Source organism: Juglans microcarpa x Juglans regia, chromosome 3D (assembly GCF_004785595.1).
Source record: "Juglans microcarpa x Juglans regia isolate MS1-56 chromosome 3D, Jm3101_v1.0, whole genome shotgun sequence".
Lineage (NCBI taxonomy): Eukaryota > Viridiplantae > Streptophyta > Magnoliopsida > Fagales > Juglandaceae > Juglans > Juglans microcarpa x Juglans regia.
Window position 1 is genome coordinate 31816378 of NC_054598.1, and position 72089 is coordinate 31888466.

A 72089-nucleotide genomic window follows, 5' to 3' on the forward strand; every position below is an offset into this window, starting at 1 on the left:
CACCAAAATGGGACGTCACCTTCTGGATTAGGGTTAACGGAGGAGTTCAGGTACCAGTCATGGAAGGTGGAGAGTGGGTCTTTGAGGGAGGAATGGTAGACATCGGAGCATAATCAACCAAGGAGAGAAGAAGAGGAAGAAGAAGAAAAAAAGGAAGGAAAGAAAGTTTCATGCTTTTGAAATGTAGATTCTGCATTTGGTACCCTTGAAACCCTTGAAAAAAAAATAATAAAAATATTGAGTCAAGAACATTACAGTGTTAAAACGGTAAGAGAAACGTGGTTGTGCAAAAGGATTAAGGTAAATTCACAACCTTTTTCATTAGTAAATTCTAAAGATAATGGTATTTATGATAAAAGAGTAAGATAGCATTCTTAAAAAAAAAAAATTAGGTCGAAGTGCCCGCTTTCTTCTTAATCGATTTCGGGTTCAGTTAATCGGTTAATGGAAGATTTTAGAATTCCCTTTTCGGTAACCGATTATTTTCGGATCAGGTAGGAATAGTGTATTTTGGATCGGATGAACGATTCTACTTACCCTTGCAGACTGTGGTTCTTCTAGAAGATGACGACGAAGATTTGAGGGATCAAGGTTCCCGGCAATTCCTAGCAATTACACAGCCCTGGAATTAGACAAATCCTGGCCCTTCATTCGTGGATAAAGGGCCAGTGACCACCACTACTGCCTCGTTCATCTCTCTGCCTTGTTCATCTCTCTGCCTTATTCTTGAGCAAGTACCTCTATCATCACTCTATTTCCTTTCTTCGGGTTTCATCAATCCTTGCAAATGGACATTGATCTCTATTCTATTCTCTTTCCTTATAAAGAGTAAGGATAACAACGTTAATCTCTGATACCATGTGAAATCACCATTTGTCCCAAAAACTTGAGCTAATGGGAAGGGATAGATTTTATTCTTTTATATTTTAACACTCCCCCTCACTTGTGGGTCAGACTTCTCCTCAATATATATGCTCAACAAATGGAATATTTAATTAAATGAGGGAGAGTGTAGAGTCAGTGTTCGAAATTAGGATCTATGTTCTGATACCATGATAAAAGAAATAAAATATAATATAAAAGAAGACGGAGAAGAGAGAAAGAGGGAAATTGACTTTGAGGGCTACATTTTTGCTTTTTGAATTGTTATTCAATACAAGGCATATATCTCGATTTATAGGAAAATTACATTGAGATAAGATAAGGTAAATATTTTAAATATTATGAAAATGAAATCAAGATCAAATCAAATCAAATCAAAGTGATTTGATGATTATGAAAATTAAATCAAGATAATATTGATTTAATATTATCTTCAACATTCCGCCTCAAACTCAAGGTGGAAAACTCTGGAAGCTTGAGTTTGAAATTTGAAAGTAGTAGCTTTCATATTCATTAATTGATAGTCAATGGTATTGGTGATGAAGTGGCTGGCAATTAGAACATTAAATTTAGAGTTGTGACCAACTGTGATACCCCATATGATATGGATAAGGGTAGGTGGTGTATGGGATCCCACATTGCTTGGGAAGGAGAAGTTCTTGCTCTTTATAAGGTTCTAGTGGAGCTCCAATTGTATCATTGACTAGTCCTTTTAGAGTATAGGCCATGTGGTTTGGGCCTTCCATTGGGGCGTTACAAATGGTATCAGAGCCTATCCCAACCAGAAATGTGAGACTTGAGCCGTGCCACCTACAATGGACAGGCCCGACGAGGACGTCGGGAATTTAAGGGGGGTAGATTGTGATACCCCATATGATATGGATAAGGGTAGGTGGTGTATGGGATCCCACATTGCTTGGGAAGGAGAAGTTCTTGCTCTTTATAAGGTTCTAGTGGAGCTCCAATTGTATCATTGACTAGTCCTTTTGGAGTATAGGCCATGTGGTTTGGGCCTTCCATTGGGGCGTTACACCAACAATGAGCTATATATGGTCTTGATCAACTATTAGACCAAAATTAAAGGTCAAAATTGGATCTGGAGCTTTAAACAATGCTTATAACATATCAAAACCCAATAAAAACGTCTCACGATTAATAGACACTCTAAATGTATTGATTTGAGATAATGCATAATTGAATGAGGACGAAAATATTGAAAGAGGTAAAGCTAGCGTATTCAATAAGATCGAGCCTAGCATTAATTCTTAATTATGATACCATGATAGAAAATGAAATATAATATAAAAGAAAATAAAAAAGAGATAAAGAGGAATTATATTTTTACTTTATGAATTGTTATTGAATATAATATATATATATATATATATCTATTTATAAAAAAATTATATTAAAATAAGATAATGTAAATATTATAAATCTAATAAAAATCAAATCAAAATAAAATAATGTGATAATTATGAAAACAGGATAATATCAAATGAAGATAATAATACCTTATTGACTTGATATTATATTCAACGTTTTCCACCTCGTGCCAATCGCGACGTCGAATAAGAACTCACACGGATCGTTGATGTGACAAAAATCCATAAATTAGGGATCAGATTTATATGATTGCAGGGATCTGCTTTCCTCAACCTCTTTATCGTTTCCTTTAACTTCTTTCCTGTATACACCGTTGCCACACAAAATTGGTCGAATACTGAACTGAACTGAACTGAGCATAATCTTATCGTTGAGCTCGACAATGGAGACCTGGTTCATCATCATCGTCTCCCTCTGTGTCGCAGCCCTCCTTAACCTTCTCGTCTTCAAGAAATCCTCAGGAAACAAGCAGCTCCCTCCCGGACCCCTCAACATCCCCATCATCGGCAACTTCTTTTTGCTTCGCAAGTCCTTCTCCGAGCTCGAGCCCATACTCCGCAACCTCCACACCAGGTATGGCCCCATCGTTACTCTGCATATCGGCTCCCGTCCGGCTATCTTCGTCGCCAACCGCTCCATCGCCCACCAAGCCCTCGTCCAGAATGGCGCCGTCTTCGCTGATCGCCCCCCTGCCCTCCCCACTGGCAAGATCATCTCCAGCAACCAGTGCAACATCAGCTCCTCCTTCTACGGACCAACGTGGCGACTTTTCCGCCGAAACCTCACCTCCGAGATTCTCCACCCTTCGCGTGTCAAGTCCTACTCTCGCGCGCGCAAGTGGGTATTGGACATCCTTCTCAACCGCCTTGAATCTCACTCCACGACCGAATCCGGCGTAGTTAACCCCGTCCGCCTGATTGACCACTTCCAATACGCTATGTTTTGTCTGCTGGTTCTGATGTGTTTCGGGGACAAGCTCCTCGAGACCCAGATCAAAGAAATCGAAGCCATCCAGCGTCGCCTGCTTTTGAGCTTTGGTCGCTTTAACATGCTCAATTTCTGGCCGAGGCTTGGAAAGATACTATTCCGCAAGCGTTGGGAAGAGTTGTTCAGCCTTCGGAGAGACCAGAATGCTATACTAGGGCCTTTGATAGAAGCGAGGAAGAGAGTGAAGCAAGAAAGGCTAAGCAAGGCAAAAGAGGACGCCCCCCTAGAAGATAATGGTGATGATGAGTTTGTGGTGTCGTACGTGGATACGTTGTTGGATTTGGAGTTGCCGGAGGGGAAGAGGAAGCTTACTGTGGAGGAAATGGTCAGCTTGTGCTCGGAGTTTCTCAACGCGGGCACGGATACAACGTCCACGGCGTTACAGTGGATCATGGCAAATTTGGTGAAATACCCCCATGTCCAAGAGAAGCTTTGGGCAGAGATCAAAGGGGTCGTTGGAGGGCATGCAGAAAAGGAGGTGAAGGAAGAGGATTTGCACAAGATGCTGTATTTGAAGGCAGTGGTTTTGGAGGGTTTAAGGCGTCACCCACCAGGGCACTTCGTGTTGCCACATGCTGTGACGGAGGATTTCGTGTTGGAAGGCTACTCGGTGCCCAAGAATGCCACTTTGAATTTCATGGTGGCAGAGATGGGCTGGGACCCGAAGGTGTGGGAAGATCCCATGGCGTTCAGGCCAGAGAGATTCTTGAGAGGTAGTGATGGAGGAGGAGGGGAAGTGTTTGATATAACGGGAAGCAGGGAGATTACGATGATGCCGTTTGGGGCTGGGAGGAGGATCTGTCCTGGCTCTGGTTTGGCAATGCTTCATTTGGAGTACTTTGTTGCCAATTTAGTATGGAATTTTGAGTGGAAGGCTGTGGATGGTGATGATGTTGATTTGTCAGAGAAGCAGGAGTTCACTATGGTGATGAAGGATCCATTGAAGGCCAATCTATCTCCCAGATTGTGAATGGATAGCCTTACTTTTCTTTTCCTTTTTTTGATAAGTAATAGCTTTACTTTTCTTATATTATAAACGTGAACACTCGATGAATCTGTAGTTAAGATATCAATGTAATTGTAGGCTCTTGCTCTGCTATTTACTGGATGGATGCCCCTGTATCTGTGTGGTCCACAGTTTCACTGTTTGTATGTAAAGGCAAAATTTTGTTGGGTTATTTCTCTATTAATTTTGCTACTTCAGCGCTCGATAGAAAATTTGAATTGTCGGAGCATGCTAATCTTCGTCTTAAAATTTGTCATTTTCAATTTCATCGGTTGATGTGTCAACTTTGATCGAAAATGACAAATCTATGACGAAGAATATCGATTTGTGATGCTAACAGCTCGACTCCTTCACTCGTCCAAAAAGATATGTGATTAGGATGAAAGATGAAACTGGTGTATTCATTCATATTCCCTTCGAGCAGTAATCTGCGTGTCGAAGTTTCTAGCGTATTCATTCATTCACCCAATGCAATGGGTGAGTTCAAATTGCCTGGATCGTATGGCACTTGAAGATGGCAGGGTGATCGAATCGGGCGATGCAGTGCTTGACGAGGCTAGGGAATTTTTCAATAATCATCTCACAACGTCGTCTGTGAATGTCGAGGACGCTAGTATGAATTTGTTGGTCCCTGTAATTTCTGAAGCTAATAATTTGTCCTTGTGTATAGCTCTGGTGCTGTCGGAAGTTAAGGAGGCACTATGGTCAATCCCGCAAGACAGTAGCCTGGGCGCGATGGTTTTTGGGCATGTTTTTTCCATCATGCTTGGGACATTATCAAAGATGATTTATTACATATGGCTGTTGAATTCTTTGAAGGAAAGCCGTTGTCTACTTTCTTTGGTGCTACTAAAATTGTGTTACTTCCGAAAGTTAAAGAGCCCAATAGTTTCTCACAATTCCGGCCAATAAGTTTATGTTCAATCGTATATAAGATTCTTTCTAAGATGTTGGTGCATCAGTGATAGCCGATTATGGAGAATTTGATTTCTGAAGAGCAGTCAGCATTTTTAAAAGGGTGCAGTATTTTTTATAACATTTATATTGCCCAAGAGCTTGTTCACAGCATTAAAAAGAAAGCAAGAGGCAGAACATTATGCTTAAAATTGATATGACTAAGGCATATAATAGAGTGAATCGGAAATTTTTGTTTGAAGTTATGCGAAGGTTGGGTTTTTCGGAGCAGTGGCGGGATTGGTTTTTAATTGTATTTCAGCTCAATGAAGGGTTTTTTCAAGCCATCTTGAGGTATTCGCCAAGGAGATACTTTATCGTCTTATCTTTTTATTTTATCAAATTCCCTTCTTTCTCACATGCTCAAAGATGACTTCCAAAGGAAAAGGTCAGGTTGTTTAATTCAAATGGAGATTCGTTGATTTCTCATTTATTTTATGCTGATGATATTCATATTTTTACAAATGGTGAAAAGAAATCTGTGACTCAATTGATGAAGACTATACATTCATATGAATCTATGCGAGGCAGTTGGCGAGTCCGGCAAAGTCCTTTATTTTTTTCTCCACTAAGTTTCCTCCTACTAGGAAATTAGAGGTTCTTAGATTGACTAGTTTTGTGTAAGGAAAATGGTCATGTATTTATTTAGGTGTGCCATTACACGTGGGGAGGATCACCGTTTGGCTTTTTGAGCCATTGCTTTTGAAAGTGCAAAGAAAACTGGCGGGATGAAAGAGTAAAATTTTATCCTTTGGGAGTAAAATTACTCTTGTTAAACATGTGTTATCTAGCATGCTAATACATATTTTATCAGTTATGAATTTACTGAAGGGAGTGTTTAAAGCTCTAACGTCTATTTTCTCAAACTTTCTTTGGAGTTCTGGGGAAGAAAGGAAGAATAAGAAATTGGTTGCTTGGAGAAACATTTGTTTATCGATGGAGGAAGGCGGGTTGGGCATAAGAGATATTGCTGAAGTGCAAACTTCGTTATTCATGAAATTTGCTTGGAAATTGTTGGATGGTAATTCTTATTAGGCAAAATCTTTTAAGGCGAAATATGTGTGAGGAGATCATCCTGCATCTATCTCTCACTCCGTGGGTTTCAGACTTTGGAAAGGGATTATGTTAGTTATGTCGATTGTTGTTAAAAATTCAAGAGTTTTGGTTCGGAATGGTGAGGCTAATTTCTGGTTTGATAATTGGCCGGATGATGAAGTTATTGTCAATTCACAGGAGGTGGTGGGTGATGCACGGCTGCAGGTTGTAGATCTTATAACTCCTTCTGGCTAGGATCTGACCAAATTATCATCTCTTATATATGTGCCTCTTGTTGAAAAATTAATATCCTGGCCGAAAGATACGAAGTGGCAAAGATATTCTGATTTGGCAGTCGAATCTGGACGGGTATTTTCGACTAAGTCCGCTTGGCAACTTATCCGGTCGCGTGGGAATTTTTGTCCTTGGCACAATTGGCTATGGCATAAATATATTCCTAAAAAGATATCATTTGTTTGTTGGTGAGCAAGAAAAGAGGCTTTACTGGTGGATGCTATAATAGCTAAACTTGGGATTCCTTTGGTCTCAAAGTGTAATTGTTGTGTGTTACCTAAACAAGAAACAATTGATCATGTTTTATGTGGTGGGGAATTAGCAACTAAAGTCTGGAATTATTTTGCCAGTATACTGGGCGTCCGATTACCTTAGACTCAAATATGGTTTGGGATCCTCAATTTTTGATGGTTACGTGCTTCGGCATCTTCGCAAATAGGTTTGTGCCGTTTGGAGAGCAAGATGTGATGCATGGATGGAAGCTAAAATTTGTGACTGGCGAGGGGTGGCTCAGCGGTTAAAGGCAGTTTTACTAGACATTTTCTCTAAAGATCGGAAGTTCAATCATATGAGTTTTAAAGATCTGGAAATTTTTAATGAATTAAATTTTCCACTTGCACCGGTTGTGATAAAAGTTGCTAAGGTTGTCGTGTGGAAGAAACCAAGAGGGGGAGGCTTTAAACTTAATATTGATGGCTGTTTTCTTGACAATCCTGGCCTTGCTGACAGGGGTGGCATTCTTCGAGATGACAATGGCCAAACCATAGCTAGTTTTGCAATGCATTATGGGGTGGTTTCGAATACAATGGCTGAAGGACATGCGCTTCTTGATGGTTTAAGAATGGCTCAACAAATGGGAATCAAGAATTTTATGGTGGAATCGGATTCGTCTATAATAGTGGGATGGATCCGGTCAGGAGGTTGTAATCTTTGGTATTTGTGGGATTTTTAGGAAGAAATGAAAGTGTTGTTTTGTTCCTTGAATTGTAATATTTGTCATATTTTCAGAGAAGCAAATATGGTTGTGGACTTTCTTGCCAAACAAGGTGCCAATAATAATTGTTGGTCGTTCACTAGAGCAGAAATTGGAAGCGGGATGCTTAGAGGATTGTTGCACACAAATTGTTGGGAACTTCCTTATTTACGCTTATAATTTTCTTTTATGTATTGTCTTTGGTCCTCTGGGAATTTTTTGGCACCTGAGTTTTTAATTTGTAAATTCTCAGGTGAGTTAATTAGTTTCCACAGTATCCTTCCGCCACAAGTGAGGGCTTTAATAAAATAGGGAGAGGGTCACTCATGGACATGTGACATTCGTCTCTTCTTTAAAAAAAATGGATTAAGCTTGACAAGTACCAAATTTCTGGCAGAATTATGCCAAAGAGATTGCGATGAGAGAGGTCAAGGGTGGTGATTTGTGAGGTTTTGGGGTGGCATTTGATGCCTGACGAAGAACACCAAACTGGGATGTTGCCTACGAGATTAGGGTTAACGGAGGAGTTCGGATACTAGTTATGGAAAGTGGAGAGTGGGTCTTTGAGGGAGGATTTGAGAGATCGAGAAGAGACAAGAGTTGGGGAGGAACGACAAACGTGGGAGCAGAATAAACCAGGGAGAGAAGAAAAGGAAGAGAATGGAAGAAACTTTCATGCTTTTGAAATGTAGATTCTTCATTCGGTACCCTTGAAACCCCTGGAAAAAAAAATAAAATAAAAATAAAAAATATTGAGTCAAGAACATTACAGTGTTAAAATGGCAGGATAAACATGATTGTGCAAAAGGATTAAGGTAAATTTACAACCTCGTCAATAAATTCTAAAGATAATGCTATTTATGATAGAAGAAAATGATGGTATTCTTTAAAATAATAAATAAATAAAAGGGTCGGAGTGCCTACTTTCTTCCGAATCGATTTTGGGTTCGATTAATCTGTTAATGGAAGATTTTGGAATTCCCTTTTTTATGACCAATTGGATTTGGTCGGAATATTGTATTTCAGTTCAGGTCAGGTTGGGTCGGATGAACAATCCTACTTATCCTTGCAGATTGTGGTTCTTCTAAAAGATGACAATAAAGATTTGAGGGATCAAGGTTCCACGCAATTCCTAGCAATTGCATAGCCCTAGAATTAGACAAATCCTGGCCATCCATTTGTGGATCAAGGGCCATTGACCACCACTACTACCTTGGTCGTCTTTCTGCCTCATTCCTGAGCGAGTACCTCTCTCATCACTATATTTCCTTTCTTCGGGTTTCATCAATCCTTGCAAATGGAGATTGATCTCTATTCTATTCTCTCTCCTTATAAAGAGTAATGATAACGACGTTAATCTCTAATACTATGTGAAATTATCACTTGTCTCAAAAACTTAAGCTAATGTGAATATATAAATTTTATTATTTTATATCTTAACACTCCCCCTCACTTGTGGGTAGGGGTGTAACCGATCCAGTTTGGTCTGATTTTAGATAAATTTTAAGATCGAACCGATATATACCAATTTTGCATTTTCAAGAACCGATACCGTACAAATTATCCTCCTAAATCGGTACTTCTAGTTTTACCAGTTCCTATCCGGTTCGATCCGGTTTTCCAATTTTTAATATATCTTAAAACTCTAATCTCTTATATTTATATATATATATATATATAAATATTAGTAATACACTAATACTATTAGTATATAGTAATACTATTGGTATAGTACTCTTTATATTAGTATTACTAATATATTTATCAAAAAGAATATGTTGAGAATTTATTAAGCCATAAAATTTAATTAATATATATTTTATATTTAATATATGATCAAATAAATGTTAATGTTTAAAATTAAAATTTTATGTTATAAATTATAATATAACATTATTTCATATATAATTATAATTTATAAAAATTATATATAACATAAAAGTATTATATATATTATATTATATTATATAAAAATATTATATGTAATATTAAAAATTAATTAAAAATATATAAATATGCAAACCCGTTCTGTTCGGTCCGGTCCGGTCCGGTCCTAAAAAACATAAAATCGAGACTAGACCGGTTCTGATCGGTTTTAAAAATGGAGGAACTGGTCCAAAACCGAACCGAACCAATTGTTCCGGGCCAGTTTTCCGGTTTTCCAATTCATTTTTACAACCCTACTTATAGGCCAAACTTCTCATCAATGAGTAGGCCCAACAAGTGAAATAATTTAATTAAATGAAGTACAGTGTAGAGTCAGAATTCAAACTCAGGACTTTTACTCCGATACCTTAATAGAAAATAATATATAATATAAATGGAGAAGAGAGAGAGAGGGAAAGAGAGTTTGAGGGTTACATTTTTGCTTTCTGAATTGTTATTGAATAGAAGACATATATCTCTATTTATAGAAAAATTACATTGAGAAAAGAAAAGATAAATATTTTAAACATAGTGAAAATCAAATCAAGATCAAATCAAATCAAAGTGATTTGATAATTATGAAAATCAAATCAAGATAATATTGATTTGCTATTATCTTCAACATTCTCCCTCAAACTCAAGATAGAGAATTTTGAAAGTTTGAGTTTGAAATTTGAAAGTAGTTGCCTTCATATTCATTAATTGATAGCCGATGAGATGATAGTATTAGTGATAAAGTGACTGGCAACTAAAGTACCAAATCAGGAGTTGTGACCAACAATAGGCTATATATGTCCTTGATCAACTATTTGACCAAAATTAAAAGGCTAAAATTGGATTTTGGGCTTCAAACAATGTTCACAACATATCAAAACTCAATAAAAAAAAAAAATATCTCACAGCTAACAGATACTCCAAATGCATTGATTTGAGACAATACATAATTGAACGACAATGAAAATTTTGTAAGAGTAAAGCTAGCGTATTCCACAGGATTAAGCCTAACGTTAGCCTCTGACTCTAATATCATGATAGAAAATAAAATATAATATAAAAAAATGATGGAAAAGAGAGAAAGAGAGAAAGGGACTTTGAGGACTACATTCTTACTTTGTGAATTGTTATCAAATACAAAGGCAAATATACCTATTCATAGAAAAATTGAATAGATAATGATATACACATGATATATTGTATAATATATTATATAATAATATTATAAAATAAAGAATTTTTTTAAAATAATATTAATTTTATAAAATATTTTATAAAAATACTATTTATTTAAAATATAATTATATAAAGTGTTATGAAAAGTATTATCTGTATATCATTTCCCTTTAACTATTGTCACAAACAGAATCATGCCAATAGCGACGTCGAATAAGAAACTCACATGGATTATAACACCCGAGCTCTAGGCCCAGCCCGTTTGGAGTCAGCCCGGATGCTTGGAGTCCAGCCCTCAAGCGAATGATGTGAGACCCGAGTGACGTCGTTTGGGTGAAGGTTACTTTTCCCTTTCACGCCGCACTGTTCTTCGTCTTCGCGGTTACAGCCTCTGCATTTCATTTTCGTATCTCACTCACCCGTGCGCACCAACCCACGATTCCAGCAGTTGATTTCATCTCCTTTCACACTCAAGGTTCGGTTTCACTCACTTTTACAGATTTCTCAATCGGGTTCTCTCATTGTTTTCTTCTTCTTCATCTCTTCACCGTGCGCTTAACTCAAGGTTTTGAAACTATAAATTGTTTTTCCACTGCAGATTTGTTCGACTTCTTGAACAGAGATTGGTAATTCCTCTCTTTTGTTTTATTTTATTTTACTTCTTCTCCTTCCTTCTTCTTTCGGTTTTACTCGTACGGGTCTCCTTACTATTTTCGGTTTCTTCCCTGTTTTGATCACACGCACACACTCAGATTCTCAAACTTTCCTTGTATAGGTCACTTTCTCTTTCACTAGAGATTGCTGTGAATATTTTTGGACGTGAATTTGTAATGACCCATTCGAAGCGGTTTGGAGTTTTGGGATTTGTTTTTCTCTTGGGGTAAGTTCCCCGAAGCTTTTGGTAGCTTTTGAAAGATAGGTGTGGATTGTGAAATGTAATAGAGTTACTGTTTTAATGGTGGTTGAGTGTGATGGAAATTTTTATGATGAGGAGTATGATTTTTGGATGGATTTGTGAGAATGTTTTGGACTATTATTTGAAACTATTTAGTGTAAATTGATGGGTGTTTTGGAGCTAGTTGTATTGGATTTTTATGCAAGTCTTCAATTGTTCAATGACTAGAATATTGATGCTTGCACTGAAATTATTTTATTCGAAGGTTGGAAGTGAAGTTTGGTTTGGGTTATGTTTTAATTATTGGAGTTGCTGTTGTTGGTTTTGGAAATAATTATAGTTGGTTTGGTGTTAATAGAAGGTGATGGCTGTTTTGGGTTTTTAATGCGAATGGGTGAAGAGAGTTGTTCGGGTTTAATTATTAGGATAGTTATTAAGTTGTGAAGGGACTGTTTTGATTTATTACTCAATAAATAGCAGTCTACTAGATTGATTATTAATTGTTGGATATATGTTCTTTTTGGTTAGGTGGTGTTACTATTAGAGTTCCGGCTCAAGGTGTTGATAATACGAAGAAGTCAGGTAAGCGGGGTTCATATACTATTTTTGCATAAAATAAATAAAATGAGGTTGACTTTGAGAATAAATGTGTTTATTTTCTTTTGAAAGAGATGATCTGAAAACAACCTCAGATGTTTATTCTGCATATGCATAAATTCTACATAAGAGTGTTTTCTGTCATGACTAGTGTAGACATGAGCTAATTTTGTGCACTTTGTTTCTGAGCTATGTAAAAGAGCGAATAAGGAATTTTAAAAGTTTTGTTATGAACAAATGAGAATACTTTGTTTATATTTATCTCGAACTTGTGAAATGATCTGAAGCGCTTAGTGATTTGTTTTGATGTGATGTGTCATCTGAAAATATTGGCATGAAGTTCTGTTTCTGTATATGATTGTAGTCGGATTTTCGATGAAATCCGTTCTGTTTCTGTTAAGGCCCAGCCACGGGTATAATGGTGGTTTATAACCCTACCACGGGGGTGAAACATGATATACGGCCCAGCCACGGGTATAATGGTGGTTTATAACCCGACCACGGGGTGAAACGTGGAAAATGGCCCAGCCACGGGTATAATGGTGGTTTATAACCCTACCACGGGGGTTAAACATGGTATTGTCCTGATGTGTTATTAATCGGTGATAAGATTATAATATTTCAGTTTGGAAATGCCAACGGATGTTCTTTCTGGAATACGTATTTTTTTTTTGAAAGTTCGCTCTAATGTTTTGTACAAGTTTTGTTTCTACATTCTGAAAGTAAATGTTTTGTTCGGCTTATTAAATGTTATAAATGCTCATGTTTACATGCTAGTATATGCTCTCTGCTTGCTGAGTTGTTGATAACTCACCCCCTTATCTCCATAATATTTCAGATGACATTGAAGGTTCAGCTGAAGATCAGTATTAGAGTCTATGGAGATGATTAGCATTGATTTGTTGTTGGGTATCTCATGATATTAGTGTTGGTGTTGGAGATTAATTATTTTTCTTAAGTTTACTTCAATGGATTTAGACGATTTATGGAGACTATGTTAATGTTTTATTATTTCTAATTATTATTTGAGACATGAAGAAGAGTTGATTTTATTTGGATTGTTGGACTGAATATTGGATAAATGAGTTTATTTGATTTATTTAATTGAAGTATTTACGTTCGACTTGAGGTTTGAAAGATGGATATATTCTTGAATTTAGAAGTACTCTAATCTTGTTAAAGCTGATTATCAGATTTTATGAGTTAACACTCCGGACCCTCGGGCTCGGGGTGTTACACGGATCGTTGAAAAATTAAGGATCAAATTTATATGATTGCAGGGCTCTGCCATCCTCAACCTCTCTCTATTGTTTCCTTGAATTCTTTCCCGTATACATCGTTGCCACACACGATTAGTCGAATACTGGACGCAACTGAGCATTATCTTATCGGTGAGGTCGACTATGGAGTCCTGGTTCATCATCATCTTCTCCCTCTGTATCGCAGCCCTCCTTAACCTTCTCGTCTTCAAGAAATCCTCTGGAAACAAGCAGCTTCCTCCCGGACCCCTCAACATCCCCATCATCGGCAACTTCTTTTTGCTTCGCAAGTCGTCCCAGCTCGAGCCCATACTCCGCAACCTGCACACCAGGTATGGCCCCATCGTTACTCTGCATATCGGCTCCCGTCCAGCTATCTTCGTCGCCAACCGCTCCATCGCCCACCAAGCCCTCGTCCAGAACGGCGCCGTCTTCGCTGATCGCCCCCCGCCCTCCCCACTGGCAAGATCATCTCCAGCAACCAGTGCAACATCAGCTCCTCCTTCTACGGACCAACGTGGCGACTTTTCCGCCGAAACCTCACCTCCGAGATTCTCCACCCTTCGCGTGTCAAGTCCTACTCTCGCGCGCGCAAGTGGGTATTGGACATCCTTCTTAACCGCCTTGAATCTCACTCCACGACCGAATCCAGCGTAGTTAACCCCGTCCGCCTGATTGACCACTTCCAATACGCTATGTTTTGCCTGCTGGTTCTGATGTGTTTCGGGGACAAGCTCCTCGAGACCCAGATCAAAGAAATCGAAGCCATCCAGCGTCGCCTGCTTTTGAACTTTGGTCGCTTTAACATGCTCAATTTCTGGCCGAGGCTTGGAAAGATACTATTCCGCAAGCGTTGGGAATTGTTGTTCAACCTTCGGAGAGACCAGAATGCTATACTAGGGCCTTTGATTAAAGCGAGGAAGAGAGTGAAGCAAGAAAGGCTAAGCAAGGCAAAAGAGGACGCCCACCTAGAAGATAATGGTGATGATGAGTTTGTGGTGTCGTACGTGGATACGTTGTTGGATTTGGAGTTGCCGGAGGGGAAGAGGAAGCTTAGTGTGGAGGAAATGGTCAGCTTGTGCTCGGAGTTTCTCAACGCGGGCACGGATACAACGTCCACGGCGTTACAGTGGATCATGGCAAATTTGGTGAAATACCCCCATGCCCAAGAGAAGCTTTGGGCAGAGATCAAAGGGGTCGTTGGAGGGCATGCAGAAAAGGAGGTGAAGGAAGAGGATTTGCACAAGATGCCGTATTTGAAGGCAGTAGTTTTGGAGGGCTTAAGGCGTCACCCACCAGCGCACTTCGTGTTGCCACATGCTGTGACGGAGGATTTCGTGTTGGAAGGCTACTCGGTGCCCAAGAATGCCACTTTGAATTTCATGGTGGCAGAGATGGGCTGGGACCCGAAGGTGTGGGAAGATCCCATGGCGTTCAGGCCAGAGAGATTCTTGAGAGGTAGTAATGGAGGAGGAGGGGAAGTGTTTGATATAACGGGAAGCAGGGAGATTAAGATGATGCCGTTTGGGGCTGGGAGGAGGATCTGTCCTGGCTCTGGTTTGGCAATTCTTCATTTGGAGTACTTTGTTGCCAATTTAGTATGGAATTTTGAGTGGAAGGCTGTGGATGGTGATGATGTTGATTTGTCAGAGAAGCAGGAGTTCACTATAGTGATGAAGGATCCATTGAAGGCCAATCTATCTCCCAGATTGTGAATGGATAGCTTTGCTTTTCTTTTCTTTTTTTGGTAAGTAATAGCTTCACTTATCTTATATTATAAACGTGAACACTTGATGAATCTGTAGTTAAGATATCAATGTAGGCTCTTGCTCTGCTTTTTACTAGATGGATGCCCCTGTAGCTGTGTGGTCCACTGTTTCACTGTTTGTATGTAAACGCAACAATTTGTTGGGTTATTTCTCCATTAACATTGCTACTTCAGAGTTTGATAGAAAATTTAATGAACTGTCGGAGCATGCTAATCTTCATCTTAAATTTTGTCTTTTTCAATTTCATTGGTTGATGTGTCAACTTTGATCGAAAATGACAAATCTATGACGAAGAATATCAATTTGTGATGCTAACAGCTCGACTCCTTCACTCGTCCAAAAAGATATGTGATTAGGATGTAAGATGAAACTGGTGTATTCATTCATATTCCCTTCGGGCAGTAATCTGCATGTCGAAGTTTCTAGCGTATTCATTCATTCACCCAATGCAATGGGTGAGTTCAAATTGCTAGAATCATAGGACATCTTTCCCCATTTGTTTATTTATTAATTTAATTATGCTTCTCATGCATAATAAAGATGAGAAAAGCTACGGATCAGCCACTGTTCACGGCTGATCCGGAGCACACCTTATGTGTCACTTTTTTTTTTTTAATCAAAACGTGCATTTCATGGGTTTGAATGCCGCCCTCTCCATTCCACACCACTCCCTCCATTCCACACCACTCCAAAATTCAAAACTAGCACTCCGAAAGTTTCACTCTCCAAGGTTGAAAGAACATTTCGATTCCCTTTCCGATGGAGGCTGCGAAGACGACGAGGGGAGAGGGAGGTAGAAGAGGTGGAGACAAGAAGAAGTCGGTCTCGAAGTCTATCAAGGCTGGGCTTCAATTCCTCGTGGGTTGGATTGCTCGGTATTTGAAGAAGGGTCGCTACACTTAGTGGACAGGCTCTGGTGCTCCGATCTACCTCGCCGCGGTTCTTGAATATCTCGCTGCTGAGGTACTTTTAGATCTTGGATACACCTTTTGATCTTTTTGCCATTGGTATCTTACATTTTGAGTGGTAGTTTGCTCCTGTGTTTGTTGCTCAGACACTGAGGAATAGAAAAGTGAGAACTGGAGTATTCGCTTCTTCTTCCCAGATTATATAGACACTGAGAGAAAGGAAATGTAGATGAGCATCCCTGGTGTTTAGCAATTTATTTTCTTTGCATCAGATAGGACTTCAGTTTCTTTTTAATTCTCGATGGTGTTGGTAAATCCTTGGCTCTTAAGTTTATCTTGATGAACTCTTTCTGTGTGTTGCTAAATGTAGAAAAAATGAGAGGAAGCCAGATGCTAGGATATGAAATACAGATTCTCAAAATCATTGTGTCATTTGTGATGCATTATTTTTGAGTCCTAATCGTTTTGTCCTCCGGTTTCAAGCGCTAATTTTTTGTGTGAACCTTCATGTAGGTGTTGTCCTCTCTCTTTGAGAAAAATGTTGTTTTTTTTTTTTTTTTTGCTACTCATAAAAAAAATAGATGAAATGGAAAGCAAAGATCTTTATTCCTTATTTTTAATTTTGGTCTGTATGTCGGTTTCTTATTAAGAAATCACAGAACTTTGTAGCTACAGTTCTGTTCACAAAGGTTTTCCGGGAAAAAAAAAAAAAATTATTCTTACTTATCAAAAAAATGAAGGTCTTTTGGAAAAATGAAAAGACAATGACATGCTGTAGTGCTTATTCAATTATATCATGGAATCTAAATCACCAAAAACAGAGTGGGATTAACCTAGTGAATAAGCTGATCATTTACCTGGAAGCTCTTGCTTCATTGGTATCTAGACTCTGCTATGACAACCTCAAGGGTGATGATCCTGGAGTTTTAGGGTAGCACTTTTGGGTGAAGTGGGATTAAATTTTTTTCCTGATGTTCTTAATTGATAGGCAAATGCTGATTAGTTTTTCATTTAGTTCTTTCTTTCATCTTTTTTGCTGAGGTTATATCTGAATTGGTTACTGAAATAAGTGCTAACATGCAGATCATGCAAGCCTTCCATCATTTCATACATGTGTTGGCGCTAATGAGGAAAGGCTAACCCCAAAGTGGTATAAGGAACATGGTAGTCACATTCTCTCACTATTATATTTTTAATTAAATAGGCTAATAAGAAATTTACTCAGCAGAATACCTTTCTGTTGATATATGTTCTTTATATGTGTTGTGTGTTGATTGGAGCCATGTAAATATTGGTGCATGTTTCTCTCAATGTGGGTATTTATTTTGGGATCTCGGTCTCTGTAGGGATTGAATTGGTTCTTGGAACTCGAGTCAAGTCAGCTGATGTAAGGCGTAAGACATTATTGACAGCAGCTGGGGAGACTGTTAGTTACAAGATGTCATTTGAAGTTCTTTGTTTTCAAGTCAAGTCAGTTGTCATTTGAAGTTCTCTGTTTTCATCCTTTACTAGTGAGTTCCTCTTTTTTTACCAAGTATGTAGAGTTCAGACTTAGCCCTTTTGAGCTTGAGGTTTAGAATTTTTTGATTTCATAACAAGCATGTAATTCTTTCACTACTTTGTAGATCAGAATATTTTGAACTCTGGTGCTATTTGAGACTCTCTTTTTTTGCCTGTTTCAAGTGCTAACTCCCAAATACTTGCTATTTTTGTTTTATTTTTGATTTTTTTGTTGGGATGGACAGTCGCTTTTATATGCTTATCCGCCGTTAATTTCTTGTGTTGATTCCCTTCTAAAGCTGCTCTCAATAGCTTTGCCAGTTAATGATGAGAAGTCATATTTTCTCTATAAGTTTGTAACAATCTTTGCACTAACTGCTCAATAAATTTATCTGATTAATGACCGATTAAGGTTCGACTTCGTGTAACTTTGATTAACGACCATTGAGTTTCGAATTTGCATCTATCTACTGCCTCTCTCAGGTTTTATCCCTACCACTATGCTCCTTTGCTTCTGATCTCAAAGATCTTATTGATTTAGAAATTACTCTTTTCTTGGGGAAGCCTTTTAAACCCTTTGATCAGCTCATGGGAACACTTCCAGAAGCAAGGTTTTTTTTTTTTTTTTTTTTTTTCCTTCTTTTTATGGGGATTAATTTATTGAGTTATTTTTTTTTCTGCTGCCTGTGGTGGTGGGTAAGCCTGTTACTTTCATGTTACAGTTCAAGTGCTTTGCCAGAAAAATACAGAAAATTAATGACCAGAAAAACAGGGTGTTGTCAAGTTGTTGTTCATTGATGAGAAGTTGCTTGCTGCAACAAAGAAGCTTGAAGGAACTTTAGCGGTCTGCAATAGGGGTTTATCTGTATTTGGTTCTAAAATATATTATTTTTTATGTCTTGTTTCATGGTAAACTAGTTTATTGACTCTTGTCAATGAGCATCTTGACTATTGAGTGTAGTTATAATATTTACTTAGGCGATAGAAGTTAAAAGGGCAGTTTTTTAATGAAGAAGCTTAAAAATGTTGAAAACACTGACCAAAAAAAGTAGAAAATCCACCATCTGACACAAGCTCTCTCTGTCTCTGTGGATCATTACTTTGTGATGGCTTGCTCTTTCAAATGTACATTCTAAGGAAAAATGCACTTTCCACCCTTTAACTAACAGAATTTTTGCACTATGATAGTTGTAACGTGGAAAGTGTATCTCTTTGGTTTAGTTTTGAGTTGACATGCATATATGTTTATGATGCCACTTACTAGCCCAAAGAATGGTTTCGTATTTGCTTTACTTACTCGAGTTAGCCAACATTTATCTATTGGTGTAATGATGGAGTATTTTGACTATTAAAGTTTCATCATTACTCATTTTTGTGTTCCTTTTCTGGTTTATCATTGGACAAATTTTCCCCACTATGGCTTTCAATATCTGATCCTTCTGTTTCTGCCATTTTTCAGATCTGATCTTGAACTTTGGTAAACATTCCACCCAGTATTTTGAATGGCTTTGTGGTGCAAACTTCGGATGACTAAAATGAACAAGATTGGAAGCGAGGACGATGTTGAATTAATGGATCTGGTCTTTTGTTTGTTACTGGCCAAACCAAATGAATTAATGGAATTTTTTTGCTATTTTTGTTGTTTGGATTTTAATGAAATGAGGTGCTGCTTGGACAGTACATCATATTCTTATCATTATATGCAGCTTCTTTGTGTCCAGTTGTGGAGATGTTCTTGGTGTTACTTATGTAGATTGTGGACTCGGAATTATGTGTGCAAACACTTGTTGTGTTTTGGAGATGCTGTAGTGTAGTTTGAATGAGGTTCTAATTATATGCAATGGAATGAGGTTTTGTGGCCTTTATTTATATGCAATGAAATGAGGTTCTGAATCTTCTGGTTAATGGATTTGAAGTCTTGATTTTTTTTCACTTCAAAAAAATAGTACCCCTTTTACATATCAGATTATCCTTTTACATATCATGATTTACACTTCTTGAAAATATTACACTTGAAGAAAATGGAAACACTTCCACTTTCACAAAAATGCTACACTTGAAGAAAATTCTTTGGCAGTGTAAGAGAATGGTTTTTTGAGTATGGACCTCTGATCTAGCCAATGCAGAGGTCAGCTAATTCAATTCAAAAATATGTTAAAAACTAGATCGAACCAGGCTCATTACACTCTTACTTGAAACAATGGAACCTGACCAAAATATTTGAAAAAATGTCTTAAAAGAAACTGATGCTTTTGGGTACCGAGTCTATGAGTCATTCTTGGACTCGAGACGGATTGGAGCCTAGTTCTTAGTCCACTCCCACATTATCGAAGTTGATGATAGAATTTATTGCTGGAGTTTAACTTATTACGGAAAAGCCAAAATTAGGGATGTAAAAATTAAAAAGAAAATCGGAAAACCGACTTAGACCGGCCCAAACCAGTGGAATTGGTCCGAGACCCGTTCCTTTAGTTTCAAAACCGGCCGGTATCGATCCGGTTCCGGTTCTATGCTTTTTAGGACCAGACCAGAGTATAAAATCGAAACCTGATCGGTTCACTATATTATATATTTTAAATAATTTATTTTAATATTATATATAATATTATTATATTATATATAATTTTTATATCCAATATATATAATAATATAAATTATAATTATATATAAGATAATGTTATTATAATTTATAACATAAAATTTTAAACTTAAACATGAAAATTTATTTGATCATATGGTTTAAACATAAAATATATATATTAATAACATTTTATGGCCTGATAAATTCTCAACATATTCATTTTGATAAATAAATAATACATTGGTAATACTAATATACATTAGTATATTAATTACATTTCACTTTAATTAATCAGTATACTAATATATTAATTACATTTTATGCCCTAATAATAATATTATTAAAACCAAAAAATCGGACTGAACCGAACCGAACCGAAACCGGTAAAACCGGAGGTATAGGTTTAGAGGGTAACTGGTACATAATCGATTTTTGAAAATATAAAACCGGTACATACAAATTTGCTCCTAAATTTTATCTAAAACCAGACCGGACCGGTTATTCCCCTAGCCAAAATCGTCTATTAAACCAAAAATAAAAAATCTATTCCATCAATGAGATGCTTTAGTTGTGAATTAAGGTACTCATAAAAATAAGCTTTTAAATAGATGGATACGGATTCTTCAGATTTTGAAATTATTTTTAATATAAAATAAATTTAATAGATCACATAAAATCGTATTAATTTGTGAATTTTATTTTTATGAATATAACAATTCTTAAAAAAATAAAAAAAATAAAAAAGTTATAAAGAGTAAAAAATGGAGACAGCGCCAAACATTGCAAATTCCAATAGGGCCAATTTAATAACATCTAAAACCATTTACTTGTAGCCCACATGTAAAAACAAATAGAGTAAAAAATTTGTGAAGAACGGATGCATGAAATGGTATTTCGGATTTATCACAAAAGGCCATGTCATTAAAATTGCTTGAAATCTGAGATAGGTGAGGCTTGAAATCTGAAAATATTTATAAATTTTTATAAAAATTTACATAAAATAAAAAAATCTCATTACATCACATCATTACAATTTCTATAAACTTTTATTTAAAATAAAATAAATAATTTAATTTTTTTAAATTTTAAAATAATAATAATATTTTAATAATATTTTATTTAATTTTTAATTTTCATTTCAACTTATCTCGCTTCAAACAAACTAACTTAACTTAAAGAATAATACCTATCTATATTTCAAAATTATCTAATAATTATTGCAACGTACTAGGATCCAATAGGTGTTGGTGTCGTGTGCGATTCTTAGAGACAGATACGCAAGTGAGAATTTTTATTTTTTCGGTTTATTAAAACTTGACGTGTCAACTTCTTTGTGATAGGTTCTTAAACCAAACCTTTAAAGCAAGATTAGTAAGTAATTAACCAAAAAGTCAAGCATGGAGATGTCAATTGAAAAAAAAAAAAAAGAAAAATAAAGAACTATTCTATTTGTTTTGTGTCCTCAGTCTGTAAGATTGCATTTGGCAATGAGATATTTTTAAGTATTTTATGAATAATAGTAAAAAAATAATAATAAAATATTAAATAATAATAAATAATAAATAATAAATAATAATAAAATAATAAATAATAGTGGGATATTTTTAATATCCAAATTAGGCCTAAGCCAATACAACTGTACCTCCCTGCTAATAGTCCGCCACCCGAGTTGAACAAAAAAATTTTAGGAGTGTTTCATCATTCTATCTATTTGATTCTATGGGTTAAGTTATACATATATTTATGCACAATTACATAGAAAAAAAAATAGTTAATTTTACTTTGTCCTTAAAATTAAGCTAGATTTAAATTTCAAATTTTATAATTTTCAACATAGTAATAATTGACATTTAGAGAAGTGGGTTTTTTAATTACAGTTAGCATTTTCCTTTTAATGCTTATAATTTAAAATGTGTTGTGAAACTAAAGAGAGAAATAGCAAAGATTGAAATATTGCAAAGAGAAGTAAGTAGATTTTTAGATGTTGAAGTGAGTTGAATTGAGTTAAGATGATAAAATATTGTTTAAATATTATTTTTTAATATTATTATTATTTTGAAATTTGAAAAAGTTGAATTGTTTATTATATTTTGTATTGAAATTTGAAAAAGTTGTAATGATGAATTGAAATGAATTGAAATAGATTGATGATCCAAACGAAGCTCAATATCATTCTTTTCAAATTTTCTTGTATATTACATATGATACTTATGCAATAATCATCGTGCAGGGCTCAAATTAGTAGTCTAAAAGTTAGCTCAAGAAAAATTCGAAAGTCAAGCTAAAGGATAAGGCTAAAAAGAGATAAGGAAAAACACTTAAACTCCTAAAAGGAGAGAGACTAAGTGCATGTTTAGAATTGGTGTGAGAAATATAACTTATAACTTTAAGACTTATAATTTGTAACTTAAGCAATAAGTTTTACTATTAAAAAAGTATTTACTGTTTGGAAACTATATGTTTAAAGTACTTCCAAACATGTTACGTTTATTTAGAAACAAATTAAAAAAATATTTTTTGATGTAGAAATTACGACTATTTGAATTTTTAAAGATTATGACCATATCCTTGAAAGTTTAAAAGTTATAATTATTTGAAAATTATATAGATATTTTCGACCAATAACGATATTTTTAAAATTCAAATTACATTCTGCATTTTCTGGAAAAACAAGTTTGAAGAAAAACATCAAAATAATGATTTTCCTCAAACGTATTTTTTAACCTATTTGAAATTAAAAATGTTTTAATATGTAACACTCAAATAACCTAATTTTTTTCATTAAAGAACTTTTAGGACAATTTAAGCACTTTTTAATATTCATACTGCCCCCCAAACAGGCCCCAAGACTCTTAAAAGGAAAGAGACTTAGACTTTTAAAAAGAAAAGGCTTCGCAAGCCAAGTTAGACTCAATCACTCAAAAGAAATAGACCTCTATATAAGGCAGAGACTCTCCACAGAAACTCCCTATGCCCAAACTCACCACAACTTCTCTACACTTAGACTAAATTCATCTATTGTATTGTAAGATATGTGAGGCCATGAGAGATTATAAAATCACCTATCATAGTAGATTTTGCCCCCAAAGAACTTGTGGGCATAGACATTATGCCGAACCACATAAATTCTTGTGTCTCTCATTATCTATTTTAATTTCTTATTTATTATTTATTTCATAGATAAACGCAAAGAACACTCGAATTATTATCATGAGCCGGGGATGATGCTTTCTCCTCCCTTTCAGTCTGTTGTGCAAATTTACGCATTAACAGTTGATGCTATAAGTGGGATCGATTTTTTATACTTTAAATCGGAAATGGGAGTAGGATGATTCTCCGCATAAGAGATTATCTTCAAAGAAGCAGATAACTTTCCTCTCAACTTTTCACTTTTCATTTTTATTTCTTTAATAACATTGTTGCTAAAAAAAAAAAGACTGGGCAGCATGGCATGCATTGTGCACGTGTGCACCCTGCATGCACGAGGTGCACCCAGGCGCTTAACGTGGTGGGCTTGCTGCTCACCACCACTACCTGCAGCAACACCCCTCCATCGCTGCACGTTCTCTCTAGTTTTAAAGCTCGCCCAGCCACTTAACCAAAAACAAAGACTGCAGTTTGTAGTTCTTGCCGTCAATGGGCTTCCACAAAGACAACAAACAATGTGCAAGTTCTGATGGACACCAAGGTGGCTTTCTTGAGTGAGTTTTCAAATTAATTATGGGTTCAAGAGATTACATTCCTGCGAGTTCATATCAAGTTCACTGCCCACGCCCATTGCTCCTCGCCACCTTTCTATCCGACCTCCCTCGTGACAACCCAACGGGCGGGAAAGGTTAAAGATCACCCGACCTCCCAGGCGCCTAATAGACGCACAACTCTCTAGACTACCCGACCTTTCTCACTATGAAAAGCAATACAAGCACAACATTTTATCCAACAAACGTCAAATGTTTACACTCACGCCACAACTGCTGCCAGCGAGTTACCTTAGGGAACAAGTCACCGAGCTCCACAACCACCTCGCAGGGGTTTCTTTCAAGAATGAGTCGTCGGGCTCGAAAACCGCCTAATGTGGATTGAGGGACTCAACGGGCTTCATGATCACTTAAGCGCGGGTTACTACAAACAAATTCTAACATCAACTCCAAAATGGGAACATCAAACGACGATTGACACCAAGAGACAGAAAATCGACTACTACTAGGGGTGAAAATCGACCCATTCGGCGCGGTTTTTGGCCAAACCGACGCCGACCGATGCTTCATTTTTTGGGGAGAAAACTGACCAAAATTAGTCGATGGGGAGGAGAAACACCGGCCATCTCGACACTGGCGATTCATGGTCAGTTCATCAGCGAGCTTCGTCTGAGAGAGTAGAGAGAGAATGTTGTAGAGAGAGAGAGAGAGAGAGAGAGAGAGAGAGGATGAGAACTGAGATAGGGGAAGAAGAAGTGAGGAAGAAGACGACCTAATTTCAAAAAGACGTCGTTTGGTTGTCGTTCTACTTAATTTTTTTTTTAATACGTTATGAACCAAACAGCGTCATTTCAGTTGTATTTAAAACACAACTACAAGCTTAAAACGACGTCGTTCCACTTAAACTTAAGTATAATAACATCGTTTTGAGTACAAAATATATATAAAAAATATATAATTTTTTTAATTGACCAATTTAGCGATTTGAACCAACACCAAACCGGCCGATATTGATTTTCTCTATTTTCTGCCGCACATCGACCAGTTCTCCACCGGTTTCGACCGGTTCTGAGCTTTGACGGCTAGTCTGAGTTGGTCTAGGTCAGTTTCTTATACAACCCAACTACTACCAACAATAGCAAAAAACAATCACGAAAATACACACAAAAACCAAAATGGAAATATGCTCAATAAACAATCTCTCAGGCAAACATCCGCACAAATAAACAAACTCACACTTAATGCGATCGAGTACATCTCCCGCTAAAGCAGAGCTTCGCGCTCACTCCTAATTCGGTTGAGTACATCTTCCATCTATCTCTCCAAGCTGAGCTCTTCACCACTTAGCACAAAACAAACAGAAAACCCGGGACCAAAAAGAAAAGTAGGGACCAATTTTTAAAATTTATTCTGCAAATTATAGACTTGAAGATTCTCAAAGTTTTCTTGTCGAGCAAATAGACCTTAAGAATCATGGGCATGTGTAGGGGTCAAATCAGCAGCCTATAATTTAGCCTCTAGATAATGCTGATAATCAAGTTAAGAGATAAGACTAATAAGAGATAAGGAAAGACACTCAAACTTTGAAAGAGAGAGACTAAGACTCCTAAAGGGAAAGAGACTTGAACTTCCAAAAGGAAAAAGGTTCGTAAAGCAAGTTGGACTCAATCACACAAAAGAAATAGACTTCTATATAAGGCGGAGACTCTCCACAAACTCTACACACAAGCACCTTCCACAAGATCTCTCCAAAACTCCCTACACCCAGACTCACCTTAACTTCTCAACACTCAGACTAAATTCATCCATTGTATTGTAAGATATGTGAAACCTTGATAGATTGTAAAATCACCTATCATATAGAATTTTGCCCCCACACAACCTGTGTTTGTAAGGATTATGCTAAACCACATAAGTCCCAAGACTCGCTGTGACCAAATGGGCGCGAAGGTCAAACGACCATGCGACCCCCCAAACACCAAACTCAAGTCCTAAGACTCACAGTGATCAAATGGGCGCGTAGGTCAAAAGACTCCATGACTCCTCAAACACCATAGTTGAGTCCCAAGACTCACAGTGATCAAATGGGCGCTTAGGTTAAAAGACTCCAAGACTCCTCAAACACCATAGTCAAGTCCCAAGACTCGCAGTGACTAAATGGATGCAAGTCAAAAGACACCATGACCCCCCAAACACCAAAGTCAAGTCCTAAGACTCGCGGTGACCAAATGGGTGCGCAGGTCAGAAGATCCCACAACCCCCCAAACAGCAAAGACAAGTCCAAATACTCATGGTGAAAAGGATGAACAAGTCACAAGACTCGACGACCCTCACCATCAAAACAGGTAGGAAAGGTCAAGCATTGTTCGACCCCACTCACACCTCGTCGAGAGTCAATAGGCAGGACAAGTCATCAGATCGCCCGACCTCCCAGGTGCCCAACAGGCAGACAACTCCCTGGACTGCCTGACCTCTTTCTCTTGGGCTGCAATACAAGCACAACATCTTCTCTAGCAAACACTGAGTGTTTACACTCATGTCACAACTTACGCTAGTGGGTTACTTTCAAGAACTAGTCACCAAGCTCAAGAATTGCCTAGTGCGGGTTTCCTAATAAAGACCCAGGGAGTCAACAGGCTTCATGACCACTTAAGCGAGGGTCATTGCAAATAAGCTCTAACATGATCCCCGAAATAGGAACATCAAACGAAGATTTACACCAAGGGGTATAAATCCACTACTACCAACAATAGCAAAAATAATTACAAAAATACACACAAAAAATCAGTTGCTCTTCCAGTTTGTGCCCAAATGCACGGTTTACGCCTTGCATTCTACCATCCCATTCGTGATGTCCTCGATTTCTTGGGATTAGCTCCTGCTTAACTTCATTCACATGCATGGCGCGTGCTTTTATGCTGGTGTGTGGCATTTTGCAAGGTTCTTGACCCTTTAGAGAGATGTATTCCGACTTGACCACTCGCGAGTTCCTGTCTTTCTACACTATGAAAGGCTTGCCAGGTAATATTTGTAGCTTCCGTGTTCACACACAATGTTTGGCAGCATTTGAAAGTCGAAAGTTGAGCTAAGAGATAAGTGTAAGAAGAGATAAGGAAAAACACTTAGGCTCATAAAGGGAGAGAGACTAAGATTCTGAAAGAGAAAGAGACTCAGACTTCTAAAAGGAAAAGACTTTGCAAGGTAAGTTAGACTCAATCACTCAAAAAAAAATAGACCTTTATATAAGGCGGAGACTCTCCCCAAACTCTACACACAAGCACTCTCCACAATATCTCTCCACAAAAGCTCTATACGCCTAGACTCACCACAACTTCTCTACGCTTAGACTAAATTCTTCCATTGTATTGTGATATATGTGAGGCCATGAGAGATTGTAAAATCACCTATCATAGTAGATTTCACCCCCAAACAACTTGTAGACGTAGGCGTTATACTGAACCATGTAAATTTTTGTGTCTCTCTTTATCTATTTTTATTTGTTTATTTATTATTTATTTCGTGAATAAACGTGAATAACACCTGAATTATCATTATGAGCTAGGGATGATTATTTCCTCCCTTCAGGTCTGTTGTGCAAATTTACACATTAACACATCACTTTAGCACGATCCTGTACGGGTGCTTCATTTTCTTCTTGGATTGTATTTTCATGATTCATTGCATCAATGAGGATCTTAGCATCCAAGTAGATTGCGAGGAACCCCATGTTTTTATTCTTGACAAAAAATGGGGAAGCAAAGAAGAAAAAGAGGGAACAATTAGGCTTTAGGGTGGAATGGGCTAGACTTGTAGTGGATTTGGGGTCCATTAAACCCTCTCTTCCCATATAAAACCTTCCATTTCTCTAGTTTAGAGAGAGAGAGAGAGGGGGGGGGGGAATTTGCATGAAAGAAATGATCTTTACCTTCACATACCCCTTTTATTTTATCTAAATTAATGGCTTAATCGAAGTCGCTATGCGTCAGAGTCTTGACAAGCTTGCTTGGTCAGTCCATTTTTTCTTTGTTCCTAATTTTTCATCATTAAGCAAAGAATTTACAACAAAAAATAAAAATATGCATTTTGCCACACTGCAAAAATTGTCTTGAAAATATTTCTTTAATTCTCAGCTCTTTTTTACCGGACATAATATATTTTTTCCTAAAACATCACTTTTTGTAGAAACAAATAGATTGTTGTTTTGGTAGATAATTATTTGCTTGGTGATGAGTAGGAGAAACTTGATTGTGTCTACAAACAAGCCTTCAGCATTGTAAAATGAACATGTAGATTATATATCACACAAATTCCAGGCAAATACCCAATTTCATTGACGGTCTTGCTTTGTTTTTGTTTAAGCATTAGCTTTTTTATGATCTATTCTTTATAGGAATCACTTCAACTATGGAGGAACCTTTTCAAAAACAAACGTATGTTTAGGGGTGTAATGCATTCGATCCGGACCTAAAAAACCGACCGGACCGAATGGTTCAGTCCGAACCAAAGTTAAGACCTATCAGTCTCGGTCCACCTATATAAAAATTTTCAGCTCTTGGTCCAGTCTTGGGGTGGGGTTTTTCCACCTCAAATCAGACCGAAACCGACCGAATAGAAATATATATTTTTAAAATTTATATATATATATATATATTAATATAATAAATGCATAATTAATTTTATAATTTTTATCAAACCTATAGCCAGAACAAGATAAAATGTTAAATATGTGTTGTGAAATTTCGTAAGTGCACGAAATCGTACCAAGTAATATAATGATAAGAAAGATGTCGAACCCATGACGACTATCTATTAACTATTGAAATTGTTTTAATTCTAAGTTATTTGAAAATCAAGAAAGTGGTGGATTTTGAATTTTAAAAAAAGAAACAAATTAAATTAAGTTAACAAATGAAGAATTAACCAAATACTTGAAAAGAAGAAGATTTCACCAAGAAGAAAACACCAAGGCATCCGACTCACCGAACTAATCCAATCCTAAATCCTAACCATACAATCAATCAACTATCATCATATTTGACGGCGAGATATTTTAACTTATCTAAGACCCTCGCTCGAGTAGAATTTGAATTACCCAACATACGATAATCCGCAATATGTCTATGCAAATTTAAAAGCATTTCAGCACATTAAGATTAATAATATTTCACATAAAAGCCTCACAAATCACGTTGGCTCATTCTTGCTTTTCGTTCAATTCATGGCATACATCATACGAAGCTAAACTACATACATCATTTCTCGAATTAACATGCATAACAAATCATTCAACTATTGGCCAAATAATTGAAAGCATTAAACTCGATGTATACTTAAAATGAATAATAAAATTATGATTACATAGAAGTAAAATTCGGGATTGTCATGGAGAGGCTACATCGTAGCCTTAGCAATATAAATTACTTCATAATCTAATCAAAACAAACCATAATAATTCTAGAATTCATAATGAGAATTATACAAAGATAAGATTAAAGAGTTAAGAAGGAAACTCTATGTAGATCGAGAATCTCTATCGTTGATGAAATCCAATTATGCAGATTTTCAACCTCCTGCTTGAAGCGTCGTTTCCTCTCTGAAGATGTTCATTGTTGACTCCGGCTTAAACACGAAAGTTGTTGATTTTTATCTCAGCTTTCAGTAGACACCAAGATTTCCCTTTTGGAGTTTTCTACAAGAAGTTATGCTCTAAATACTAAAAGATATTTCAGGAATTCGACAGTTTTGCGACTTTTGACTTGATGCGCCCTTTCCACCTTCTAAATGTTCATTTTCGGCCAAGGCTTTAACACACAAGTTCTAGGGTTTGCTCTTGGCTTTCTGTAGACACCGAAATTGCCTTTATTGAAGTTGTCTAGAAAAAGTTATCCTCCAAATACCAAAGGGTACTTCAGGAATTTTGAGAAATGAACGTTTCCTATTCTCTTGTTGACTTATTCAATTTTCATGACTCATTCAATTTATTTATTCCTAAACAAAAATAAACAAAATAAATAAAAACTCCAATAAATAAGAAAAATAAACACAAACTAGTATAAAATGAAGAGTAAAAGTATGACAAAACTTGTATAGAAATTAAGCACATCAATATGTTATTACAAATATGCTATCAAATTATCAATTAACTAACATATCGCCAGTAACTAATCACTAACATCTACATCTATGATCTAATTAAAGTTATTAGATAAATCTTTTGTAAAATACCTAAGTTGCAAGTAAGTATAAAACATGTATGGTGAATGACAAAAATTAATTAATAATATACAAAATGCAAAAAGTTTAATATAGCCCATTACGCATTAACTATCCTAATACATTTACATAGTAACACACTCTAAGTTAATGAAAAATTGGCAATTAACATCATAAATATAAATATAATTAATTATTTTTTAATGATTAAATAGTTTACTTAATTTTAATTTTACTAATTTATATCATTTCTTTATTAATTTATGTACCAAAAAGAGAAAAGAATTAAAAAAGAAGAAGATCTTACTCTGTCTCTGAGAAACGGTGTCGTGTAGTGTCAAGCAAAAAATAAAGACCAAGTTTCGTTAAATGACGTTTCAACAGACTTATACGTATGTGAGAAGTGAAAATCGAGTTGCCTTTACTTTTTCTGATTTTTTTCCTTTTATTTGGAGTTTGGAATTTGGATGATTAGAGATTTTTTTTTTTTTTAATTTCTACCTCTATTTTTATAAAATTTTATTAGTATGGTTGGTTGGTAACCTTTTTAGCTGTTTGGATGGATATAGACAATTTTTATTTTTGTTTTTATTTTTTCATTTTTTTGTATATTTTCTTTTATTTTGAGCTTGGATGTTATTGGCAATTTGGCATATTGTATCATTTTCAAGTTCTTTTTTTGGTATTTTTTGCATAAAATGGAATAAAATGTCATTAGGCTGAAAACTAATTAGGATTTTTCAATTGGGTAACTTGGGCTGAAAAGCATAGAATTGGGCCCATCTGGGACTTGGCCAAACTGACCGGACTGAAAGCTACCGGTCCGGTTAAATCCCTATGTGTGTTCGGTCCGACCTGGAATGAAAAAGCCTTGGACCAAAGGGGTTCAATTTGATCCCAAAAGTCTCCTATGGATCAATCGGACCAGATCGAATCCATCCCATTTTATGTTACTTTAGTCCAGAATAGAGCTGAGCACCGACCCTTTCGGAGTCAGAGGGCCCATCCTCCGACTCCGACTCTGACTATGTCGAAGGTCGAATCTGACCTCCGACTTCGACTCCGAACTATGCCGAATCTGCTCCGACTCTGACTCCGACTTGTCGGAGCGGAGTCGGATTTTTGGACTTTTTTTTTTTTTTTGTCTTTTCTAACTTCATATTTGACCCACTTTTTTAAAAAAAAAAATTGTGGGCTTTCAAATTTCAATTTTCTCAAAATTACAATCTAAACTTATTAAACTTTTGATTATAACAAAAAATACAACTAAATAAAACAAGTAATATATATTAATACTATATATTATACTAATATATTAATACTATATATAGTTATAGTGATTTAGTATAACTATATAAATTTAATATAATATATTAGTATAAGTTATAGTGATTTAGTATAGGTATAATACTACAAGTTATAACTATAGTCTATATTAGTATTAGTATTAGTTATAGTGATTAGCATAACTATATATTAGTATTTGCTATAGTGATTTTAATTTAGTATAACTATATTATAGTATTAGTATAAATATTATACTAACTATATCACTGATAGTATTAGTATACTAGTAGTCTAATACTAGTATATCACTGATTCACTATAGTTAATAGTATCATATAGTAATATAGTATTAGTAATTAATACTATAATGATTTATATAGTAATTTATATATAGACTTAAAGTGGATTACTAATAGTATTAGTATTAGGCCATAAATCTAATTATTATACTAATGTATAGTGTGTATTAGTATTACTAATATAGTCTTACTAATATATTTATCAAAATGAATATATTGAGAATTTATTAGGTCAAAAAATATAATTAATACAAGATATTGTTATATAAAATTTATATGAATAATACTTTAGTTATTATAGTTTATACGTTAGTATTAAATGTTATTATAAATTTATAGATTAGTGTTTATCCATTAGTATTACATGTTAATGTTATTATGCATCTTAGTGTTTATAAATTTAGTATTATATATACATTAGTATTACATGCTATTATATTTATACATTAGTAATTTAGTGTTACATGGTAGTAAATTAGTAATATTGTAAATTTGTAATAGTATGATATTTACATATAGTCATATACTAAAATATTATTAGTCAATTTAGTCTATATATTATAGTATAAATATATTATTTAACTAGTATATTATTGAGTTTAACTAACTATATAAGATATAGTTATATAAAATTTAAATGATTAATATATAGAAAAACACATTTTTTTTATAAAATATGTATAAAATCGGAGGCGGAGGCGGAGGCGGAGTCTAAGGGCCAAGTCGGAGGCGGAGGCGGAGGCAGAGTCGAATTCGGAGGCTGAGGGTCGGAGTCGGATCGGATCGGAGTCGGATCGGAGCGGAGTCGGTTCATCATTGACTCCGACTTCCAAGAAAAAAAAAACTCCGACTCCGACTCTGACTAATCAGAGTCGGAGCGGAGTCGAATTTTTACTCAGCCCTAGTCCAGAATTTTGTTTTGCATGTTTTATGATGGTTTGCATGTTTTGGTGGTATGTATAAAATTTGTAACATACTGGTCCATAATTGGGGTTTGGAATTATTATTATTATTATTGTTGTTAACATTTTATTATTTTTGAGATATGTTTTAAAATAGTAATTTTATTTGATTTGGTTTCTTCCGTCATCACCCCTGTATATCCCTTGTTTGATTTCTGAATGTGATTAGAATATTGACATTGACTTCATTAAAAGTCTAGCCAAATATAAAATATGATGAATTTCATCAAAAGAGAGCTGTATTGGATTAGCTAAAGATATAAGGGTAAAATTTTGAGCTACAATAAATGGATATGTTTCTTCAAATTTGAAAGATTACTGTTCACTCATCAAATATATTTTTTATTCACTTTTAATCTCCAATAGTCTTTTTTATTCACTTTTAATCTCTAACCATATTATAATAATAATATAAGAATAAAATTAAATTATTAATTAATATATAATTAGTGTAATTATAAAATATGAAAAAAATAAAATATTATTATTAAAAAAATAATATTATATTATTATTTTAATGAATTCAATAACTAATCTAATGTAAAGTTATGGATAAAGAAGTTTTAAATATTTGAAAAATATATATTTTTTATCAAAATTTAAAGATGAATTTGATGAATCAACATTCACATCAAAGGAAAATGTTATGCTTACCGCTGAGTGCTCCCGTTAGTAATTTTTTTTAATTTGATTAAATAAATATTTTTTAATAATATTATGAATTTTTTAAAAAGAAAATATTTTAAAATATCATGTAAAAAAATAAAAAATCATATAATGCATTAGCGGAGCCCCAGCGGTGGGTCTACACCCACCCTCAACCCCGTCAAAAACCCTAGTTGAAATTCTTTCTTTTTTTTCAATTTACTCCTCCCCCACGCCAACAGCAACCACGGCCAGAACCCCCACGTGAAATCAATTCTCTACCTCACAGCAAACCACCATAGCCTTTCTTCCAACAAACCAAGCACCCACTCGCCAGAAACAACCACAGAAACCGCCGACCCAGCCACCTGAGACAGACGGACAACCTTTCCTCTCTCGGTAAGCCTCTAAACCCTATTTCCGTCGTTCTCTCTTCACCGCTTGTAACCAAACAGCCCCTCTGTTTTGCCCAGCCACCGTTGACCACAGAGGACGTCGGAGCACCCCCACGCTGCCCAGAAACTACCGGCCAGCCAAATCCCGTCGGATCCCTACTATTCCGGTAAGCCCACTACCGTCCGCCATCCTTCTCTCTCTCTGTTGCTTTCGGTTTGAAAGTCTCTCTCTCTCTCTCTCTCTCTCTCTCTCTCTCGCACCACCATGATCAAAGGGAGCCTCCAGTTGCGCCGCCGTGACTCCGAGCCAACCACCCAGACCCACCGTCGCAGTTCGTTCTTCTTTCTCTAGGTGAGTATCGCACGGCTTCTCCCTCCCGAGCCCTCTGTTTTTTTGCCATATTATACCATCTCTTTAGATTTATAATGGGCCCTTGGGCCTTAAGCCCATCCGGCCTAGAGCCTTTGATTCCCAAGTGAACTGACTTCTCACATTGGCCTTGAGCCTTCCCATTTTCTAAGGGGCTGATTTCATTAACTTGTATATTGTTTAAATGGGCCGACTTCATCATGTGGGCTTAATGTTTATATTAGCTGGTTGTATTTTACAGAAAATATTCAAGGGATTTAAAGTATATTTTAAAGTATGCTGATGAGTCAATTTTTAATTTTAAAGAATGCTGATGAGATGAGTCAATTTTTAAGTTAATGTTGCCATTGTCTATCAAATTGGATTTTTAATAAAATTATTATGTTACATTTTAAATAGAAAATCAAGGAATATGTTATGAGTTTTAAATAATAGTACCATCTATTAATCTTAGTATAACTGAATATTTTAGATTAAAGTTCATGATATGTATTTAATTAACTAGAATGCTACAACACGCTTTTCTAAAAAGTTAGTGACGTCTAGTGCTTACTATAGGTCACAAACTAACAAGTGAGATTGTGGAAGCAGAGCTAAGAGGTAAGTAACATGATCATAACTTCATGTGAGCTGTAAATATTCATTTCTTGCATGAAAAATGTGATGTTTGCCTATGCTACGCTACGAGCCAATTCAAGGTTAACCCCTTTTCACGAACACCGATGAATAGGGCTGCAAATGGTCCGGTCCGGTCCGGTCCGGCGATGGACCGAATGTTTTCGGTCCATCATTTTTTCGGACCGAACACCCAAAGGGACGGACCAGACCAATAGCGATCGTCTGGTCCGGTCGGTCCGGCTTAATTTTTTTTATTTTTTTAAATAATTAATAAAAAAATTTATTTAAAATACTAAATTAAATTAAGTGACTTATTAATGTGGATTATATAACAAATTCAATAAAAAAATATTTTATATGGTTAATGATAATAAATTTGATGAAAATTATATTATTAATTTATATAATTACTATATAATTAAGTAATTGATATTATATATTAGTTAATTTATAGAATATTAACAAGTGTTAATAACATATTTAAAATTTTATATTGTTAATAGTGATATGTTAGATGAAGATATATATATATATATAATATTGTTAATTTATAGAATATTAACAAGTATTAATAATATGTTTAAAATTTTATATTGTTAATTGTACAATTATTATATATAAAATATATATATATTTTTTTCATTCGGTCCGGTCTGGTCCAAAAAAACCTTCCGGACCGAAACGGTCGGTCCATTCTGTCCGACCGGACCGTTTATCACCCCTACCAATGAATTTCGATGATATGCTTGTGAATAAGACTATGCATGCTATGTTGATACGGATTGTTGTTAGATGGAGGAGGTGTTATGAAAATCACATTTATGCCATGTAATATTCATGTAATGTTTAGATCATGTTATGCCTTGCCTATGCTATGTGTGTAAGACTCATATTAATATGCCATGTTTAATGTTATGTCTTGCACAAGAGTACGTCATGCCGTGTAAATTCATTAAGTCGAACATGTTGACATGCATTATGAAAGTTAGTAAGAAAACACATGAATGACAAGTAAACTTTAAGATTGGCCTTATGTTATGGGTGGATGTGCAACCTACAAACTCAAGCGTGGTCCACCACATGTAAGCTATAATGTTTGAGATGACATGGACCCAAGCATGTTTCATCACAAGTTATGTTATGTGGTGCCACAGACTCAAGAGTGGTTCACCATATGATATGTGATAACACTGACTCAAGCGTGTTTCACTACATATTATGATACGTTATGTGGTGCCACGAACTCAAGCGTGGTTTACCGTATGATGTGATAGCATGGAGCCAAGCATGTTTCACTATATGTTATGATACGTTATGCGGTGCCACAGACCCAAGCGTGGTTCACCCTATGTTATGATATGTTATACACGGTCAACGACAGTTGGACCAAAGCACACATGTTATGATGGCCACTAAGTAAGTGAAAGACAAGATGAATAAGTCATGTGCAAATGATAGGAAATGGATGGAGTCAGTCATTCATGCATCCATATTACACGTATTGCCATGATGATGTTTAATTCTGCTTATGTTCCTTATAAATGATCTATATGTTATGTGTATGTGTGACAATGTAAGTTTTCAAAATTAAGCTTAATGTTAAACTAAGTTAAGATTACAATATGATCTGCTATTATTGAGTCTTCGACTCATTTGTTTGTTTATCCGTTTTATGTTTTAATGTCTCAGATGATGATTTCGTGGATACAGAGCAGGAGTGCCAGGAGTAGAATAAATTCCAAAGACTTAGTGTATGATTTAAACTTTTAAGCAGTGTTAGTATCACAGAGAATTAGCTTATATCATTTATTTTATGTTTTAGCTTATATGTTATGAAAGACTGACATACTAAGTTAGTTTTATGATCCAATAGATGAGGCATTTTATGTGATTGAATCTCTTTACTGGGAATTATGTTATGGACGTACATAATATTCCTAACCTACGGGAAGGGGTGTTACATCACTTCTACACATTCATTTTGCTGCTAACATTTACTATTTGGTATATTTCCCCCTGTTTAAATCATACATGTTATATGTTGACTGCCCCTTGATATATTTTTCACTATGTACTCTACACGCTTTTTGCTCTCACAAAGGTGTTGTTTTTCTTGGGCAGTGAAGAACTTACTTTTTGCTTCCACCATGTTTTCAGATCAAACTGGAAGAGTAAGAGTATCCATTGCATAGGTGTGCTCTTTACAGATCCAAGCAATAGTAGGAGCTACACTAGCCAGGCTCTTAATCATCCCTCTGGGAGAATCTTGAATCAATATGTTCACCCTCTAAAATTTGCGTCTGGTGAAACTTATTCTGTTCTTCAATCAAGTAGTCTTCAGCACTGGTTCAAAAACTGGCAAAAACTCAGGGAGCATAAATTGACAGCAAGCACTTTTGCTGCAGCTATTGGGTTTTGGCGTCGCCGAAGGGTTCAGCTGTGGTTAGAGAAAATTGGGGCAATTGAGCCATTTTCTGGAAACCTGGCTACCTGTTGGAACAATATTAAAGAAGAGGAAGCACTTGAAAGATACAAGCTCATAACCGGTAATACTGTTTTGTTTCCTGAATTTCAGGTCTATGGTGAGAGAAACCCAGAAGATGATTGGCTAGCAGGTTCACCAGATGGAGTAGTTGACAGGCTGGTTTATGATTTGCCTTCACGGGGAGTGCTTGAGATAAAGTGTCCATTTTTCAATGGAGATATGAGCCAGGCTGTCCCTTGGTCACGAGTCCCTCTTTACTGTATTCCACAAGCTCAGGGTTTAATGGAAATAATGGACAAGGATTGGATGGATTTCTATGTTTGGACTCCTAAAGGGAGTAGTCTATTTCGGCTATACAGAGATATAGAATACTGGGATGTGTTGAAAATGGCACTCTCTGATTTCTGGTGGAAACATGTCCAGCCAACCAAGGAGTTGTGCAGTAAATCTGTAATCACGAATCCTCTCACTCAATTACGTTCACTTAGGCCAGCTCCTAGGCATGAGTTATGTAGTTATATAGTTTATGAAAGTAAGCATGTTGTCGATAACTCCAAGTTGATGATGCGTGAAATTTATGGAATACTCCAAAACTGATGCACCGAATGTATCTAGTTTTGGTCTTTGAACTTCTATTGCTTTAAGTGGATGAGATTCTTTATCTCTGTAGGAGCTAGTTGAAATATTGTTTGCTTGAATTTTTTTAACACTTGGAAGTAAGCTTTTATGGGAACTGTCATCTGCAAAAGGAAGAGGAAAAATACATTGCTTTTATGGGAACTGTCATCTGCAAAAGGAAGAGGAAAAATACATTGCTGGTAGAAGCAGAAATTCTCATGAGTCATATTATTCATGATTAATCAGATATATGGAAGAAAATGTAGTAATACCATCCTTGGTGTGTGACTACAAGGGAGTGGATATATTTCCCTCAACATGGACCATGTGATAGATCGCAAATGGGAAGCTCTGAAGGTTCATAATTTCATCAGGTACTGACTAGCTAACTTCTGTGGTGTCTAGTACATGTAAGCTTTGATTTGTTTTACAAATACTCTTGCTTTTGCTTTTGCTTTTGGGTCGGGTTGAAGGTTGACCCAATGGCTGCCAGCAACTGAACCTAGTCTTAAAATGGGATTTGAGGCCTGAAATCAGGCCTGGGTTTTGTAAGGTTTGGGTGGCTCTGGTTATCCCCTTTAATGCATATCTCCCACAATATAACATCAATTTGTCACTGGACTTATTGATAAACCTTGATGAACTTTACATCAAATGGGGTTTGAGGTCTAAAGGCAGGCTTGGGTTTGGTCAAGTTTGTGGTTGTTTAAGTATGAATGGGAGGTGTACCCTTTTCTGCATATTTTCAACATTCTAATATCAATTACTTTGTCTCAGTGCTTATTGATAAACTATGCCTTGGAAGCAATTTAGTTTATGATATATGAGTGGAAAGAGACCAGTTTGATTGGATTTTATGCTTAAAACATTGGATTATATGTCTTCTTGTAGTCTTAGTTGCACGGGGCTGTGTTTACAGTGTTGTGTTATTGTGTATGGAAGATTATACTTTATAGAGTTGTCTTATTATTTTTCCATGGATATGAGAACTTGGGATAGCTTATATGTTAAATGTGAGTGTGTACTTGTAAAAACAAAAAAATGTTATATGTGAGTGTGTATTTTTCCAATGGTCTTTGGACCAAATGGAATCTCCTCTGGACCAGACATGGCCCATGGGTTAAATCCTGTACTAGTGTAGGAGTTGCATTTAACTACAAAAACAAGGTATAGATCCTTGTGCTCTTGTCCTTGAGCGTTTGTGGAGAGCGGAGTTAAAACTTAAAACCAGTTAGTTGCAGTTTTGCATATGCCTTGATTCATTTAGCAGTTTTCAATGCGCATTTATATTTAATCATAATGATTTTGTCTTCAATTGAACTAGTGTTTAATCATGGCAGCGAGTTCTCTCCTGTTTTGATTAACCTTCTACTGCTTCAGCATGTGGTTGATATAGGGTACCATTTGATCATTTAAGTTTCAAATGCAGCCCATCTATCCAGATCTTCATCAAGGGTGATGTCGCCAGTGACTATCAAGTGAATGCTGGCTGGTTAGTGCCATCATCGTCATGGAGTAATAAATGGTAACAAGCTGCTTTCAGAAACAAGTTGCCTCCTGAAGAATTATAGTGTCAAAATAGAAATTATGCAGCAGAGTTGAAAAGATGAAGGGTTTGAGGTAATTTGTGTATCTTTTAACGTTGTTTGAAAGGGTTGTTAGTGTAGTGGGGTTATCTAAACGTTTTGTCATTACTACATTTGGATGTTGAGATGAGTTGTAAATAGTAGTATTTTATCGGTCCCATTGAGATGTGTTAACTTTTTTAGGTAAACTTTTTAAGTTGAAATGGGTTGAGATGAGAGAGAGAGAGAGAGAGAGTAGTAATATTTTTTGTAACTTCCAGCTAAAAATGGCTTCATGGAACAATTTCTTGCAGCTCCTCAATGACCATGCGAATTTTTTTTTATTAGTTAATAAATTATGTATAAATAGAGTTTGAAATTACCATGTGATGTGAACTCCAATGGACTGTAACACTGATAATCAGCAAAAAAAAAAAAAAAAAAAAAAAAAAAAAAAACAGATAAAATTCTGTTCTATGGGAAAATTTTCACCAGTACGTTAACTGCTTGCTTCTATTCAATAAATGGATTCACAAAAAACCTTGTTTTATTCAACCAAGTTCTGTTGGGACTTGAATTTTGACAAGGAATGAAAGCTCTTGCTTGTAATATTATTTGGTTCTATACGTTTACTGATGACAACGCAACACATACTTAGAATGTGGAAGGTTTTTACATTAACAAATATTAAAAATATATTTGTGTTTTTAATTTTTTATATAATTATAATAAATTTTATAGTAAGTGGTATAAGAACATGACACTTCCATTTTGCTTTTGCAGTGAATTACACACTAGCTATGCAAAACTGATCTTATCACGTTGTATTAATGTGATAATTTTTATCTGCGAAAGAAATCTCATAAAAGTAAATTTATAAACTTACAAATGATATATACATCAAATTGTAAAGTTCATTATATTATATAATAGATTTAATACATAACATAAAATTATGTCAGTTTATAAGTTTATTTTTAAGCGAACTCTTTGCAGCAGTAGCATTTTTCTTTCCATCTAAATCAACTCATAATTAATAAACAGTAAATCCATATAATAGGTATAAAATTAACTAATCGAAAAAAAATAAAATATCTTGATGTATAATTTTATAGGGCATCACTTCAAATATATATATATATATATATATATATATGTGAAAATGATAGATTTGAAACTATTTTTCAACTACTTTACACCTCTATTTTTTAAGGGAGCGATATGTTATATTGGTTGATTTAATATAAATTATAAAATAATTATAAATAAGTTGTAAGTATATATCAAGAGTGTGTCCGCACACTTCAATGCAAATTTTTTTTTTTTTTTAAAAGCAGCACATGATGTACTGTAGCTGCAACATACAGTAAACTGCAATAAATATTTTTCAGTATATCAAATGAAGAATAAAATCTAGGACATATAATATACACACACATGACACATCTTTTCAAGAACCGCAATATATGTCAAAGAGAAAGACGTGGGGTGATTTGAATTTAAAACTCAATTCAATTTATCTCGTTTTATTATTATAATTTATTTTTAATTTTTATATAAAATATAATAAAAAATAAATAATTTTTTTAAATTTTAACATAATAATAATATTAAAAAATAATATTCTAATAATCTTTAGAAATCATTCGATTATCTCGACAATTTTCTGAAACCAAACCATCTGCACTGGAGTGAGCCTCACTTCCCATTCCCTAGCACACCCACACTCATTCTAGTACAGAGAAAGCCACAGATCTATCGACAAAGAGATAACAAACTTCGTCCGTAGATTGCGAGGAACGCTCAGGTTTTTACTCTCTAGAGAGAGCCAGAGACAGAGACAGACAGAGCCATTTTTGTTTGACAGTAAGAGATGGAGGAGTCAAAGGCATTGGCTCAAAAGCACCACCAACAACAACAACAACAACAAATGATGCTACAACACCATCAACAGCAGCAGCAGCAACAGCAACAATTCCTGCTTTTTCAACAGCTTCAGAAACAGCAGCAGCAGCAGCAGCAGCAAGCGGCGGCCATTTCTCGTTTCCCGTCAAACATCGACGCGCACCTGCGGCCGATTCGACCCGTCAATCTTACACCAAACCCTAACATCCCTAACAACAATATTCCTAATTTGCAGCAAAACCCTAACAATCCGAGCCCTCAGCAGCAACAATCGCAGCAGCAGCAACAACAACTGCAGCAGCAGAATAGGGCGATCCGACCTGTGAATCAACCGGAGCTCCAAATGGCTTATCAGGACGCCTGGCGGATCTGTCACCCTGACTTCAAGCGCCCCTTTGCTTCTCTCGAAGACGCCTGCGAAAGGTTGGTTTTCCTTTTTCGGTTAGGGTTTCATTTCTTTTATGTTTTCTGAAAGACTGGTCTTGTGAAATGTGAAATTTTGTGAATTTCTGTTTGTTGCTGAGAAAATAAATCTGTTGGAAGCAATGAACTGGTTTTTGTATGCACTTAGACAATTTCATTACCCTATATGCTTTGTTTCAATGTACTTCTCTTTTGCCACCAATGGGTTCTACATATATTTGTGCGTTGGTTGTATAATCGCATTATGAAGGGTTGAAGTGAATTATTAGCGGGATTTGCTACCCTATATGTATGATAGTAGTTTAAAGATATATTCATCTATACCTACAACGTGAGTTGTTTTGAAGAATGTTGTATATGAGATGATTTAATTAGTTTATTGGAGATTTAAAAAGATCTCAAAGCTAGGTAATTCACTGTCTTTGGATTTGTATACTGGAAGCTAGGTAAAAATATCTGGATTCCATAATAGAGACAGAAACTGGATAGTTACGTTTTCTCTAAGTAGCTAAGATGTTATTTTCCCTATTTTTCTGGGTGAATACAACAATTTACATACATGAGACCGGAAGAAAATTGGTGTTTTCTGTATATGGCACTTTAGTATGAATAAATGGTGTGATTTTCGTAAATTTTATGTTGATACATGTGGCACATTGAGAATTGGAAAGCTATGTGAGTGTGGTTTTCCCAAATATTTGAAAGCAGATATAGGTACAAACTGAATATGGATTTTGGTGTTTGGAGTCATGTGCCATACCGTGTTGAACTGTTTGGTTTTGTTTTGGATAGCACAACCTTGCCATATATATGTTGGTTGTGTTATAACTGCCACAAAGTGAAAAGTAAATATGCACAAAAAAATTAAAGAAAAAGATGCAACAAGTAAATGCTATTTTGATGCTTGAAGTGGGACGGTGGGATCAATTTTTCTGAAATTTGTATTGGAATGGTTGATGTTGTAGTTAGAATTAGATGTTAAACAACTATACTGTGTATATTGCTGTGATAAAGTAAGAAATGTACATGAATGTTTGTGTGTACCATTGGCATTTCAGTCTATGCCACTGTGGTAAGCTTTGGGGATTTCTCTTTACAAATTCTATGCTCATAAAGCATTTTTTATAACCATGCACTGTCCAGATTTTAGTTGTGCTTCGAATATCTGATGTAAGAAAGTTAGTACCCTTTTTACTTATAAAAAAAATAGAAAGTTAGTACCCTTTGTCCTAATTTTTTTCTACATGATGTTGTGCTTCATTATTTGTCAATGTTGTCTGGACTTTCAGTTTTTAGCTATTTGTGCTTAATCTGTGGGTGCTTTATTGGTCAATTTGATAAAGATGTCCATCCCCAGCACCCCCCTTTATTCGGCCCACCTGCCTGGCCCCCTAGGGCACAGTGGGATAACCCACCCACCCTGGGTGCGGTGTGGGTGTGGGCAGGGTTATAGAAATTTAAAGGCCATGCGGGCAGGGTTGGGTAGGGTACCCGCCCACCCGCCCACCCACCCACATACATAAATATTAACAATATTAATATTTAAAATATATATAAACTTATAACTCAAACCCTAATTCATTTTACCCTTCGCCTCTCCTCTTGAGGAGAATCCAATGCATACCAAAATATGTTCTTGCAACAAACATTGAACTTACGTGTCAAAGTGAATGTGCTATTGGATTCTTATCGCTATGGATATATTTTAACTTGAGTGGTTTCTTCTGAAATGAATCATTATTATGCATGCATTTTATTCAGAGAAATAATTCATCTAAGAAAGAAGCACAATTTTTTTTTTTTTTTTTACAAACTGACATGACTTGATACAATATATCAAATTATAAAGCTGTTTTTTGTCGTAAAGTAGATATGAAGTATCACATCGTATCAGTTTATAAACTTCATTTTGTGATTCTTTCTATAGACTTAGCACTTCTCTTTTTTACATGTGTTGATCAAACTAATTGTATCATCACCTGAGGAGTAAGTTAGCCTCCTTTGGTAGTTTGGTGTACTTCTAGTCGTATTTTGTTCAGGTAATGGAAAAGAAAATCTTATCAGATGTGTATATATGGTACTTCCACCACATAAATAGCGCATCAAACGTCATAAGCATGCTGTTGTTTTACTAGTACTTATTTGAGTGAGATGAAAATATCATTACCTTCTTGAAGTTGCTTGTGTAGGTTAATGTGTTCGGTTGCTTTTTGGGAGATGGATTAAAACTGCACATCATACAATTAATTAAATTAGCCATATTTTGTTGTTTAAACATATATTTTCTTCTCTAAAGAAGGAAATCACCTCATCTACGATTTGTTGCATATATTCCATTCCTGTTTTTTGGTTTTCTCAAGCTAAGTTATGTTCATGTCTTAGGAAGTTTATAATCTACAATCAAATTTATTTTAGTTTATTTTCAAATTATTTGAACAATGATAAACTAGAACTTGTTTTACTTCAGAGGATGTCTTATTCCTGGATTTCTACCAATCAAAAACACAAATGTCTTATTCCCAGCTTTCTTAAACTCTATGCAGATTACTACCTTACCATGTGGTTGCAGACTATGAAGCAGAAGAGGATGATAGGATCCTCGATTCTGACACCACAGGCCAGATGCCCTCTCGATCCCAACAGTGGGATCATAACATTGCTACCAAAGTTGCGGAGTTCACAGCCACATTTGAGAAGCAGGCCCTTGCCTTCAACATAATATCCCGCAAACGAGCTTTGGGGGAATTTCGATCTGAGGAGAGATTGATGATAGAGCAGGCTCTTCTCCAAGAGGAGAGGCGAGCCATTCTGGACGTAAAAACAGAGATAGAGTCCAGAGAGAAGGCTGGTCGTGAGGCTCATGAGGCAAAATTGCGAATGGCGGCCATGGTCCAGGCAGAGCAAGCTCGAGCTGAATCGCAGGCTCATGCAGAAATGATGGCCCGAGGCCCAATAAGAGCAAGTGCACTTGGGTCCCAGGGCAATGACGTTGCAATTGGTCATGATATGGTAGAGCATAAGCAAGGTGGTATCGCAGATGAGATGATAAATGGATGGGGAAGCAATACTCAAAGGGATGAGAAGGAGCCATCTGAAGATTTCTTGAACGATGAAGAGACTGAAAATGGAGCGGCAGGCATGCAGGATGGGTGGAGAGAAGTAGGGGAATTTGATTTGAACACTAGATGAGACTTGAATGAATAGGGTAATAATGGAAAAAACTTGATTGCGGCAGAGCATGCATTAACTTTGATCGGGTTATGCTACTCATCATTTCATACCACACACAATGCATATTTTAAAATTTTTTTTATTTTTTAATTTTTAATTTTATTTTATTCTTGTTAAACTAATTGAATTGTTCTACTTATCATTTATACAATATACACTACATACTTATTATGGAAAAAATGAAAAAAAAAATTACAAGAGGTGTGATGTGTAGAGATGCTTAGTAGAATTGTTCTTTTCTTATTCACTCTGCTTGCTTTGTTTAGTAGATGGGGAATATTTTAGAGAGAGCCACAAATTTCACTAATCAAAATCAGCACCTCCTGCAAGGAGACACCAGCCCATAACTTTTATGGACTTGCATGAGCAGTCCCATTTGAGGACTGTAGACTAACTCTTCCCACAATATACAAGCAATTCCGTTTTCTTTTACAGAATAATGCTTAAATACAGACCAACCTTTTTACCAAATTTGTTGCCAATGTTGCATTTTTTAGGGGGAAAAAAAATCTTTTCTCAAAGCTGGAATGATGCAAGAAGTTATTGAGGGTGGAGCCTTGGTGGGGTCCGAACAATAATAACACTAACCTTTCGTGGAAAATCATTACCTGCTTATCTACATGGAGAAATGAAGAAACAGATTGTCTGCTCGCATTGAGAAAATGACCCTACTGCTATGCTTGCTTCTCACTTTCAAACCCACACTGACACACTCGGTCATCCACACTTGCACACGTGCACCACCAGAAGAAATACAGCCCCAAAAAAAATTAGCTGAACTCTAAATATAGTGAGGGAAAGGGGAAAAAAAAAACCTAAACGGAGCTTCAAATTTTTGGAGCCTGAAATGGTGAAGAGGAAAAGGCAAAAGAATAGACAAAAACTGAGAGTGCCTACAAAATATTAGGAAGCTGAGAATCCAGTCTATGCTGCAAATCCTTGATCTTCATGGAAAGCTCGGCCTTCTGCTCCTTGTAGCTCTGCAGCAAATATTCCTTTCCTTCAATCACCTCCTTCAACTCTCCTACTTCCCTCTTGAGCATTTCAATCCTCCCCCCATCTCTTCCTTTCTCGGGCAGGTCAAAATTGCTCTCCTCATCGTGATACCCATTTGCATGGCCATTTATTGCCTCAGGTGGCCAAATTGTTACAGTGGAAGGCTTGTCGTTAGGGCCGACATGTCCCACACAATGATCTGCAATTGCCTTCCTCAGCCTCTGTATTTCCCTCTCAGAATCAAACAAGTCCCGGTTTGCAGCATCAAGTTGCGACTGCAAATGTGTAGAATGTGCTAGTTGAGCATTCAGTGAATTCTGCAACTCCACAATCTGATCTTGCATCTCCAGTATCATATCATCTCTTCTCTTCAACTGTTGCCTCAGTTTGTGAATTACTTCCCGCTTGCTGAAAATATCAGAGCCAGATTCTGAGACACATGGAGAGTCTGAGCAGTTTGAATGGTGGAAAGGCTTTGGAGGCATTTCAAGACGATCAGGAGAAGATGACCAAATAACACCATTTTCCTTGTTAAATTCAGGAGTAGGAATTGTGACCAAAGGGAGAGCTCCATCAGATTCACTAAGCATCTGGCCATTGGCTGGGCACTTAATCTCAATCATGCCTTCAGTTCCTGTTCGAAATCCATTATTAACTATGCAAATATACTTCCAATTTCATGAATACCATTCGAAAGTTTTTGACTTGGTCTATAATTGTCCAAAGAGGTGAAATTAGGCAATATAGGGAAAAACGATGTAGGGCTAGAGGAAGAGTAACCGACTCCAAGGCAAAAAAAAACATGTGATTGTCACTTCCACATTGCCACGCTGGCATTGAAGGGGCCAAACAACATTGACTAATACTGGAAGCAAATATGAGCAATGAAGATGGCTCGGTCATATAAAAAGTAAACTAGAGAGATATTGACAGGAATGCAACTGATTTTACCTAAGGGCTTGTTTGTTTTCGGAGATGAGATGAAATGAGTTGAGATTAAAGTTAAAAAGCTGAATAAAATATTGTTAGAATATATGTTTTAATATTATTTTTATTTTGAGATTTGAAAAAGTTAAATTGTTTATTTTATTTTGTATTGGAAGTTGGGAAAGTTGTAATGATTAGGTAAGATGAGATGAGATGTTTTCTGAAAACAAACGAGGCCTAAGAGTTTCAGGAGTGCAGAACCATAATTAACCATTCATTTCTAACCATTTCTACCTCTAAATTAAATAATTCTACCTTCTCACAATCTTCCCCCACATCCAAAATGGAAAAATATAACACCAGGTAAGCTACACCCTTTATTCTAAACGCAGTTACCAGCAACAGTATACTAAAACCAGTATCCCTCACAAAGAAGTATATCGAGCTGCACATCAAATTGCAGGCAATCAACAAATTGATAATAAATCACTAACACAAGTTTTGGTATAAAAATTATCTTTTCAGAAAGCTAAAAATATATCTGCAGCAAAAACAACACCTGAAATGCAGTTGAAGCAACCATCATCTTCTCGTGTAAAGGAATACACATTTGAATGCAAATGGGAACCAGTAGCATTCCTTCTGTCGGAGGATTTCCCATTTCCTGAATAGTACACTTCATAGTTAGGGGCAAGTATCATTCAAAAGAATTTGCAAATGTACACATATACAAGACCTTTCAAACTATTGCTAGCATTCTCTTGTTGCTTCGTGTCGAGTGCCTGCTTTAACTTGTAACCAAGGCGAATTGACAATGAACTTAATAAGGCACCCCCAGCAATGAGAATCCAATTTGGTCCTTCACTCTGAAAATTTTTTGACTTTTGAGCTCTAGATACCCCATTTGTTCTTGGTTTCATTTTAAGGTCGGAGGAAAGAATTCTGAATCGTCAAAATAAGACCTACATTGACAATGTCCCAAAATTCTGAATCGTCAAAGTATGACCTCATTTATTCTTGCTATGATATGCAAGACCTATTAGCAGAAACAGGTCATTAAAGAGACAGTTCAATAGATTTTGACATTTTTCAATGAAGAAAGAGGTTCCACAAATTGGAAAAGGAAACAAAACAACCAAGACAGTGTTATCTAAAGATATGAACAAAAGAAAGCTTGAACACAATACTTCGGGGCCACACCCCCTAGTGAAAAGATTTAACTAGTTCCCCGTGTAGGAAAACTTCCAAGGGTGCAGTGCATGAGACGGGGATTTACTCTGCAGTGGTGGGTCCAAATGGTCCTCTGCCTTGGAAAGGTTCCCCGACATAAAAAAAAAAAAAAAAAAAAAAAAAAAAAAAAAAAAAAAAAGGAAGAAGAAGAAGAAAGAAAGCTTGAACAATTGTGTGGTCATATTCTAGAAAGTAGCTGATAATATGATGATAAAATTCCAACGTTTAGGAATGTCCATCAACCTAAATCACACAAGAAAAAAACTCAAGTTCTTGATTTAGTTTTTGTAGGACACAATAAAGAAAGATGAATTACTCGATAAATAAATTCTTTGGTAACCAAGAACTCCTTAATTTACCAATGGCACCCGCCTAAATCAAATTAAACATATAGTATTATAAGTTGAATAATTCTTCCCATCAGCCACTATTCACTGCACACGCCCCACACCTTATGAAAATAGGTAGAAAAAGTTGTCAGGTGTGAGGTGTGGGGATGAATAGTGACTGATACATAGCAAAACCCTTATAAGTTTTACCTTTTTATTAAATATGTATAAAGATTCATTTGTGGTGTGATTTCCAACATGATGAATACTTCACTGGCTATGTTCGCAGTAGAATTTAACTGATAACATGATGAGCTGGAAAACCCCAAACTCCCTAAGTTCACAGCACTCACTAATATAACCAGGCTATTTGGGGAAACAGTCAAATCATGACACTAACGTTAAAACTGATACTTCTACTAATTTAAAGGGGCAAACCATCTAAAGCATATTACGTTAACTTCAACTTCAGGTCCAAATGAAAAGGAAAGGCAAACTCTAGAAAACTAATCTCAATCTGATATCTTAAGCATGAACACGATATTAAACATCTTCTACAGGAGTAAAATGAACATGCTAATAAAATTTCCAAACAGCCTAGTCGCACTTCCTAAATAAATCTAGCCGCATTCCATTCTTAAACTTCCTCAACTACATATAGTAAAGCTTCCCAAACATTAGAATATTTTTCCACTTTTCAAATTTTCTGACGGAGCGATGCAAATCTGGACTTGCACGTAATTCAGTTCATCAAAGCTTATCTCTAATCTTCAACGTTTCATCCATATCCATCAGCTCTCACGCCTTTTGACTTCCTTACAGTAAATAATTCTACAAACAATTACTTTGCACATCTGTCCACAATATATCTCTATGTACAGTCATACTACATCCATACATATGTAAATTTATCGGTCTTATTTTTCGAGGAAATAATCCACATTATGCATGATACATTTCATTTTGCGAAATTCCATCCAATGAAAATCAACTAAGCATAAGAAATTAAAAACAGGGAAAATCGCAGCTCAGAGATGTCGGTTATTCTTAACAGCGATGGCTATTCATTATTGGAACTGGAATCCAATATTACGCAATCACAGCCACAAAACCAAAAAAAAAAAAGTCCGAAGAAATAAATTGAAAAAATTCACGTGCTTCCGCCAAAACAAATCTGAAAGTGGAAACAGAATCGTAGAGATTAAATAAAAATTTAAAAAAAAAATCAAAATAAAGAGGTTTCTAGAACCATGGAAAGAAAGAACGAACGAACCTCATTCAATAAGAGATTAGGGTTTATGATTGTCCTTCTCTCTCCCCTCCTACTGTTTTCTCTCCTAAGAAACTCCGTCGTCTCCAACCCCTCGCGCCGTATCCCTCTACTCCTTCGCTGCTCTCTCTCTCTCTCTCTCTCTCTCTCTCTAGTGTACAACGTCCAAAAAAGAAAAAACCCGAGGGTTTTGAAATGGCGGCCTTTGGTTGCCACCATTTTCCGTTACAAAAATTTATATACTCTCAATTTAATCCGCTTAAAACAAATTGGGGTGCCGGCAGTTTTTTTTTTTTTTTTTTTTTTTTTTTTTTTTTTAAAGAAATTTGTCGCCACGTTATTGGGTAGGATATATAAAGAGAAATGATTATCTCTTAAAAAAAATAAAAATAAATATAAAAAATTATACTACATTTACGTACTCCACGACTATATATAATATTACTATATACTAAATCAAAAAAATAATTTTTATTAATACAAAAACATAATTTTTTTTTTTAGTTTTTTTTTTTTTTTTTTAATTGGGGTCATAGGCAATCTTCCTTTTTCTGTTGCTTCTGTTATACTGTTTTTCATTTCTTTATCTTTTTTTTTTTTTCCTTTATCTTTATCTTTTTGTATAAATTTGTACAGGTGAGCAGGAATGATACTTGCCCAAAGGAAATGGACATGGGAGGATTTGTATGCTTTTAATTATAAAAGGAAAAGGTGGGGCTAATGAGTATTATTCAGCTGTCCCCCCCCCCCCCCCCCCCCCCACCCTTTGGACGTTAGAATCACGATTCCAGAGTGTTACGACTTTAATTGACAGCATGATCTTATTTATGATTAATAATAATAATAATAATTATCCACCAAACGTTTGATGACCCCAAAGAATAGTTGTTTTAAGTGATTAAAGTCGTTACGATGTGAAATCACTTAAAATGTGTCACGTTATTATAGATGACAAGATATGAGATAAAAAATAATATTATTTATTGAATTGGTTAAATGAGGAATCAGAATGCATCTTCCTTTTCTAAAAAATCTATTTTGGGAAGGTTAAATTCAACAGAGACTCTATCGAAAGAAAATCCTTTGAAGAGAGAGCTTTATCCTTTTAACAGTATGGAATATTGTAAGATTGATCCATTTATCTCTTCAATTTTGCCTAGTAATTTAAACAAGTAGACAAGTGGCTAATGAGATCTATCTAATTACTTAGTGAAGAAAGAAAACCAATATCCTTTCATAGTCTTTATCCAATTACAGATATAGAACTTGTAAAGATCATTGATTCTGTTTGCTATTTAGTAATAACATTTGAGAATTGAGATAGGAAGAGTTTTATCCGGTTTAGCCATAGAACATGATTCCCTGGCTTTTTTTTCGTTTTCCTCGTGACTGATGCTATTTGTTATCTCTTTTATCGTATTTTCTTATTATCTCATTATATGATATTAAATAATTGAAAGTTATTTATTATGTTTTATTTGTAAACCTATCATTTAATATCATATCAAGGAATGTTGAGAGGATAATGATAAGAACGACGATAAATAGATTTTTCCATTTCTCATATGATATCACCAATCCTACTTTTGAGTAAAAAGATGTTAATGACTCTATACTAATGTTTTGAATACCATACCGGACTCTAGACCGGTCAAGACACTGGAACGATACCGGTACCGTTTCAAAATAATTGATATGTGAATAAATTATATATAAAATATATATATAAATTATATTCTAAAATAATAGTCTATATATAAATATATATATATATAAATTATAAATAATTTAGTCTGAATTAGGAGTCAAAAAATAAACTTATAGTTTGAAAAAATAAAAAATTAAAGGTCGAAATATAGGCCAATACAAAACATATATGATATATGTACCGGCCCAATGACCAACCGATATGGCAGGTACGGTAAGAGATTAAAAACACTGCTTTATAGTCTTCCTAATCCCTTTACACGTTGTAAAGATCTTACCCATTACATGATTCTTCTTAAAAATAATAATTTTTTTTAAACTTCTTTAAAATTAGATTAATTTTTTTATAAATATTTATTCAATATTTATTTATTTAAATATGTACAAATAATTTCTCTAAGATATCACCTCCAGCTTTTGAAAATTCTGTTAAATAATTACTTTCAAACAACAGTCACCTCATATTAATCTACTTATTGATAATAATGATAATAAAAAAATAAAATTATTATTTAAAATTATATGATTTATTGTGATTTAAGAGATAAAGTTTGTGGTTTTTAATTACGATGATAAATTTAAGATGAAAAGAATATTATTTTTTTAAAGGAAAAAAATTATGAATGAATTTTGAAAAAGAAGACAAAAACACAAACAGTTTGAAGGAAAGATGAAAGTGTACTACAATTTTTCTCGCTAATAGACAGGAGAGATGATTAGATGGGACAGGTTTGTCAGGATCTGGAGCCTGACGATTGAGAGTGCAACAATTAAGTGCAGGTTGGGAGGGTGAGATGAGAATTTTGTGTTTTGTTTGAGAGTTTAAAATATTATGTTTTAATATTATTATTGTATTAGGATTTGAAAAATGTGAATTGGGATTTGAAAAAGTTAAATTGTTTATTATATTTTGTATGGAAATTTGAAAAATGTGTAATGATGAGATGAGATGAGATGAGAATTTTGTGTCTCATCCCATCTCCCAAAGCTGCCCTAGTGATTGTGGATGAGAAGTGCTATACGGCATCCATTTTAGTGGTGCACACAATGCACACACTACGTGGATGCCTCTCATCCGATTGTTTTTTTTTTCTTCCTTTGGCTTCTCTCTCTCATCTCTCTCTCACCAGCGTCTCTCTCCCGTCTCTCTCTCTCATCAACTCTCTCATTATCTTCGCTCTCTCTCTCATCTTTGCTCTCTCTCTCGTCTTGCTCTCTCTCTCATCTCCGCTCTCTCTCTCATCTCCACTCTCTCTCTCTCGCATCCCTACTCTCGGTCTCTCTCTCTCTCTCTCTCTCGTCTCGCTCTCTCTCATCTCTGCTCTCGCTCTCTCTCTCATCTCTGCTCTCTCTCTCTCGTCTCGCTCTCTCTCTCATCTCTCGTCTCGCTCTCTCTCTCGTCTCGCTCTCTCTCATCTCTGCTCTCGCTCTCTCTCTCTCTCGTCTCGCTCTCTCTCTCTCTCATCTCCACTCTCTCTCTCTCTCATCTCTGCTGTCGCTCTCTCTCTCTCGTTCTCTCTCTCATCTCCGCTCTCTCATTCGTTTTCCCTCTCAAACATATGGTGTATATTTTGACACCTAATATGTGTAAAATTGGCTTCAATAAACCGTGGCTTCTATATATAATATTTCTAAAATTAATGGAAAAATCTTAGCAGTAGTCGCTGTTTGAGAGCATCTATCGCACACTTTACGTGTCGGCAGCACACTTTTTTCCCCTCTCTCAGTTCACAAAAGACTTTTTATATGAAATTCTTTTCTTCCTCTCCCTTGCATCGCCCATCTCTCCTCCCTTTCCGTTGCCCATCTTCTTTTGTTCATCTCCCCCCGCCGCGACCCCCGTTGGTTGCCGTCGACCCTCCCTCTGCCTATCCTCTGATTGCGCAATTTAAATACCGCTTATTTCTGTTGAAGATATCTGTGACCAGCGCAGACAGTTTTCTGATCGATTGCAGAGCTAGGAAATCAATCGGGTCTAAAATCGTAAACACCCAAGAGTTATTACACTGCAACAAACACAAATTAAGCACAATGAAAACCCTCAAACCCCTTAAGTCAGCCATGGAAGAAGTGGCTACTAAGATAGTGAATGTTTGGGGGAGGGGGGGGGGGGGGGGTTATAGGACCGTGAGAGATGGTTGAATGGGGAATGCTTTTTCGTGAGAAGACCGACTGATTTATTGTGGAAAAGGGCGTGAAAGCTTTTATAAATGGCAGAACACCAACATCAGAAAGAGAGAACTTTTCGAGCTGTTGGCTTGGAAAGCAAGCTGTGCTTGAATCTCATTGATGAAGCTTCTTCAACTTGGGTCTAGTTCTCTGCCTACACTCTCTGTCATAAATTATTGCTATGATACTTCTGTGTCTCTCTCTGGTTTGCGAAGCTCAAGGACATGCGTTTTGTTAAAAAAAAAAAAAAAATTGACAGCAGCCATGTACGCCTTCTTCAACGCCAACATTTTCTACACCCATAAAAAACCGAAGTTGCAGATAGAGAAAAATAATGTTAAATGCTGGCGCGGCACAACTAGCAGTTGTTTGGTGATGGTTGAGGTGCCAGTTTTTGGTAGTTAGGTTGTGGTAGTTACCTGAGCTTCGGCTTCCATGAATTTTATGAACTAAAATGGGTTGTTCTTTTCTTTTATGTTTATTTGAATTACGAATTTATGAGATTGTTGGTAAACGGAAGGGACAAAGAGCAAAGAAACCAAGAAAGAACGGGAAAAAGAAGGCAAGTGGGTCCCATCTAAAACCATATCCAATTAAACGTGTAAGGGACACGTAAGGTGTGCTACGAATCAGCCGTGAACAGTGGCTGATCCGTAGTACAGCTCTTTTTTAATAAGCTCATCTTTTTCTTTTTTTAGTACGTAAGTTATTTTAAACAAGTTTCATGCAAAATTTGTATATTTTGGTGTCATATTAAATATATAAAGCTATAATTGAGATCTCAAATAAAGATTTTCTACTTAATGAAATCTAAAGGATGAAAGTTCTCAATTATTTTTTCATACAATATATCAACCTTAAATTATTCTTCTAGTGCTTATTTCAGTATGAGTTTTGTTAACGTCTTGTTTCGCGCTCCTTTAGGTCAGGTTTTAGGAATTCAGATTTTGGGCTGTCACATACACACTTTAAGCAAACACAAGGAATGGGGGGCCTTGGTGGTGGCCAGGGAGTCTTTAATACTAAAGTTAGTACATCTTCTTAATAGTTTGTCTGTAAGTTTAGAGGAATCAAAGAGAGCTTCTCGTACCTAGGGATCGACTTTTATATAAAGTTTTTCAAATGAGACAATACATTCCTGACTTTAAGGGGCTCATGTCCTGTCTACTGTTCGTTTGGTCATAATCTATTAATGCGGCGTGGCTCTTGGGGTGACGTCATTAATAAAACATAGAGTCTAGGAAGTGGCGCTATTAATATGGCGTGGCTCTCTGTCAGTGCTGAAGCACGAGACCTTGACAGGGAAGGAATCGATGCCAAGCGTACTCTTAGGCAACCCAGCATGTACTTACCCTGCCAGCTAGACACTACCCGTCCAGGATCGGCGCACCTCTTGGGTGGTAGAGAGAACTGGTCAAAGCCGCCGCGCTGTCGAGGGGTCGCATCACTCTCGCTTCTTATTTGGTAGAAGAGTTTGGGAGGATTATGTGGCGTTATACATCTGGTATCCCGTCGTAAATGGCGTAGTGTTGGGTATTCGGAGGACTAAACTCGTTCTCCACCGGAAGAGGGGGAAGGGGAGGGATGCCTTAGGTCAAGCCCGCTCCTTTGGTACCCCGAGGAGATAGTATGATGGACGGCTAAGAAGGTGGTCCGCTGTTCGCCGTGGGGCTGGTGTGGGCGTCCAATGCATCGCTGGGCAAAATAAACAATTTAGATTAATCTATCTTCGACCTACGAGTACGGAATTTACAAACCTGGGTTGTTTCGCCGGAGCCGCGCGGCGTTAATCACTTAGTGATTCTGTTTGGTGGAGAGGGAGCTGGGTGGGGAGTCTGAAGTGCTGCTCATTAGGCGTTCCATTGTTGGAGATGGAATTATTGTTGGTGAAATACACAATAATATAATAAAAATTACAATGAAATTAAAATTAAGACGAAGCTAATTAGGACTGAGGCACGAAAATCTCGCTCTCTTTAAGGAGATTCAAGCTCTCTGCGGTGTACAAAGTCTCAAATTAACCGGTGCAGCAGAAATCTTCTTAACTTGACTCTTCCAGGATACAACAACCCAACTGATCGTCGTATGACTCAAGCCTACTCTGCATAAGTGGTTGAGCTCAAAGCTCCACTCAAAAGAACACATTTCTTTTATTTAGAAATACTCTCAAAAATATATACTCACTAAACTTATTTTTATCTCTCTTTCTCTAAAGTATATGACTATCTAGTACAAAGAGCAAGCACAAATATATAAATTAGACAAAAAACGCTCGGACGTAATAGACATAACGGGAAAAAACAATCAACTTAATTAGCCTCTTAAACGACCATCCGGCCTTTAAAGCCAACGTTATTCCCTGGCAACTTAGTAATCAATGAAAAAGCAAATTGACAAAAAATATAACGTTTTACAAAAGGAACGGCAAAAAAGATCATCAAGAGTAATAACGGCAGCCAATCAACGGTCAATTTAATAAGCATTAAAAGCTAAACGGCTTACCTACAAGCATCCAAATTCAAGAGAGAATAAACTAAACTAATGACAGTAATATCATGATGGGAATAATAAAGAGATGTTCCCAGTATACAATTAAGTCTGGCCAAAAGAAAAGAATTAATACACTAAGAAAATAAAACCGAAGCAAACAACGGTAATGATCTCTTAAATAAAACTTTATTAAAAAAAATTATTTATTAAAAAATACTAGCAGAGTTGTGTCGGGTAATCAAAGAACTAGAGTTGTGTCGGGTAGTCAAAGAACTAGACCTGCTCTTCTTCGAGGGAGGATTCAGGATGCCTTAAACCAAGCCCGCTCCTTTGGTCCTTCAAGGCGGTAATTTGTCGAACGGTTGAGAAGCCAGTCCACTCTTCACCGTGTGGCGGTGGAGTAAGTTGTCGGACAGTTTAAGACTGGACCTACTCCCACCCGTTGACATCACAGGAAATGTAAGTGTTTTATAGCCATAGAACATGATTCCCTAGATTTTTTTCGTTTTTCTCATGAGTAATGCTATTTATTATCTTTTTTATCATCATCTCATTATATGATATTGAATAATTGAAAGTTATTTATTATGTTTCACTTGTAAACATATCATTTAACGTTATATCAAGAGATGTTGAGAGGATAATGATAAGAATGATGATAAATAGATTTTTCCATTTCTCATATGATATCACCGGTCCTACTTTTGAGTAAAAAGATGTTAATGACTCCATAGTCTTCCTAATCCCTTTACATGTTGTAAAGATCTTACCCTAGTAGACACGAGATAAATATGTTTACCTAAATCCTCTATCCTCTCCTTCAATGTGTTCCAAATTAAGAAACAATTTAGCAACTATTTTTTTTAAGGTTCTCTATTCTTGCATGGATCATAATATCAATAGTCACCTTCATTATTTATAAAGAGTTATTATCATGCCTACAAGTTGGAGTGTAAATACAATACTTACTTTTCGGACCATATCAATTTTAAATTGTGTTTGGATAGTGAGGTGATCTCAGATTTTCTGTGAATAGTAATGAAAAAATAATGATAAAATATTAAATAATAATAAATAGTAATAAAAAATATGTGAAAAGTAATAATAAAATAATGAATCGTAGCAGAATATTCTGAGAATACTCCACTACCCAAACTAACCCGACTAAACATTGTGCTTAGTGTATGTCTAAACATGTAAATTTATTTTTCATCTATAAATGGATGAATGGAAGATATAACTTAGGGAAGACGCAACATGCCTATTATTAATGTAAAAATGCCTCCATTAACTCTACTCTTTTGGTAATATAACGTAATTTTATTAAAACTATAAAATCACATGTCGCTAATCCTGGTTGTGAGTTGCCTACACTGCCCCATCCCTACAACTTTATTGGCTCCAAATCTTCTAGAGATCTTCAGTTGCCGAAAATACTAATATCAATCCAATATCTCTTACCAAAGAATTTGGAGTTCCTTGATGGATTCCCCAATGCAACCAACGAAGCTAGGCCTACCCCTTTCAATCAAAATAAAGAAATCCATAACAATTTAAACTACTAAATCAATTATCCTTGTGGTGACCTTTTTCTTGATATCATACCAGCACTAATGGATCGAATCTTACAGATAGCGACATATAGCACTAAAAGTAATGAAAAAATGCAGTGAAATCTTTTCAACTTGCTTAGTTCTCTTCCATTCTAAAATCACATTGTGTGCTTATTTATTATTGTTTATGTGAGTTTCTTGGACAGTATTAAATGTTGTAGAACCTGATTCATATATTTATCTTTCTCCTACTTCTAACTTTTAAAATTGAGCAAGAACTTAAAAGAGATCATTTTCTAACTCTAACATACCCCAAACTCAAAACTTCATTAAAATTCAAGGCAGTTAAACTATCAAGTTCTCATTCAAATTGATTAGTTTATCATTTCTTTTATTTTAAGAAATTAAAAAGTAAGAAAAATTAAATAAAATCAAGTAATAAAAAACTAATTATCATTCATAGTAAAATGAATTTGAAAATACAAAGATAAATACATTTCTTTTGTAATTTTCGGATATAACCAAATTAATGCACCTTATACAATAGACAACTAAATTAAAAGCCTTTATCAAATTTGTCATTTCTCTCTCCAAACCATTTTCTCTCTACCCAAGCAGCCAGCAATCTCAGCCTTTTTGCCCAGGGGGAGGGTCCCTCCCTCCGCTTGTCTAGCCATTGTTTACCATGTTTATAAGTTTTTTTCTGGTTTTTTTTTTCTAGCTTTCCGGCGATAGCACTAAGATGTTTTGATCTGCTGTGTTCCAACCTTCTACAACTACCATGCACCACACCATCAGACTCCCCAGCGGCCGATCTGTCCAACGGAATGAGAAAATTATCCGAACGAGAGGTGCATGTGTCTCACATGCGACTTACCATGCGTGTGAGACCTACGCGTCGCCGCGGGTGGAGTCGTCTTCTGCCACCACGCAAGGCACCATTGGGGTCAGCAACTTCGAATCTCTTAGATCTGAGTGTTAACCTCTTCCCTAGTATGGCGCGTGACCTACACATGCTACCACCGCCAATGACGGTCCTCTGCCGGTATATCAGTTCATCTTCAGGTTGTTATTCCTTTATGTTCATGCTTTCCCTAATCAATGATCAAGATAAAATGGTTGTGATAGTCTTCTTCAGCCGGACCAGATCAACAAAATGCAGCACACTCCTATCAACTGCGACTTTTAGTCGTAGTGTTATAATCTGTTTATCAGACTATATTATAATCGCTTTAAGACGGCTTACTCTTTGTGGGAAATGGGTTGGAGTCAAGAGATTGACTCAAGAACCCCTTTTTTTATTTTATGTTCTGGTGTTACTTTTGCTTGCTTTGGGATGATTGTTGGGGACTCCTACCCCATTGAATCTTATATCTTTGTAACCACTTAGTTTAATCTATGTTATGCTTTTCTTGAGAGAAAAATAATAATTAATTAATTAATTAATTAATGACAAACTACTTTTCAACTCTCTCAAACTATTATTTTCATCAAACTTACCTCTTTTGTGCAATACGTATTTTTTTTTTTTATTGGAAAACATTTGCATTTCATATTGAAACCAACAAACAATTAGATATAAAGTTTCTCCAGTCAAATAGCATAGCTTACATTAAGGGACATACTATGCCACCATACTTCACTATCAGTAATGTTCCAAGCATTTTTTGCAAGTTTGTGGGCTGCCTCATAGGCCAATTTGTTCACATATTGTGCTTTGCATTCCTTAAAACATTGCATTGATCTTTTTGTTTCATGCACAAGTGTTCTTTGAGGGGTGGAAGAATCACTACCATTCTGAATTTCTCCAACCATCATCAGACAATCACTCTCTAGGATCAGATTTTCGATTCCCATATTCACACACAGTTGTAGTCCTTTGAACATAGCCAAGATTTCGATGGATGCTAGTTCTAGGACTTCCTCCTCCAACTTGCTAGCAGCCATCACCACATCACCCTTTGAATCTCTCAAACTAACTCCCACTCCAGCCTTCTTCTGATCATATAACATGGCTCCATCAAAATTTAAGTAGCCTGCTCATGGGGAAGACCACTTACAATCAGATTTCTGTTGGACCCCTTGCATCTGCTTCAATGGATCATACATACATCTCTTTGATAAAGTAGACCCAATAACCTGTTGTGGATGCAAACAAGCTTGATCATGCACCATCTTATTTCTTATGAACCAGAATCTCCAAGTCATCAAAATAAACTCTATCTGCTTCTCACTGGTACCATATTCCTTGATAGCCATTGCCACTTGTTGAAAAGATTTGTTCTTATCAATTTTTTGAATAGCAGGAAAATATTTACCCAGTAATCATAAATGGAATGGCAAAACACAAGGCATGTGTCAGATCTTCACACTGGTTTTTGTAGAAAATACATTGGTCATCCACATTGATATGTTTTCTTCTTAGATTGTCATTTGTAGGTAGTAACTCCCTACATGCTCTCCAAACAAAGATTTTAACTTTTTGTGGAACCCTTAGCTTCCAAAGAGCAGACCAAAAGGATTTTTGTAAACCAGCAATCAAGGATTCTCCATTTATCTGAGTTGTGCAGCTTTTAAAAAAATTTATAAGCACTTTTCACACTGAACTTCCCACTTTTCTCATGATTCCAAATCCATTTATCAACCCCATTACTAGGACTTGGATTCAGCTTCAAGATTTCTTCAGCAATCTTTGGATTGAATAGAGCTCTAACCTTGCTAACATCCCACCATTTTGTGTCACTGTCAATTAGACTTGCCACCTTCCCATCAATTAATGCAAGCTCTTCATTATGCAGCATGCTCCTACTGTTAATCTCAGTTTCCAGGTTTTGAAAGCTTGGGATCCAAGAATCCTAAATAATATGTATAGAAAGGCCATCTCCAACGCTCCATCCACCCCCTTTAATCAATACGTACTTAAAAGGGCTTACACATTACTATAAATGCATTAAAGTCTATGTTGATGACCAACTTAAACTTTCACCACTAAAACTCTATGTGCAGTCACTTTTACATACTCATTTGCACGTTCTATTAATGTGATTTGTTGGTTTTTTTTTAATAAAAACAACTGTTTTGGCTACTCATATTAGTAGAGTAGGCAAGAAATACGTAAAAATAACTGTATATAACAGAACTCCTTATTATATGTCTACACCAAAGAAGCAATGTGAAAACTGTGGGCGAAAAAAATATGATTGACGAAGTTTCAAGACAGCAACTTTATTAGCTTTCTATATTTTTCTCTTTTAAGATTGATAGTTCTTTGCATCAATTTTGCATACTTTCTTCCAAGCACTCATGTTTGAGCTTATTTGGTTCTTTCAAATGCCTCCTGATGTAACCTTTTATATAGATATATTCTAAATAATAAACTCTTTTAGGATAGCGATGGTTTAACAGGATATCATAATGAAAGTCAATTTTGAATAAACACTTTAGTCTATTTAATTAAATATTAAATATTCTACGTGTTTGATCAATTTATTAAGTGATAGTTTGGCTCAGGCATAAATGAGTATAAGATATAATATAAATAGTTAAACCTATTTCTCTCCATCTATTTAAACTTTTAAAATAATTAGTGAATTAAACACCAATATTTTTCATTGCAGCCAACAAGAATATCTCAACCCTCTTAACCATGTCAGCCAAAGTTCAGCTATTGAAAAAACAAATAGATTTTGTCAGGTTGAAATAATCTAAAATTCCCACTCTCTTACAAAAAAGAAAATGAAAGTAGACCAGAATTTTCATCTAATCTCATCTCAATATATAAAAATCACTCAAATCTAAATACTTTTCAATTTCAAATCTATCTTTTTCATCTAATTATTACAACTTTCCAAAACTTCTTAACAAAAAACAATTCAACTTTTTCGAATCTCAAAACAAAAATTATATTCTAACAATATTTTAACTTTATAATATTTTTATTCAATTTTTTCACATTTTCCAAAACCCTATAAAATATCTTAATTTATACTACTTCACTACTATTCACAAATAATTTCAATATTATTCACTAGTTTGTCATCTTATCTCATCTCATATAAGCATCCAAACAAGGCCTAAATATGTGATGAATACAACTTATTTACAAGTTTGATTTAAAAAATTGCCATGTGTCCATTGCACGTGAGAAACACATTTTTTTAATAATATTAAAATAATACTCCAACTAAGGTTGTGTTTGAATAGTGAGGTATTTTAAGATATTTTGTAAATAGTAGTGAAAAAATAATGATAAAATATTGAATAGTAGTAAAAAATAAGTGAAAAGTAATAATAAAATAATGAATAGTAGTGAAGAATTCTCACTAATAATAAAATAAGTAATAATAAAATACATGAGAATACCTTAATACCCAAACTAGGCCCATTAGCCAACACTTGCAATAAAGGTTAATTTTGTATTTCTCCTATGAATTTCCATTCACTTTTTATTTAAACCAAAAGACTTAGAATCCATGCAAGAATCCATGCAAGTCTTAACTCCATTTCCAAGTTTCAGTATCAATTTATCCCTTCTGTGAAAATAGCATCAATTTGAATGGATATATGTGTAAATACATGAGAATATTCTTAAGATTAAAACTAAACATTTCAATGGTGAATGAGAGTAATTTTTTCGTTTTATACGTATTTCCATAAAGTTTGGGTGATAATTGTACTGAAATATAACCAATCCAAAAAAAGGAAAGGATGAAAAAACAGAAGGCCAGAACCTTCTAAAAACTATTCCTTCCTAAAGCTCCCAGCTCACCCATGAGCCATGACTCTCCTTTCTTCACCAGCATTCAATTGAAAATATTAAATGATAAACCCAAAGGCTTTTCATTCAATATTAGACCCAACAGCTCACTGCAACTCTTATTTAAAACGAAAAATGCTAGTTTTTGAGAGGCATGAGAATGTGCTTTAAAGAACTGTATCACAAGCAACTTCAAAGTATAAACAGGGTCCCTAGAATCAAGAATACAGGTCGAACTTCTTATGCATTTCCCAAGCTTGAGTCAGAAATTATCTCAAAGACTGCAACCAATGCAGTTAGTACACTGTGCACCACAAAAATATCAGTATGAAGAAAATGACAAACAGAAAACACCTTCATAACCACGAAAAAAGAATCGGTTGTATCATCAGTGGCAAACCTTATTCATTCTCGTGCATATTGCCACCTCTTGCGACTTATTCCGGCTTTCGACATGTAATAATAGCAAATTTAATTAGATCCTTCTTATATCCTTCGATCATCAAAGGCATTGCCAACGCTCCTTTTATGGTTTTTAGTCCTGATACACTCGTAATTAGGCACAAACTAAGAACTTGGGTTTAGTGAAAGTTAACGCGCCGTCTTTAGCAATTGGAGTCATTTTGCTGAAGGTAGAACAGATATAGCAAAATATTCGAGCAGGTAAAGATTTAATGTTTAAGAATGTTTAAGAATAAGACTATCCTAGTTTAAACAAAATTACTGAAGATTTTACTCCAGGCAGATTCAGTGTGTAGGAAATGATTTCATTGAAATGGCACTTTCTCCGTATAAGAATTGATAGAGGCTGAGATGATGGATTTAAAATTGACTGATACTTGTGTAACTCGCTAACAAAAGAAATAAATAAATATCAAGAGACTTAAAGGGAATGAATTATAATTGCCACAAGGATTGTTACTAAACTTACCACTTCGCAACATTGAAGTGAGGCCCTTCCATGTCAATGCAGACCGTATCACTGCTGGCCAAAATGGGGCAACATTTTGAGACCAATCTGCTGCCTTGATATCCTGCCATGGTGGTAAATAATTTATTTTATTTTTTCCTTTGGGTGGCGAAGGAACTTATTGTTACAATATACACAATTGAAGTTTTTTACGGGGACAAGATGCAAACTAAAACAAACTATCAAAGATCACATTAACTTGCAACTTTCATCGATCAAAAAAAGGGCTTTGACATGTTTTTTAGAAGTAAAAATGGGCTCAAATATTAAGTTCAAAGCAGTTTGTTTTCTCCTCAGTTTTTTATCTGCCTCGAGGTAATGAGTGGACAAATTCTCGGGCTAAAACTTGAGTTTCAAGCTCTTTTTCCATCCAATAGGGCAGGAGAGATTAATTACCTGGAGAGAAAGGGACTGCAGTAGTTTGACATAATCAGCAGTAGAACACCACGCTGGGAGATAATAAGAATTACATATCTTGTTCAGAAGCTCTTTCTCCCATGGCTGCAAGGATTCCTCAGAAGGAGCGAGATCCCTATGGCACCATGTTACTATTATTATCGTTCCTCCAGGGGCTGCAACTCGAACCAACTCATTAACAAACTGCCAGTTTCAGAGAGGAGAGGAAGTTAAGATCTCTATAGGACAATAATCCAACATACAGTATAAATGAAAATTCAAGCATCAATATCTTCAGCTTTTAGAGTCAAACCTACAGGCATTAAAAAGAAGTGAGCTTAATGGGATGAAAGAGAGAGAGAGAGAGAGAAACCTTTGCTTTATCAGGCATGTGTTCACCACTCTCCATGGACCACACGAGGTCAAATTGCCCATCAGGAAATGGTTGATCCAAAGCATCCGCAACTTGAAAGGAAACCTGCTAATTGTTGATATTATTACAGTCAACAAGTTATGTCTAACACTTCTTGTCTGCAGTTACAGAAATGTTTAGGTAATCATGCTATGGAGATAAATAGGTTACATCAATAACAAAGAAAATACACCTTTGGTTTGCACAGCCACATGGAGAATCACCTAATTTTACATAATGCCCACCAATTGACGAGATAAGTAGTTTTTATCCATAACGCCTTTCGGCATTTGCAGATATTCCAGTCAATCAGATGAAAGCTCTAATTAAAAATGAACATGCTTGAAAAAAAAAATTAAGCTCAAAATATTTAGTTATAACTTCAGCATGCATATTCGAAACCTAGCCCCAAGTTTCTAAAAATTGAAAACCTCCCAAGCTGCCATTGGAATTGATTTATAACATAAAGCCATCAATTAGACTGTAACAAAATTTCTGAAATATATTAGGAAACTGATTCTTAAAAGCAAATGTTAATAAAAAACATGGAGACATTCCTGTCCCAGGCAAGGGAGTGGTACTTCAGACAATAGTAAGTAGGCAAAGAAGAATAATTCAACTCATCATCCCAACCCACCGCACCACATTTATTTTAATTTTTTTTTTTCATTTTTCCTATAACAAATATGTGGTGTATGGGTGATAAGTAAAACAATTCAATTAGTTCAATAAGAATAAAATAAAATAAAAAATAATATTAAAATATATAAAATGTAAGGAATGGGATGATAAGTAGCATCGCTGGCAAAGAAGGCAAAGAATCAATATGTCAAGCCTTGGAATAGGTATTCGATAATCACCTTTACCAATATATGGTAAGCTGAAAGCCAAAATCATATTTACCTTGTCGGCTAGTCCTTGAGCAGCAGCAAGAGAATTAGCTCTTTGGGCCTGGACAGGACTAAGGGTGATACCTTGGCATTTGGCCCCAAATTTTCTAGCTAGGTATCTGGAGCTTCCTCCAATCCCACAGCCAACATCAACTACGCTTTTAGGCCTTTTCTTTGGGTCCTCCTCTGAAAGCAAATTCAAAAGATGTTGAAAGCTCATTTTCATTCACAAACACAAGCACAAGCACATGATAATAAAAACATATGAACTACCCAACTCAGGTGCTGCTATAATTCAAACGAATTCCTTTAAACTTCTTATAGCAGAGTTTACATCCGATTGAAAAAACTATACTTCCGAAATTACTAATAAAAAGTTTAGAGAAAAATTCACTCCAAAATCGAATTCTCGAAATTTCACCCTGATAGTTGGCATCATGTCACATCATCATTTACACCAGTGCGACATTTACTACCGTAGTCCTTTTGGATGAGAGGCATTTAATTGCTTTCATAATCGTTTCTTTTGTTTTTCCATTCAGCAATCGTGTCGTTCATAAACAAGAAAAAGGTAGTTGATGGAGTGAAGTGAGAGAGGGAGAGGAACCGACCCGAAATTCCGGAGAATCGGAGCGCCTCTTCGATCATACGGATCTGGGCGCCCCGATGATCCGAAACAGAAACCGTGGAACCTGGGTCATAGAAGCCATGGTGCATGTGGTCGCCCCAGATGTCCTCCCATACTCCAGATGACTCGTCGTAGAACTCAGCTATGCCCTTCTTAAGCACAACCCCGTCGTCGTTGGCGTCTGCCTCGACCCCACGTGCCGTTGCCGACGCCAGAGCAAAAGTCAACCTTCTCATTGAAGCGGGCGCACGAGGAGGGAGGAACTGGAGCTGAGGCTTCAGGCGGCACGTGAGAAGATGTTGACACGTGGGGGAAAATGCTGCAGTCATGGAAGAAATTGAGAAATTTGAATGGCTTCCCTCCGCTGCTTCCTCAGGCGCTGGATGAAAGAAGTAGAGTGAGATGAGTGAGTAAGTGGTACACAGTGTTGCGTCCAAAATGATATCAATTATCAAGTTACAATCCCAATAAAAATCTCGCAGGGATATTTTTTCTTAAAGATGAGTCAGCTAGTATTTACTATCATTTTTTATATTTACTTTCATATTTTATATTTATAATTTTTTATATAAAATATAAAATTATTTTTTATAAAATATGAGATATAAGATAATAAATAATAATTGATGTATAGAATTTTTTAAAAAAAATATATAATTTTTTTAAAAGATAATAATTTTTTAATACTTCTTTAAAATGAGATTAATTTTTTTTATAAATATTTATTCAATATTTATCTATTTAAATTTGTACAAATAATTTTTCTATTATATCATCTCTAGTTTTTAAAAATTCTGTTAAATAATTACTTTCAAACAAAAGTCACCTTATATTAATCTACTTATTGATAACAATGATAATAAAAAAAAAGATAAAAATTTATTTAAAACTAAAATTATTATTTATAATTATATGATTTATTGTGATTTAAGAGATAAAGTTTGTGGTTTTTAATTATGATAATAAATTTAAGATGAAAAGAATATTATTTTTTTAAAGGAAAAAAATTATGAATGAATTTGGTAAAAGAAGACAAAAACACAATAAGTTTGAAGGAAAATAATCATTATAAAAGACTAAAAGTAGTGGAGCTTGACGATTATATGGGACAGTTTTGTCAATATTCCCGCATGTAGACGGGACAGAAGATTAGATGGGACAGATTTGTCGGAGCGTGGAGCTTGACGATTGGGAGTGCCTCCAATTTATTTGGAATAATCTAGATATTTTATGAATTATAAAAAAAAAAATGATAAGATATTAAACAATAAATAATAATATTAAAAAATAATAAAAATATATAAATAATAATAAAATAATAAATAATACTTTCCCTAAGTCCTATTTAGATAGTGAAATAAAATAAAATATCTTATATAAAATTTAAAAATTAAATAAAATATTATTAGAATATTATTTTTTTAATATTATCATTATTTTGAGATTTAAAAAAGTTAAATTTTTTATTATATCTTATAAAAAAATTATAATAATAAGATAAGATAAAATCGTTTATATACACACACGAAGCTTAGTGATTGTGGAGTGAACATTTGTCGCATGATTCACCGCATCCAAAATGATAACTTAACAACTTATAACTCTATTTTATAAACTTAAAAAATATTTTTAATAAAATTATATAATTATGTTAGTTGATTGGAAGTGAATAATAAATTATTTAGAAAAGAATTGAAAGTATTTCATTATCCTTTCTCACATGTATCAACAATTGTGACAAGTGTCGAGACTAGACATTTTGTTATAAAGAGTCAATTTTTTGAACATAAATTGTTTATGTAAAATTAAATCTTACGTTTATTTTCATGAAAAATTGTAAGATAATAACTATATAGAAAATGATATTTTATAACAAGCTCATATTTCATTCTAGTTTGTAAGTTAGTTTAAACAAGTTTCTTGCAAAATGGAGGTCTGGTTGGCATATCTTATTGTCTCCAAAATGGTTAGCATAACCCCCGCCTTCAAAATGGAAGTTCAGAGTTCAAAACTTTCTTCTGCCAAATAATAATAATAATAATAATAATAATCAAATTTCATGCAAAATCTGGATATTTTGATACTACATTAAGTATATATTGCTATAATTGAGATCTCAAATAAAGATTTTCTTACTTAATGAAATCTAAAGGATGAAAGTTCTCAATTATTGTTTCATACAATATATCAACCTTCAATGATTCTTATAGTGCTTATTTCAGTATTGGTTCTGTTCACGTCGTATTTCGTATGTCTTTGGGTCGAGTTTCAGAAACTCGGGTCTTCAGGATAATACCTACACACTTTAAGCAAACACAGGGAATGGAGGCCTTAGTGGTGATCGGGGAGTTTCCGATGCTAAAGTCTATATATCTTCTTAATAGTTTGTGGGTAAACTTAAAGGAATCAGAGAGAGCTTGTCGTACCTGGGGATCGACTTTTGTACAAGGTTTTTCGAATGAGACAGTTCATCCCTGACTTTAAGGGGCCCATGTCTTATCTACTGTTCATTTGGTCAGAATCCATTAATGCGGCATGGCTCCTAGGCGACGTTATTAAGGCGGCATAGAGTCCAGGGAGTGGCGCCATTAATGCAGTGTGTCTCCCTGACTCACGTTATCCTGCAAACGTTCATTGTCAGCCTTTTCCATGCTTGCTTTCAGGAGATCAATGGCTCCCCGTATCTCCCGCCCACCTGCCTGCACAGGTTCCCTAGGGTTAGGTGTCAACAGGAGTGTCAGAGCGATGAGTCTCATTTGCCTTTACCGTCCGCTCTCCTACTTGTGGGTCACTTCATGGGCGAGTTTTGCTCATAGGCCGAGTGTTTTTCAAATGGCCCATTGACTTCCTTTAACGAAGGGTTGTAGGGCTCAGTTCTCTGACTAGCCTCCTTAGTGGTTCTTCGTGGGTTTGCTTCTAGGGCTTTTGGGGGAAAAACTCTCTTACAGTTACCCCACCAATTCTTGTCGGACTAGTCCTATAGGAATTCTTTTATTTCCTTCGTTTTTATGCCGCATAAGTTCCCGCCTTTGTCGTCATTGAGGCCTCCTTCTTCCGAAGGGGAGGGTTGCCACCCTCGACCCTCCTATTTGCCAGTTTTCGAGCTCTCAATCGTGTCCGTGTGCCTTTTTGTTATTTCATCAATGTTATTTTATTCTAGTATAATAAGCTCATATTTCATTCTAGTATATTTCATTCCAGACCTCATGCATATCTTATTGGCTCCGTGGGGGGTGTGGGTTCTCACGATCTTGGGATTCCAACCATCGATAAACCCCCTGCATTCGTCCTTGGGAACCATTTTGCTTCCTCTTCCTTTCTCTGAACTGTTCGCGCTCCTCCCCTTCTTCAAGTTTCCCTCTATGTGCACCCCGTTTTCCTTCCCCTATTTACACATGGCTCCAAAGAACCCTCCGCGTCCTGTCTCTAAAAATCCTAAACTTGCCAAGCCTCAAGGGTTCTTCACATATCCCTAGGGGCCTAGATCCTCCCCAGGTCCACACCGAGTCACAGAGGTTTGATGAGTTCTCATGGCGTACGGTGGTGACTCCTGATGAGTTGGAGTTGTTGAGGTCGACTTATAAAGTGCCCGATATCGTGGAGTTCGAGGTGTCGTCTCTCGACAAAGGGGTCGTGGACTCTTGAGGGATATGCGTCGAAGGTGGCCATGTACTCCAACATGTTCTCTAGCGGCCTTAGGCTACCCTTCTGTCATCCAATCCACGATTTGTTAGACTACTTGCACCCAGCAGCTGCCCAACTCCACCTAAATGCGTGGAGAATCTTGGTATCATGCTGCGTCATCTAGCAGCGAGAGCTGGAGAAGGCGGGTTCCAAGTTCCCTGACCTCACCGCGCGTGAGTTTCTCTTAACCCACAACCTTCTGAAGCAGACAAGCAACACTTGTAGTTTTAATCCATTCAAGCGTTGGCTCGCTTGGAGTTACAGTACAATAGGGTGAAAGGGTGGAGCTGACACTTTTTCTTCTTGTCCGGTAGGGCATGGGAGTTTCTAGTAGGGTAGGCCAACCGGCGTAACTATCTCATTCGCACCATCTGGGGTGTCGTGGGTGATGACAAGAGTTTTCGACCCTCGACAATTCCTAAGGAAGTGACTTAGATCGAGGTCGTTCGTGCTTGGGTGAAAGCCCACCAGGACGATATTTTTTCGGAGGCCCTGTTGAATGAGGGCAGTCTTCGGCGATACTTGGCTCCTCCGGCCAACACGCGTTTTGCTGACCGGACTGTACCGATATAGGCAATTGTGCCTCAGGTCCGTAGGCATTCCCCCAGCCCTCCTGTAGAAAGGAAGGGGAAGAAGCCCAGGAGGGAGTCTCTTGGCAAAGTCGACTCTGACGAGATGCTCGTTCCCCCTCCAGGGCAATCTTCGATGGGTGCTAGTTCAGCAGCCAAAGCCGAGGTCACCGATGAAGGTGGTGGGGACTACTCTGCCTCCATATGCCGCGCCGTCTTCCTTTCCCCCACGAGTAGTGGATGGCTTTGAATTTCTTCGGCAAGTTTGAGCTGACCCACCGACGGCCAATCACAGCATGGGGAGGTTCTCCAACTCTTTTAAAGGCTTCTTCCCCGACCCCGTCAGGCGATAGGGGAGTCGTGGAACTCTCGCCTAGAGAAGAGTTTCTCTCCATGAGGTTTTATGGGGTCCTTTTGGACCGCCCTACTTGAAAGTCTCAGATAGTGCCCCTGTCTCCCGATATTGATCTCAAAAGGGTTCCTTCGCCCCCACCTGAAGAGCATCCTGTTAGGGGTGAGGATCTTCTTGACCAGGTTTCTATCCCCGACTCCCCCATCGCTTATTCCCACGAATTCAAGGTTGTCTCTACCAACCGTAGGATGAAGGGCCAAGGGGTGATGACGTGGTGTTCGGGAGGGAGATAGCGAGGGTCGTGTCGTGGGCCGAAGCGGTTTTGGCAGATGCACTCGAGACTGAGGTCATGAGGTGTCAGTGGAGGTCAGCAAAGCTTTGGCAGTTGCGGCCAATGCCGAGGCTTTGTTGCCCTTCACTAACACCATCCAGGCCTTGGCTTCGACTGAAGCTGGGGTCAAGGTTGAGTTTGGAGTGGGTGCTGGGGCCTCAACCGCGGATGTTGGTGCATTTGTCCTTCACTGACGCCATCTCGGCCTTGGTGTCGATGGGGATTGGTGCTGAGATAAGGACAATAGTGGCGGTGGAGACCGAGGGAGCCCCCCTGGGGCCTGTTCCAAACGTCTTGAGTGGTGAGGCTCCAACAGTTTCCATGGGCACAAGGGTTTGAGAGATTCCCGAACGTGCCAAGGGAGGTCCATCCCCATCGAGGTGTAATGGCGTGGCGCTCGAAGACTGACAGTAGGCGGAGACCGTCCCCAAGACTGATGGTAGGCGAAGACCGTCCCACCAGTGTCCAAGACATGGCTAGGAGGCTCAGAGAGTTCTTCACTGACGGTTTGCACCTTTTGTACTCTGCCCCCGGGGACGGAGGGGGGGTAGAGTCACCGCGTTGTCGAGGGGTCGCCTCGCTCTGGCTTCTTATTCGGTGGTGGAGTTTTGGAGGATCCCATGGTGTTATACGCTTGGTATCCCATCGTTGGAGATGTCTTAGTGTTGGGTAGTCAGATGACTAAACCCACTCTCCACCGAGAGAGGCGTCGGGATGCCTTAGGCTAAGCCCGCTCCTTTGGTCCCCCGAGGAGGTAGTATGCCGAATGGCTAAGAAGGTGGTCCGCTCTTCGCCATGGGGCGGGTGTGGGCGTCCAATGCATCGCTGGGCAAAATAAACAAGTTATATTAATATATACTCAACCTACGACTGTGAAATTTACGAACCTGAAGCTTTGCGCGATGTTAATCACTTGGCATTTTGTTTGGTAGAGAGGGAGCTGGGCAGGGAGTCTGAAGATCCGCTCATTAGGCATTCCGTTGTTGGAGATGGCATTGTGTCAAGTAGTCGAAGAACTAGACCCGTTCTTCGTCGAGGAAGGAGTCGGGATGCCTTAGGCCAAGCCAACTCCTTTGGTCCCCCAAGGAGGTAATTTTTCGGACGACTGAGAAGTCAGTCCACTCTTCGCCATGTGGGGTGGGGTGGGGTAATTTGCTAGGCAGTTTGAGACCAAACCCACCCCACCCATTGACATCATAGAAAATGTAAGTTTTGGGTCAGGCTGACGCTGATCCCACTCTTCGTCGTGATGGAGATTGGAGTAAGTTTTCAGGCAGCCGAGAGGTTGGACCTGCTCTCAGTCACAGGAGGGGTGAGATGGCCTTAAGGCTCATCTAGCCCTCTATCTCCCATGAGGAGGTAAGTTACCACGCAGTTTGAGACTAGACCCGCTCCCACCTGTAGACACATATGAGGAAGATAAGTGTCGGGCAGCCGAGGGTTGGCCCGCTCTTTACTACAAGAAGGATAAAGCAGTGTCTGGCATGACTCATCCCTTTTGTGCCTCGCGGAGAGGTAAGTGTAGGGTAGCTAAGAAGCTGGTCCGCTCTTTGCCATGATGGGGGTATGATAAGTTGTTTGAGGAGCTGGATTC

General features: G+C 36.4%; 5 protein-coding genes, 1 long non-coding RNA gene and 1 pseudogene across 9 annotated transcripts; 5 read left to right on the top strand and 2 right to left on the bottom strand.

Annotated features, from left to right (window-relative positions):
- The first annotated feature begins 2551 nt into the window (after positions 1–2551).
- LOC121256745 (cytochrome P450 89A2-like) lies at positions 2552–4363 on the top strand. The gene has a single exon (XM_041157629.1). The coding sequence runs from the start codon at positions 2651–2653 to the stop codon at positions 4223–4225; it is 1575 nt and encodes a 524-aa protein (XP_041013563.1). The 5' UTR covers positions 2552–2650; the 3' UTR covers positions 4226–4363.
- Positions 4364–13323: 8960 nt separating this feature from the next.
- LOC121256746 lies at positions 13324–19404 on the top strand (annotated as a pseudogene).
- Positions 19405–33382: 13978 nt separating this feature from the next.
- On the top strand, positions 33383–37727 carry LOC121255766. Of its 3 annotated transcripts, XM_041156262.1 has the most exons (6): positions 33383–33625; positions 33700–33788; positions 33897–33973; positions 34550–34591; positions 36299–36360; positions 36767–37727. In XM_041156262.1, the coding sequence occupies exons 5-6, from the start codon at positions 36299–36301 to the stop codon at positions 37689–37691; spliced, it is 987 nt and encodes a 328-aa protein (XP_041012196.1). In that variant the 5' UTR covers positions 33383–33625; positions 33700–33788; positions 33897–33973; positions 34550–34591; the 3' UTR covers positions 37692–37727. The 3 variants fall into 3 exon arrangements, with proteins under 3 accessions (XP_041012196.1, XP_041012195.1, XP_041012194.1); XM_041156261.1 differs by having other exon boundaries at positions 33383–33973; XM_041156260.1 differs by lacking the exons at positions 33383–33625; positions 33700–33788; positions 33897–33973; positions 34550–34591 and having other exon boundaries at positions 36043–36360.
- A 138-nt stretch (positions 37728–37865) lies between these two features.
- LOC121255767 lies at positions 37866–39629 on the top strand. The gene is made up of 2 exons (XR_005938851.1): positions 37866–38086; positions 39142–39629. It is a non-coding gene; the product is annotated as an uncharacterized LOC121255767 (long non-coding RNA).
- A 1306-nt stretch (positions 39630–40935) lies between these two features.
- LOC121254913 (probable basic-leucine zipper transcription factor Q) lies at positions 40936–44852 on the top strand. Its single transcript, XM_041155144.1, has 2 exons — positions 40936–41605; positions 44149–44852. Exons 1-2 carry the CDS (start codon positions 41151–41153, stop codon positions 44792–44794), a joined length of 1101 nt encoding a protein of 366 aa, XP_041011078.1. The 5' UTR covers positions 40936–41150; the 3' UTR covers positions 44795–44852.
- Positions 44853–45414: 562 nt separating this feature from the next.
- On the bottom strand, positions 45415–49813 carry LOC121254914. Its single transcript, XM_041155145.1, has 4 exons — positions 49592–49813; positions 47496–47721; positions 47319–47423; positions 45415–46466 (listed from the first exon to the last, which is right to left on the bottom strand). The coding sequence occupies exons 2-4, from the start codon at positions 47677–47679 to the stop codon at positions 45730–45732; spliced, it is 1026 nt and encodes a 341-aa protein (XP_041011079.1). The 5' UTR covers positions 47680–47721; positions 49592–49813; the 3' UTR covers positions 45415–45729.
- A 12313-nt stretch (positions 49814–62126) lies between these two features.
- Positions 62127–66001, bottom strand: LOC121255638 (tocopherol O-methyltransferase, chloroplastic). 2 transcript variants are annotated; one of them, XM_041156055.1, is made up of 7 exons: positions 65543–66001; positions 64945–65114; positions 64003–64107; positions 63630–63833; positions 63195–63297; positions 62664–62804; positions 62127–62567 (listed from the first exon to the last, which is right to left on the bottom strand). In XM_041156055.1, the coding sequence occupies exons 1-6, from the start codon at positions 65886–65888 to the stop codon at positions 62701–62703; spliced, it is 1032 nt and encodes a 343-aa protein (XP_041011989.1). In that variant the 5' UTR covers positions 65889–66001; the 3' UTR covers positions 62127–62567; positions 62664–62700. The 2 variants fall into 2 exon arrangements, with proteins under 2 accessions (XP_041011989.1, XP_041011988.1); XM_041156054.1 differs by having other exon boundaries at positions 64003–64110.
- Between the last annotated feature and the right edge of the window lie 6088 nt (positions 66002–72089).

Coding starts and splice junctions, on each gene's coding strand:
- LOC121254914 (XM_041155145.1), bottom strand. CDS start 47,679: ATGAAACCAAGAACAAATGGGGTATCTAGAGCTCAAAAGTCAAAAAAT. Junction 47,424..47,495: donor TGCTAGCAATAGTTTGAAAG/GTCTTGTATATG, acceptor TGTACTATTCAG/GAAATGGGAAATCCTCCGAC. Junction 46,467..47,318: donor TTGCTTCAACTGCATTTCAG/GTGTTGTTTTTG, acceptor GATTTCGAACAG/GAACTGAAGGCATGATTGAG.
- LOC121256745 (XM_041157629.1), top strand. CDS start 2,651: ATGGAGACCTGGTTCATCATCATCGTCTCCCTCTGTGTCGCAGCCCTC.
- LOC121255766 (XM_041156260.1), top strand. CDS start 36,290: ATGTCTCAGATGATGATTTCGTGGATACAGAGCAGGAGTGCCAGGAGT. Junction 36,361..36,766: donor ATAAATTCCAAAGACTTAGT/GTATGATTTAAA, acceptor CCATGTTTTCAG/ATCAAACTGGAAGAGTAAGA.
- LOC121255638 (XM_041156054.1), bottom strand. CDS start 65,888: ATGACTGCAGCATTTTCCCCCACGTGTCAACATCTTCTCACGTGCCGC. Junction 64,111..64,944: donor CTCAAGGACTAGCCGACAAG/GTAAATATGATT, acceptor ATCAACAATTAG/CAGGTTTCCTTTCAAGTTGC. Junction 62,805..63,194: donor CACTTCAATGTTGCGAAGTG/GTAAGTTTAGTA, acceptor CGAGTGTATCAG/GACTAAAAACCATAAAAGGA.
- LOC121254913 (XM_041155144.1), top strand. CDS start 41,151: ATGGAGGAGTCAAAGGCATTGGCTCAAAAGCACCACCAACAACAACAA. Junction 41,606..44,148: donor CTCGAAGACGCCTGCGAAAG/GTTGGTTTTCCT, acceptor AACTCTATGCAG/ATTACTACCTTACCATGTGG.